The 71,092-nt window shown below is 43.3% G+C and overlaps 1 protein-coding gene across 2 annotated transcripts; it reads right to left on the bottom strand.

Moving 5' to 3' along the window:
- Window positions 1-28,084: 28,084 nt before the first annotated feature.
- Window positions 28,085-66,498, bottom strand: LOC127049208 (MFS-type transporter SLC18B1-like). Of its 2 annotated transcripts, none has more exons than XM_050949769.1 (14): window positions 66,447-66,498; window positions 64,804-64,949; window positions 62,898-62,993; window positions 58,485-58,558; window positions 51,552-51,699; window positions 48,523-48,679; window positions 45,643-45,779; window positions 39,405-39,506; window positions 37,667-37,758; window positions 36,257-36,352; window positions 35,212-35,286; window positions 28,555-28,648; window positions 28,403-28,452; window positions 28,085-28,151 (listed from the first exon to the last, which is right to left on the bottom strand). In XM_050949769.1, exons 1-14 carry the CDS (start codon window positions 66,496-66,498, stop codon window positions 28,085-28,087), a joined length of 1,386 nt encoding a protein of 461 aa, XP_050805726.1. The 2 variants fall into 2 exon arrangements, with proteins under 2 accessions (XP_050805726.1, XP_050805728.1); XM_050949771.1 differs by having other exon boundaries at window positions 66,453-66,498.
- Window positions 66,499-71,092: the final 4,594 nt, after the last annotated feature.

Here is a 71,092-nt window from a genome sequence, read left to right as displayed (position 1 = left end):
TCCAACATTCTCTGGTTGGTTAAGATCTTTTTTCCTACTACTTCTTGCAATAACATCACACATCAGGGGGAGAGATAGCTCAATGGTTTGTGCAGTGGTCTGCTAAACCCAGGGTTGTGAGCTCAATCTTTGAGGGGGCCATTTAGAGAACTGGGGTAAAAATCTGTCTGGGGATTGGCCCTGCTCTGAGCAGCAGGTTGGACTAGATGACCTTCTGAGGTCCCTTCCAACCCTAATTTTCTATGATAAATTACAGGCAGGGCAGGGGAGCTCCATTTTATGGACATCCAGTTAGCTATAAAATCCCTCTTTGTTGCTGTTCTCTACTTGCTTTACCTCTAAAGGGTTCAAAGTCTCATTGCTATGCATAAGTAAAAGGAAATGAGTGGACACCTGACCAAAAGAGCCAATGGGAAAGCTAGAATTTTTTTTAAATTGAGGAAGAAAACTTCCCTTTTGTCTGTCTGTTGTGGTTCTCCTGTGGAGAGGGGAACAGAGCAGCAGTTATGTTGTTAGAAGCTTGGGCCAGGTATGAAAAACCATAAGTATCATACCTAGAAACTACTCATTTGAAACCCTAGATATGAAAGTAGATCAGAAAATGTCTAGGAAGACGCCGTTAGGTTTATCTCTTATTTCTTTATGGCTTGTGAATTCCTTTATGCTAACCTCAGGTGCTTTAGTTTTGTTTGTACACTTTAAGATGGACCTCAAGAAAGCTATTCTTAGTGCTTAATCCTTGTATTTGCTCTTTAAAAATCTAGCAATAGCCTGAGTTCTCAGGTGTATTATCTTTCTTTTGTTTTTAATAAAATTTATCTTTTTTAAGAACAGAATTGGATTTTTGTGTTAAGAGGTTTGTGCACTTATTTTTTTAATTAGCTGGTGGCAACAGCTGATTTTTGCCCCCTCCCTTTCTCAGTTCTTCTCCAGAGCGGGGATGAAAGGGCTTGAGGGTACACTATAGGAAGGAATTCCCAAGGGATCCTTCCTGGTCTCTCAGAGGGGTTCTGTACTTGGGTGGTGGCAGCATCTACCAATCCAAAGTCAGAGAGAAGCTGTAACTAGGGAGCTTAATACAAGCCTGGAATGGCCAGTATTCATTTTTAGAATCCTTGAGGGCGCCACCTTCTGCATGTGAAGTGCTGGAGTGGGAAATCAGCCTTGACATGGTGGCAGAGCAGTGGGATCATTTTGACCCAGAAGCACAGACCTCAAGATTTTAAAAGCACACATTTTTCCCTTTGGCAGCCTGCAACGCCAGGAAGGTTTCCCCCTCCTTCCTTTCTTTTCTTTGCTGCCTGAGGGGGAACAGGCATGCAAAGGGTTCAGCCTCCAAAGCCAGGAAGTCCAACAAGCAGTTTCATTTCGTTTCAAGTTTTGTGGCAATGAAATAGCTAGGCTAGATTAAGGCCGCCCTGTGCCTGCGGTTGCGGTTGGGCACCGAAACCCTAGAGCAACCAGTCTTCCCAAAATGGCATGCCACGGAGAAGACGGACCCAGATCAAGCCCAGACATCCATTTCCATGACAGAAAATCAGGGAGGGGATGGGGGACTGGAGATTCCCCCAAAAGGAATGGTCAGCCTTCCCCAACCCAAGATCCAGGTGCCAGGGTGGAAGGCTGCCCTTAACCCAGACTGAGTTCTAACTGTGGAAGACAGGAGTTTCTTCCTAGACATGAAGCACTTGGAAGCGGAGGAGAGGAGAGAAGCGAAGCACTTGCAGATGGAAATGGAGGTGAAGCGCTTAGAATCAGAGACAGAGCTGAAGCGCTTAGAGCTGAAAAGGGCTAAACTGGGTCAACCAGGTAGCCCTAGTAGTCTCATAGACTCATAGACTCTAGGACTGGAAGGGACCTCGAGAGGTCATCGAGTCCAGTCCCCTGCCCTCATGGCAGGACCAAATACTGTCTAGACCATCCCTGATAGACATTTATCTAACCTACTCTTAAATATCTCCAGAGATGGAGATTCCACAACTTCCCTAGGCAATCTATTCCAGTGTTTAACTACCCTGACAGTTAGGAACTTTTTCCTAATGTCCAACCTAAATCTCCCTTGCTGCAGTTTAAGCCCATTGCTTCTTGTTCTATCATTGGAGGCTAAGGTGAACAAGTTTTCTCCCTCCTCCTGATGACACCCTTTTAGATACCTGAAAACTGCTATCATGTCCCCTCTCAGTCTTCTCTTTTCCAAACTAAACAAACCCAATTCCTTCAGCCTTCCTTCATAGGTCATGTTCTCAAGACCTTTAATCATTCTTGTTGCTCTTCTCTGGACCCTCTCCAATTTCTCCACATCTTTCTTGAAATGCGGTGCCCAGAACTGGACACAATACTCCAGTTGGGGCCTAACCAGCGCAGAGTAAAGCGGAAGAATGACTTCTCGTGTCTTGTTTACAACACACCTGTTAATGCATCCCAGAATCACGTTTGCTTTTTTTGCAACAGTATCACACTGTTGACTCATATTAAGCTTGTGGTCCACTATGACCCCTAGATCTCTTTCTGCCATACTCCTTCCTAGACAGTCTCCTCCCATTCTGTATGTGTGAAACTGATTGTTCCTTCCTAAGTGGAGCACTTTGCATTTATCTTTATTGAACTTCATCCTGTTTACCTCAGACCATTTCTCCAACTTGTCCAGATCATTTTGAATTTTGACCCTGTCCTCCAAAGCAGTTGCAATCCCTCCCAGTTTGGTATCATCTGCAAACTTAATAAGCATACTTTCTATGCCAACATCTAAATCGTTGATGAAGATATTGAACAGAACCGGTCCCAAAACAGAACCCTGTGGAACCCCACTTGTTATACCTTTCCAGCAGGATTGGGAGCCATTAACAACTACTCTCTGAGTACGGTTATCCAGCCAGTTATGCACCCACCTTATAGTAGCCCCATCTAAATTGTACTTTCCTAGCTTATCTATAAGAATATCATGCGAAACTGTATCAAATGCCTTACTGAAGTCTAGATATATCACATCCACCGCTTCTCCCTTATCCACAAGGCTCGTTATCCTATCAAAGAATGTTATCAGATTAGTTTGACATGATTTGTTCTTTACAAATCCATGCTGGCTATTCCCTATCACCTTACCACCTTCCAAGTGTTTGCAGATGATTTCTTTGATTACCTGCTCCATTATCTTCCCTGGCACAGAAGTTAAACTAACTGGTCTGTAGTTTCCTGGGTTGTTTTTATTTCCCTTTTTATAGATGGGCACTATATTTGCCCCCTTCCAGTCTTCTGGAATCTCCCCCGTCTCCCATGATTTCCCAAAGATAATAGCTAGAGGCTCAGATACCTCTTCTATTAACTCCTTCAGTATTCTAGGATGCATTTCATCAGGCCCTGGTGACTTGCAGGCATCTAACTTTTCTAAGTGATTTTTTACTTGCTCTTTGCTTATTTTCTCTTCTAAATCTACCCTCTTCCCGTAAGCATTCACTATACTAGACATTCCTTCAGACTTCTCAGTGAAGACCGAAACAAAGAAGTCATTAAGCATCTCTGCCATTTCCAAGTCTCCCGTTACTGTTACCCCCTCCTCATTGAGCAGTGGGCCTACCCTGTCCTTAGTCTTCCTCTTGCTTCGAATGTATTGATAAAAAGTCTTCTTGTTTCCCTTTATTCCCATAGCTAGTTTGAGTTCATTTTGTGCCTTTGCTTTTCTAATCTTGCCTCTGCATTCCTGTGTTATTTGCCTATATTCATCCTTCGTGATCTGCCCTAGTTTCCATTTTTTATATGACGCCTTTTTATTTTGTAGGTCACGCAAGATCTCAAGGGTAAGCCAAGGTGGTCTTTTGCCACATTTTCTATCTTTCCTAACCATTGGAATAACTTGCTTTTGGGCCCTTAATAGCGTCCCTTTGAAAAACTGCCAACTTTCCTCAGTTGTTTTTCCCCTCAGTCTTAATTCCCATGGGACCTTGCCTATCAGCTCTCTGAGCTTACCAAAATCCGCCTTCCTGAAATCCATTGTCTCTATTCTGCTGTACTCCCTTCTACCCTTACTTAGAATTGCAAATTCTATGATTTCATGATCACTTTCACCCAAGCTTCCTTCTACTTTCAAATTCTCAACAAGTTCCTCCCTATTTGTTAAAATCAAGTCTAGAACAACTTCCCCCCTAGTAGCTTTTTCAACTTTCTGAAATAAAAAGTTGTCTGCAACGCAGTCCAGGAACTTATTGGATAGTCTGTGCCCCGCGGTGTTATTGTCCCAACATATATCTGGATAGTTGAAGTCCCTCATCACCACCAAATCTTGGGCTTTGGATGATTTTGTTAGTTGTTTGAAAAAAGCCTCATCCACCTCTTCCGCCTGATTAGGTGGCCTGTAGTAGACTCCCAGCACGACATCACCTGTGTTTTTTACCCCTTTTAGCCTAACCCAGAGACTCTCCACCCTTCCGTCTCCTATGTCCATCTCCACCTCAGTCCAAGTGTGTACATTTTTAATATATAAGGCAACACCTCCTCCCTTTTTCCCCTGTCTATCCTTCCTGAGCAAACTATACCCATCCACACCAACATTCCAGTCGTGTGTATTATCCCACCAAGTTTCAGTAATGCCAATAATGTCATAGTTGTATTTGTTTATTAGCACTTCCAGTTCTTCCTGCTTATTACCCATACTTCTTGCATTTGTATAAAGGCATCTAAGATACTGGTTTGATTTTGCCTCCCAGCTTTGCCCTGACCCTCCTTCCTCTCTGCCATTATAGCCTGTGCTCCCTCCTGCTTCCAACCCATCTCCCAGGTCTTGTTCCCCACTTTCCTGTGGGCTTTGCTCACCTGTCCCCGTCGAACCTAGTTTAAAGCCCTCCTTACCAGGTTAGCCAGTCTGTGCGCGAATAAGGCCTTTCCTCTCTTCGAAAGGTGAACGCCATCTGTTCCTAGCAGTCCTTCCTCAAGTAGCATCCCGTGGTCGAGGAAGCCAAAGCCCTCCTGGCGACACCATCTTCGCAGCCAGGCATTCACCTCCACAATGCATCTGTCTCTGCCCGGACCCCTACCTTCAACAGGAAGAATCGAAGAGAATACCACCTGCGCTCCAAACTCCTTGACCCGTACTCCCAGAGCCCTGTAGTCACTCTTGATCTGCTCAGCATCACACCTGGCAGTATCATTTGTGCCCACATGGATGAGTAGCATGGGATAGTAGTCAGAAGGCCGGATAATCCTCGACAAAGCCTCTGTAACGTCTCGGATACGGGCCCCTGGCAGGCAGCATACCTCCCGGGATGAATGGTCAGGGCGACAGATGGGTGTCTCCGTCCCCCTCAGCAGAGAGTCTCCAACCACCACTACCCTACGTTTCTTATCAGTGGTGGCAGCAGACCTCCCAGCCTTAGGGGTACGAGGCTTCACCCCCTTAACTGTTGGGGGTGATTTCTTCTCTCCTGTATCTTTTACCACAACAGGAGGGTTCGCAGCAGTGGTGGAGCACTGCCCGCTGCTAGAAGTAATCAGCTGGCTGTGTCCACCCTGAGCCTCCTCCTCCACTGGTGTGTCAGGTACACCCTGAGGCATCTCCTCTTCCACTGCAGTGTCAGTAGTCCCGTCAACTGGGACGGCACCATCAGCTGTCTCCACATGGATACTGTCCAGGAATTGCTCATGGACATAGATGTTCCTCAGCCAGGCCACCTCCTCCTGTAGCTCTCCCACCTGCTGCCTGAGAGATTCCACCAGTAGGCACCTTTCACATTGGATGCCACCCCCAGCCTGGATATCAGTAAGTGGAAATTGCAAATTACAGTCTTTGCAAGCCCACACCAGAATCTGGGTAAAAGCATCCATGCTTTGGTGCTCTGTCTGGCTACAGGCGCAGGTGGAGGAGACAGAAGCAGTGCTGGCACAGGTGTTACGGGTCCTCCTCACCATTTTAAGCCTCCCTCTGTCAAAATCTCAAATTCCTGTCTACAGCTCTCTGTCCGCTCCTCTTTGCTGTGAACAGAAAGGTTTTCGATGTGGCTCAGGTTATGGGTTCAAGGGACCAATGGGTCACAGATGAGACCGACAAGGGACCCCCCTCCCTTCCTACTCCCCTTCCAAACTCCCTTGCAAAACTCCCTGTTAGCAGCTCCCTGGTCGCTTGTGCGCAGCTTTATAAAGCCCTGGCCTGAGTGAATGCCCCGCCCACTGGTTAAGGCTCAGCCAATTACCAGAGGCTTCTAGCTTTCAAACCTTCCTAGTAGCTCCACCTCCAACTGCCAGCCACAGCACAGGGTCCTTCAAACAAACAAACCAAACAGACTGACAAACACAAGCTCAGCACACAGCAAGTAACCCCCAAACACACACACAAACCCAAACACTGCAGACAGTCACTTACCCCACAGATGCTGTCTGTGCTCCTCCTTCACCTGGAGAACTCCCTTGCAAAACTCCCTGTTAGCAGCTCCTGTTCACTAAGCTCCCTGGTCGCTTGTGCGCAGCTTTATAAAGCCCTGGCCTGAGTGAATGCCCCGCCCACTGGTTAAGGCTCAGCCAATTACCAGAGGCTTCTAGCTTTCAAACCTTCCTAGTAGCTCCACCTCCAACTGCCAGCTACAGCACAAGGTCCTTCAAACAAACAGACCAAACAGACTGACAAACACAAGCTCAGCACACAGCAAGTAACCCCCAAACACACACACAAACCCAAACACTGCAGACAGTCACTTACCCCACAGATGCTGTCTGTGCTCCTCCTTCACCTGGAGAACTCCCTTGCAAAACTCCCTGTTAGCAGCTCCTGTTCGCTAAGTCCTCCAAGTACCGCTCCCCATTGCAAGAAATTCTCCACATACAAGGGAGGTGATGATACAGAGGCCTTCTTAGAAAATTTTGAAGGGGTCTACGTTGGGTACAACATCCCTACAGACCTGTATATGGTGGTGCTGAGGCCAAATCTCAGCGGACCCTTTGCAGAGGTGGCAGCTGAAATGCCTAAAGAACACATGAATGGGTAAAAACTTTTAAACAAAAGGCCAGAATTATGATGAGGTTAACACCCGAGCATGGCTGTCAGCAGTTCAGAGCCCTAAGGCGGAAACCAGACATGGCATTTTCCCGACACACCTACCACATTGTAAAAAATTGAGATGCCTGGCTATCAGGAGCAAATGTTAAAACTCGGGAAGATCTGTCTCTCCTAATACAAATGGAGCAGTTCTTAGAGGGTGTTAATGAGGAAATAAAAAGGTACAGCCTAGATGTGAACCCCAAAACTTTAATCAAGGCTGGGGAGATCGGAGCATAATGGGTGGAAGTGGCAGAGAAGAAGAAAGCTTTTAGCAGTTGATGGTGTTGGGGAAAAGACCACCACCCAGTTGATTTTGGATCAGACAGCCTGAGGTACCTTTATTGTTATAACAAGACTACAAGATTACAAGTATGCATACAGGGAGAGACAGCGTAATCCCATGCAAGGAGTAGGCTGCTCTGCCCCTTACAATTTTCACCAAGCTTATAAAGGTTAAAACCTCAAAATGTCATATTGATTACACAAGTTATTTGCCCTTTTCTGGTAAATTAATATTGTAAATCAGCAAGCTATTTTAACACCTATCATGCATCATTGCACAATGTTTAGGCATAAAAGATTATAATTGAGCAAGCTATTTCAACACCTATCATGCATTTTGGCAATGGGTGAGCTGGTCATTCTATAATTGAGCAAGCCATTTCCACACTTATCATGTGTGTTGGCAGTGGGTGAGCTGGTCATTTTGTAACTCCACCTTGCAGTTACCGTAAGCAGGCAATATTTGCTGCCCTATACTTGCCTAAAGCTGAACTGGCCCCCAAGAGACCTCCTGTCCTCCTCCCAGTTCCTCTTTTGTCAGTGTGTCATACCCCATTTCTTCATACCCAGTGCTTAGTGTGCTGATAAACAAATTGTTCTTAAATAGCATTGGTTTAGCTAAAGCATGAGGCCTGCATATAGGGGCCTATAAAAATAATTGCCAAGCTCCTCTAACTATAAAACAATGGTAAAGCTTATCTAACGAGACAGAGGGAGGGTCATGTTTCCTATCAGTGGGGATACTAGAAGGGGCAATCCGAGATAACATCCCACCATCAGGGTCAGCCTCAGGCCCCGCTTCACAAGGAGAAGCCCTCCACACAGCCAGGGAGACCCCAGATGCCCCCTCATCCCATCACCCTACTCTCCTACCACTCACCTCGCCCCAGCCCACAGTCAGCTGGGTGATGTTTTAAATATAATGAGCTGGGGCATGTGAAGGCCAACTGCGCCAAGAACACTAGCTGACCGCAACTCATCACCCAGGGATCCCACTGAGAGCCTTCAGGCCTAGATGCCTTGCAAATACCCCTAGACCAAAAGGGAAACCGAGTGTGGGCAGGAGGAAGATTACTGTGTGGAGCGACACAGGAGTCAGCTATCCACCAATCCTTGGTGGATCCCAAATTCATCAACACAGAGGCCCAAGCTGACAGTGCAACCCTTTAAGGCCAACTCTTTTAACTTGCCTACAGCCAAGTTGCCTGTTCAGTACCAGGGTTGGTCAGGAATACAGACTTTTGCAATCTTTGATGATTATCCCATCCCCATGCTGCTGGGAGACGACTTAGCCAACCATGTGAGGCTAACAAAAAGGGTGGAGATGGTCACCAGCAGCCAGGATAAACAGGCCTGCATATCTAACTCCATTCCTGAGCCTCCTACAAGGACTCAATCTGTCTCGCCTTATATCATAGGCCCAGGGACCCAGCCAGAGGTGGTGAAACCAGACCCCAGACCAGTCTATGGCAGCAGTTGTAGATCCAGTTCCTGGGACCCAGCCAGAACCAGCCCAAGGATTCAAGTATCAGAGGGGTAGCCGTGTTAGTCTGGATCTGTAAAAGCAGCAAAGAATCCTGTGGCACCTTATAGACTAACAGGTGTTTTGGAACATGAGCTTTCATGGGTGAATACCCACTTCTGGCATGCATCTGACGAAGTGGGTATTCACCCACGAAAGCTCATGCTCCAAAATGTCTGTTAGTTTATAAGGTGCCACAGGATTCTTTGCAGCCCAAGGATTGAAACTGGTGGAGTAGTCAGCACCAGAGCCCGTGTTTGCAACCCCACCAGAGTCAGGGGAGCCAGCACCAAAGGGCTCCACAAAGTCTGCACCTGCAGCAGCAGCTAAACTGGCACAAAAAGCTCAACCAAAGCCTGAAATACAACCTAGTGCACCAGCAGAGAGTGGTTCACAGTCAAAGAAGACACCCCCCCCCGTCACCTGCATCGCTTCCGGGAGGACCAAGCCCAAGTCCACAACCCAGTGAGGAACCAATGTCTCCAGCATCAAGGGAGCAGTTCCAGGCAGAGCAGGAAGCGGATTAGAGCCTCAAGGGAGCTTGGATTGTGGTACGAGTGACCCACCACCTCTCAGCTCTTCTAATAGGTCCAGGTGTGTTGTAGAAGGAGGACTCTTATACAAAGAGATACTTTTTGGTGGACACAAGGAGGACTGGCATCCCCAGAGACAGTTGGTAGTTCCAACTAAGTACAGGGAAAAGCTCTTGAGCTTAGCCCATGATCATCCTAGTGACCATGCTATAGGACCAAAAACTATTTGGGGAAGTCATTCCAATGGGAGAGAATGGGCAAGGACCTTTCTACCTATGTCAGGTCTTGTGAGGGGTGCCAACCACTCCCCATAATTGAGGTTCCATTTCAGCATGTAACTGTGGATATTCTGGGTCCTTTCCCTAAGACAACACCCAGAGGAAAGCTGTACATACTGACCTTCATGGATTTTGCCACCCAATAGCTGGAAGCAGTAGCTCTAAGCAACATCATGGTTGGAAGTGTGAGCTGGGCATTGGCAAACATTTTTGCCAGAGTAGTTTGGCCTGCCGACATCCTTACAGATACAGGAACTAAATTCCTGGCAGGGACAATGAAAAGTCTTTGGGAAGCTTGTAGGGTGAACCACTTGGTTGTGACCCCTTACCATCATCAAACAAATGGTCTAGTGGAGAAGTTTAATGGGGCTTTGGGGACCATGATACATAAATTCATGAATGAGCACTTCAGTGATTGGGATCTAGCATTGCAGCAGTTGCTCTTTGCCTACAGGGCTGTACCACATCCTCATTTGGGGTTTTCACCCCTTGAACTCAGTTTATGGCCACAGAGTTAAGGGGCCGCTACAGTTGGTGAAGCAGCAATGGGAAGGGGTTACATCTTCTCTAGGAATTAACATTTTGGACTTTGTAACCAACCTGCAAAACATCCTCAAAGACTCTTTAGCCCTTGTACAAGAAAATCTACAGGATGCTCAACAAGAGCAAAAGGCCTGGGAGCCATGGTAAGTGCCCAAGGGACCTGGCACCTCAACTGCCTGCCCCAGCCCTAAGCCCCCTCCTTCACTCCAAACTCCCCATCCCCAGTCTCAACCCAGATCCCACACTCTCCCCTGTGCACACTCCAAACCTCTTGACCCCAGACCGGAGCACCACCTGCACCCTAAGCCCCTCATCCTCAGCCCCACACCAGATCCTGCACCCCCAGCCAGAGTTCTCACCCCCACCCCACACCCTAATTCCCTGTCCCAACCCAGACCCCTCTCCTACATCCCAAACCCTTCATACCTGATCCCATCCCAGAGCCCGCATCCCCAATCCCAACCCCCTGCCCTAGCCCTAAAAAAGTAAGTGAGGGTGGGGGCAGAGCGAGTGATGGGGGGCGGGAGGGAGCAAGCAAGTGCGTGGCCTCAGAGAAGTTGCGGGGCAGGAGTGTTCAGTTTTGTGCAATTAGAAAGCTGGCAACCCTAATACCATATGACAGAATAGAATGATTTTCTTATAGTGAGATTAAGGAACTTTAAAATTATTTCCCAGTCATAAAGAACAAAAGTCTACATCTGTCCTTGCAGCTATGTATTTGGACAGCCTATCATATGCTGCATACCGTGACTGGGCAGTGATATTATTTTCCCCTATCACATTCCTCCTACAGAGTTGGAGCAGCCTGAAGCTGTGAGGTTAGACGGTTCCTCTGCATATCTGCCTCCAGCCAAGCAAAAACTCTGTTGCAGAAGCTGCTCCTCCAACAACCACATGATAACATTGGAAGAGGCATTGATGGCGATCCTCAGTTCAGCAAAGGGACAAGGATAGAACATTGGTGTAGGTGAAGCGAGAGGCACAAATAAGGAAACGAGGGAAAGCTGCAAAGAGAGGGATTAGAGCTGTGAAAGGAAGAAACAGTAAACCAAGCCTCCATTTTTAAGGCAGAGAGGAACAATAAAAACATCACTGCCGCCCTTATAGCTGTAGCTTCCTTACATCAAAAGGCCCCCTGTTTACAATTTCAGCTCTCTCCCCATTCCTTGCCCACCTCAGTCTAGTGATCTTTCTCAGACAACAGCTTCTTTGCATCCATCCTCCCCTTTTAAGACCCGATTCTCTTGTCACTTATTCTGACAAATCAGGATTAACTCCACTGACGCCCATGGAGTTACACTCATGTAAAATCAGCATAGGTCAGAGAAGAATCGAACCTGCAGTTCCTAGAAACTACCCTGAGCACCACCACATAGGGTTTGTAGGCAGCTTACAAGAGTCAACCATCATCTCCCATTATGTACCCTTAGTAGTAATTCTAAAAAGTCACATTGTGTGCCAGCAGACTGTCAGCTGGTACAATTGGCTATGAACTTTCTATGCTGATATATAACTTTAAGAAATTAAGCATGTGCTGTTATAGAAAATATGGATTCACTACACTAGTATGCAGAGTCTTACTATATTTTAAAAGGAAAACGATCAAAACAGTTACAAATATTTATAAATTGTAACTTTGGAATTGGCACTTGACTAACATATGACAAGATGAATGGCCACAATCTTTTATTCCCTTTCAGACCTAAAGAGAGGGGGGAGGGAGACCACAAAGGGGCTTTCTTACTTTTATTATGCCCACAGCAACTTTTCAAAAGTCACCCTCTGGTTCAGGATCCAAATCACATGGTATGTTGAACTCATGGCTTAGTGCCCCAGGCTCTTTATAAATACTGTCAGTCCTTTTAACTTTAGTAGCTAGCCAAAAATTAGTAAATTGTTTCAGTTAGGAGGAAAAATTGGTGGCAGTCAGGGATTCTTTTGATGCAGTTTTGTTTATTTATAAAGATGTACAAATATCTTGTCTCTCTCTGAAAGCAGAAAGAATCAAATAGCAGGAAACAGCATCTTTTGCTCATGGCTCTTTTCAGCCCCTGACCCAAAAACTCTTTTAAGTTTTTTTCCAGGGTCATACACTATGCTTCCAGCTGCTCCTTTAGGCTCTCTGTGTGGCTCTGATCTCTCTTTTCTGCCTACACACAGGCACCCTTATCTAATCAATACTCAGAAAAATCTCTCCTACCACTAAGCCCAAAACTCCCTGACAGGTTCACAACCTCTTTTGGCTTGTGATTAATTTATCCTTACCCTAATTGAAGGATACATTCATAACCAGTCTCAAAGGTTTGTGATCCAGGCAGTCACCATACCTCTCAGTATAACCATGCCCCCCCTCGGCTCCCTGTTATAACTCCACCCATCAGCCTGATGGTGCTCAAAATGGTGACACCTTATATGACCCAAACAGAGAAAGAAAAACAATTCAACAAATTAAAAATTATATTAGGTTAACTATCTACAAATATGTACAGTGTATTTCTGTCAGGCTTTTTTCACATCCCCAGCTCAAAAGAATTTTATTCCCACCCAAATCTCTTAGGACTTCTCTACCTGGACTTCCTTACAGTGTGTTCCTAAGGTGTGTTATTTGTTTCTGTGGAACTGGCTGGCTAGGACAGCCCCCTCACAAATTTCTCAACCTCAGACTTCTACACATACATTCTCAGAGTATCAGCATGACTGCCCCCTGAAACTGTCCCCCGATGCCTCTTTAGATGTTTTTAATGGATAACTTTGGGTTTCATCCTGGGACCCAACTGTGCTCTTTACACCATTTTGTGTATTCAGGTCAGTACTGTACAGGGTCCCTCCCACCATTTATCCAGTTTAGGGTTCCTACCCTTGGCTCTTGTAGGATTATAGAACAAGACCAGGTCCCCTCTTTTAAAAGTTTCCCCACATGACCTGACAGCCTAGAATCTTTCAATTTGGTCAGAAATCTTCAAATTTTTTCCTAGCAAAGGTGTGATTTTTTTTTCACTTTGGGATTGTAGGGTTTCTACATAGTCCAGATCTTTTTGTTCCTCTTCAGGAACTCCATACAAGAGGTTTGCTGGGTCCTTAGCTTCTACTGTTCTATAAGCAGTCCAAAGGAGTGGGATATGCTGGTCCCCATTCCTTTGGTTCTGTTCCACAAAAGGTAGCCAACTGAACTCCCAAAGTCCTATTGAACCTTTCCACCATCCCATCAGACTGTGGGTCTGTTAGGGTAGTGAGAGTTTCATGGATCCCTAAAATCTCACTGACCTCTTGAAATACTTTGGATTCAAAGTATCTCATTTGTGTTACTCACCCAAGACCCCAAATCTGGTGAAGGATTCATTCACTAGGGCCCCTGCTACTGTCACAGCCATTTTGTGAAGTTGTCCATGGCTACTAGCAATTATTGATCGCTAGTGTCTGACTCAGGCAAGGGCCCAAAAATGGCAATGCTCCCCATTGCTGCTCTCACAAGATACTGCTGCAAAGAGGCTCTCCCAGTTTTTTTTTTTTGGGGGGGGGAGGGGGCTGAAGGAGGCTTCTTTGCAATACAAGCATCACATTTCCTGCCTGCATTTTATGCAGTGGAAGTTCTCCCTTAGCTTGGCTACGGTATTTGCAACCCCAAATGTCCAGCAGTTTTAAGATCATAACTAAAAATAAAAACTGAGAACATGGAATACTAACCAAACAAAAAAAATCTGTTTTTTTTTTGGTGTTTATTTTCCAAAAATTAAAACCAGGATGAAATAGAATGAGAAAAAAATCTGGTAAGAAAAACAAACCAAAAAAACTCCCCACACTACACACCTTTAATAATATACACATATATTATAGTATAATTGAAACTTTTTAAAAAAATGTACAATGGTATCTTTGTGTCTCAGAGTTAGTTTTTCCAGAAATCCTGGTTTGCATATGCTCATGTAATTTTCCTCAGGGTATCCTCACTCATGTTGAGCTTGCTGTCTTGGAGGTAGACCAACTTTGAAAATAAGTGCTCTGCAGTAATAGATACAGAGTGCTTGCTTTGCCACTTGGCTGAAGAATTTCCTCCTCTGACCAACCCAGTCATCAGGCAGAGACAATGAAGGACCATTTACATAAGGTAAACAAATCAAATCAAACGAATCTAACAAGTGGGGGAAGAGACAGCATGGGGTCCACATCCCAGCAAGATAGAAAAGCTTGGTTTGGGTTTTACTTTTCAAAAAATACATTTCAAAGGTTTACTGGTATAAAATGCAGGCGGGGAGAAAGGGGGACTGAACCTCAAGTGATAAGCAACTGAATCAGCTGATTTATAATACACTAATATAGTATACAAAATATCTGAGTGAGACTTTATGAAAGCCTATGGCACACTAGTGATTAATAGCATCGTAAAATGGACATATTAACTATTAGGAATCATGAATATTCATTAATTTTAGAGGTTACAGTCTGTGTCCAAACAGAGGGAGACAGGTCTCTCCCAGACAGCAGGGAACAGTGCAGTTATTTACCTGTCAATGTAAATTATGCATGGTGGAATTAAAACAATAGAAGCCCTATTTACATACAGGAGAATAGGAAGCCCACAGAAAGGGAAGAACAATGTGAGACCATCTTCTCTCTTGATATAAAGTCATTTAAGAGAGATAAGAACATCAGAACAGCCATACTGAGTCAGACCAACGGTCCATGTAGCCCAGTATCCTGTCTTTTGACAGTAGCCAATGCCAAGTTCCCCAGAGGGAATGAACAGAACAGGTAATCATCAAGTGTACCATCCCCTGTTGCCTATTCCCAGCTTCTGGCACACCAAGGGTAGGGACACCATCCCTGCCCGTGCTGGCTAATAGGTTAATGAAGGATAGGTGCATCAATGGCTATCTAGTTTTTTTGTTTGTTTTTTTTTTAAAAAACCCTTTTATTAGACTTGGCCTTCACAACATCCTCTGGCAAGGATCCACAGACTGACAGCATTGTATGAATAAATACTTTCTTTTGTTTTAAACTTGCTGCCTATTAATTTCATTTGCCAAGCCCTAGTTCTTGTGTTATGTGAAGGAGTAAAGTAACTAAGGATGTATTATTTCTCCACACAAGTCATGACTTGATAGACCTCAATCATATCCCTCCATAGTAATTTCTTTTCCAAGCTGAAAAGTCCCAGTCTAATTAATCACTCCTCAGATGGAAGCAGTTTCATACCCCAATCATTTTGTTGCTCTTTTCTGAACCTTTTCCAATTCCAATATCTTTTTTGAGATGGGGTAACCACATCTGCACATACTATTCAAGTTGTGGGCATACTATGGATTTATATAGGGGCAATTGCTATTTTCTGTCTTATTAGACATCCCTTTCTTAATTATTCCCAACATTCTGTTAGCAAAGACCGAGAGCCATTTATGCATCCCTCACTAGACAAACTTAACTGGCCAGAGCTCTTGCAAGCTGAGAAAGATGGGTACTTCAACCCCTGTTGGTTGAAGTCTCTGGAAACTGAATGTAGGTGAGAAATGTGCTCAGGCAAAGATCTTCCACCTAGGCAGACAAGGAAAGCCAGCAGCTTCTGTGGAAGGTTCTGACTGAGGGGAAAAAAAGGCAACTTGAACAAAGTCTACACTTCACTAGATTAAATTTTTGATGCATGTTTTCACTTCTATTTGCTTGTAACCATCTCCACTTTTATATTTTTTACTTGGCATCACTTAACGTATGTCCTACTGTTAATAAATGTGTTTTGTAATTATAAACCAACTCAGTTCTGTGTGTGGAGGGAAGGACATGTTTACACCAGTTATTTAATAAGCTGCAACATGCTTTTGTTGCTTCAAAACAAGCAATGAAACTTATTTTTCTGAGTAGTCCAAGTGAGGAGTGGATGCTTCGGGAAATCTGGGACTAGGAGTGCGTTGGGGTCATCGTGCTAGTTGTAACTGAGGCTGGTAGAAGCCAGAGTGGAGCAGTGGCATTGTAGACAGGCTGCCAAAGTTGGAGCTGCTAAACCAGGACTGTCAAGCACCCAGATACTTAGGATGTGACCTACATGCTTGAAGGCTAATTGTAAGAGCAGCAGGATATTTCAGGTATGCAGGGTTACAGGTCAGATGGTGATACAACCCTTTCTTGGTCTGGCTTCCATGCAAGAATGCCGTGACAGGTCACTCAAGTTGGCTGCTCGTAATCCCCCTTTCAGTCCCTTCCAGACATCAATTTGAGTTACAATGTCTAATGGAGCTAAATAAGCCTCCCAGGAGTTCTTCCCTCAGAGATGACTCTTGCATTATTTGGGCTGACACAGCCCAGTCTCTCTCCTCTGGGCCTCTGTGGGTTACAAATGGTGTAGAAAGCAATTGTAAGTGTCAAGTCTTATTCAAGTCCTCTGGCTGGCTCATGTCCTCATCCAGGTGGCTACCTTCCCCTGTGGTCTGGATCCTTTGATTTCCTTCAGAATCTAAATTTTCAGCTCTTTAAGTCCTTGCTTCAACTCTTCTTGGATAGGCTTTGGCCAATTTGGAACCTGCTATTCGATTACCACTATTTTTGGTAAAACTTCTGGTCAGTGGCCACCAGATTGTTGGTCACTTCATCAATCCATTCTACTAGTCCAGCCTGAGCGTGTTGCAGTTGTGTTTCTCAGTCTGTCCAAGCACTTTGTAATTGCTGCTCTAACAGAGATTTCAGCTCAGCCCACAAGTCCCCTCTGAGGCTTTTCTGGGAAACCTCCAGATCTTGCTTTAATTCATTTTGGCCATCTTTAAATTTCCGTGAGCGCTGCCATCATTTGCTTCAACTTGGTTCAACAGTTATACTAGTTCACAATCTCTCTCGTTGGAAACCAGATCCCACTCTGAACACTTACCTATTTTGACTCAAGCAGCTAGCCAAAAATGTAGGGTCTAGTGGATGATTCTGGTCAGGAGTAGAAATTGGGGATAGTCGAGTGTTTCTTTGATACAGTTTTGATTATTTCCAAAGAAAGTCCAAAGTCCTGTGTCTCTGAACACAGAAGGAATCAAACAGGAAACAGCTTCTTTGCTCACAGCATCAAAACAAACCATACCTTTTCAACCTTCTTCCTGACCCACAAACGTCTTCCCAGGTTTCTTTCAAGGTCATACACCAGACTTTCAGCAGCTCCTTCTGGCTGTTCTCTTGACTTGCATCGATCCTCTGTGTTCTGCCAATTTTCACACTCTCTCTCTGACCCAAACAATATTCTGCAAAAGCTCCTGGACAGGTTCAAGTACTCCTTTTGTTTTAGGTGAGGGCTTTTCCTTACAGTTATGTTTCCTGAAGGGTGCCTTTACACCAATCAATCTTAGGTGAGGGTCTAGCATAACCCATAAGATTTCACCCAGGTCATAATATTGAAGAAAGTCTGCATGCATTTTTAATTTTCATGTCCGCTAACATGAAAACAATAATAATTTGCTCTAGGTATATATAATCTCATGGACAACACCCTGAAATGCTCAGAACACACTGGAAATACTCATTCCTCACTTTGGTACTGTACATTAGTATAAGCCTGTGAAATATTTTTGGCCCTTCCTTCAAGAGACACTCTTTCCTGTGCATTGTGATTACCTCTCTCTGAACAGGGCCAGCCCAAAGATTTTAGAAACATTTTTACACGACATGATGCTTTGTTGGGCCTCCAAATCTAAAGGACTATTTTATGGTCCAAGAAGATTCACCTTTGTCCAATTGTGCTGGAGTCTGTGCAGTTATCAATGTTTTCAAGAGTTATTTGTCAAAATAAGCTGGAAATGTGGGAGTCAATGGATTGCCAAGTTGTTAGAGGTTTTGGGTGTATTTTGGTGAATGTTAGCATTTTATAATCCAAAATTAATCATTTCCACACTCCTGTGAAGTAGCATTATCTTTCTCATTTTACAGATAAGAAATTAAGGCTGTCTACTGTATCAAGTTTCATTGATATAAGTCACACTGATGTACTGCCAACATTTGTATATCCCTTGGATGTATGCATGCTTGGCTGCTTGCAATGGCCCTGCACATACCAACCAAGAGCAGTGGTGGCTATGGAAAAAACTGGTGCACTACAGAGCAGTATCCCAGGGTGTCCTGTGCCATCATTTGGTGCAATGCCTAATGTGACATTTTCACAGTGTTTTGTGGGATACTAATGATTCACCCATGGATTCCTAGGAACTAGGAGTCAAGTTCCCACACAAGCCTCTTTATGTTCCTAGGTTACTTGGGAGCAGGCAACTCACCTGTTGCCTGGATGCCTTATGTCATTAAGGATAAGAGATTCTGGGGGGGCCCCAGCTGAGATGGGACATTAGGTAGTTTGGCAAACTGCTGGCACTATTATGATGGGTCTCGCACTTACTCTTCTTTGGAGGGGGCGGGGTTCAAGGTGCCATTTCTTGCCCTTGGATTGGAATATTAACTGCCCCACTAGTGTCCTAGAGGAGGGGAGTGGAAAGGGAAGGACCAGGGCCTGCCCTCTACTTCAGATCCCAGCCCAGGAGCCCTGAGGATAGTGGTAAACCACTTGAACTGATGGTTCCTTCCCCTGGGCTACTTCCCTCTCCTGCCCTTCAGCTTGTGGGGGCTTCCTGCCCTCCCTCTGTACAAGCCAGATGCCCCTTAACCTAGAGTCTTGGACTTCTTAACCCACCACAGCACTTCTCCAAACTGTCCTGTGCTCCAACACCAATCCTCTCTGCTCCAACTCCTTCAAACTGTCTGACTGAAGCAGGGGTTATCATGTGACTGACTGCAGGTGTTCTAATTAACTAGAGCACCTGAAGCCAATCTATAGCAAACTTTCTTCCCCTTACAGGGAATAAGGCTCCCTTCTAACCCTCTCCTGCTGCCCTCTGGCCATGCTGTATCACAGTAGGAATCCTCTAGTCACCCCTCTGCAGAAGTCCTCTTACTCATATGAATATTTATAGTTGGTGATGCCTCCAGAGAAACAGATACTGTACACCCCTACAAGTATGCCTCAGTTGTCTCCAGAAACAAAAAAGTATAAATATTTTACAGATAACAAACACCCAAAATACAAAATTTTATTTAAAGGGTTATCCGAGCAACATACAATGGCAAATGCAGTAGATTAAAGCAGGGTTAGTTATTATAAACAGTAAGAGGTCAATAGGTAGCCCATCTATAGTTTGGCTAATGGCTGCAGATTTCAACATCATCATCATAAACCTAACCAACAAACAAACACTCAGCATTATATACAAATCCACCCCATTCCTGAGTGGGGAGTCTCCCTTAAGTTTATAGTCCTGGGCTCTCTTTTGTGCATTCGTGTGCTGGAGTTCACGCCAGTGCTCTGCAAGTCTGGCAAAGGCAATCCAGTTGAAATAAAAAGGAGTGAGGTGATTTTGAACTGTGACCAGTTTAGATTGCACAGCAATAGCTGGTAATATAGATTATTGCTCTCTGATACAACAGCCTGTGAATCTGATCATACAATGAATCTCTCCCTCTTTTCTTATTAGACTTAGATGTAGCCACACAGCCTTAACACTGTATCTTCAAACACAGAGCATAGCCTCAAGGCAACTCACTCTTTCCTCAAATCATCGGAGAGCCAAATTAAGTTCTTTTGTGCAACCAACAATCTCCAGTTTCCGCTCTGAACACCTAGCTGGGAAGAAAGAGTCCATGAGCTCGGGCCCAGCACTACCGTGTTGTCAACAGTAGCTCAGTCTTAACCTTGGTCACATATCTTCAACTCCTGCAATTCAACAAAAGGGCTTCATCACAGCTTTTCTTTGCCCAAACTCCAAAAAGGAGCAGCAACTCAGTTTCTGACCCGTCCAGTTCCAGAGGACGCCCACCATGGGATCTGTAGTCTTTGAAAGTCAGTATCTAGTATACAGAGATCTATCTAAGCAGAATGCCTCTGATAGGAGAGACCTACACCATTTTCTCCATCCCCTAATGCTTGTTCCATCCAAAATTTTTGCATTGTTTTTATAACTCCCATAGTCCCATGCTCTGCTTTTTAGTCTCTGCCATATCTCTGGAAGAAGCATGGACCTTGCAGAGCTCAATGCAGTTCTAATGACCATTTCTAATACAGGACACAATTCTCATGTGTTTGTGGGACTTCAAGTGTTATAACAGAAAACAATTTGACAGCTTCTTTTACTTTATAGTCCTTCCCCAATTCTAGTAACCTGTGCAATGGGACAGACAGGAATGACTTAAGCAAGGAACTGACATTAGAAGGTCTGAAAGTCCTTCTTTGAAGTCTTTCAAGTTCAACTCTGATATTCTTCTTACAGATTTGTTTGTTCAGTAGTGTTTTCTTAAACTGTTATTGTTTTAGTGCTAAGATTTATAGTTATTGGAACCATTTTCCCTTAAATGCAGCCTAATATCTATTAGAATGAAGCTACTCCCTCATCTTAGAAAAACAGATTAAAGAATTAAAAACAAAACAAACAAAAGAAAAAACACAACACACCCTTTGAGCAGGTTTCCTGCATTGTAGTAGTGAATCTCTCTTAGGTCCTGGTTTTGCCATAGAACCTACACAGAACTCATTGAAAAAGCAGTGCCCTTATATTTTGTTTCAAATAAGCTTTGGACCCAACAAAGTACATCAGTTACTCCATTTTACTTAGACTATTCCAGGGGTCAGCAACCTCTGGCACGCGGCTCGCCAGGGTAAGCACCCTAGCAGGCCAGGCCAGTTTGTTTACCTGCCGCATCAGCAGGTTCAACCGACCGCGGCTCCCACTGGCCGCTGTTCGCCATCCCAGGCCAGTGAGGGTGACAGGAAGCTGAGGCCAGCGCATCCCTCGCCGCTTCCTGCCACCCTCATTGGCCTAGGACGGCAAACCGCGGCCAGTGGGAGCCGCGGTCGTCCGAACCTGCCGATGCAGCAGGTAAACAAACTGGCCTGGCCTGCTAGGGTGCTTACCCTGGAGAGCCACATGCCAGAGGTTGCTGATCCCTGGACTATACTTTATGTGGAGGGTGGGGGGAAACCAAACAATCATGAAAGCAACCAGTCACAAAAGACTTTTCAGATGACATATGTTCATTATTAGCCTATACTTTTTAGAGCTATACAAGCCACTATGAAGTTATTGGTCTTCACTGCTGAATATAGATTTTTACCCCTCTCCCACCATACCATTGCCCCTTTTAGTACTACAGACAATATCTTTCAGGGTCTCTACATGGAATCCAGTTACTTGTGGATCTGGGAAGTCTTCAAGATAAGAGTAAACGGTTTCCCTTGCGAAGACCCAGCTGTAAATACCATCTTCAGGAGGCGCAATGATACATGCACCCTGACAAGACAGGCTAAAACAAAAAGCCTCCACCTAAATAAATACATCTAAGTACAGAATAGCCAATACCTGCAGGACTGCTGTCCTGATGGCCCCTTTCAAAACATCCATATTTTTATTCATCAGCATCAAAGCATCTTCAGGAGAAACAGGTATTTTGGTGCCCTCTGACAATATAATCAAGTGCTCGTATACTGCTGCAATGTAGCTATCCAAGATACACGCCTTAAGGACAGGCAGAATAAAAGCTGCAATGTAAACATAAGGCTGGGAACAGGCCATGTTTGAAGCTTGGGAGTTGCCCAAAAATGACTGCAAGTGTGGGCACGACTAGGGGACTAAATCAGAAAACTGATTGCCTCGCTTTGGAAACCTCCATTACCTATTTAATCAAGGGATTCTGTTACAGGAAATCAACATTGTGCAACACAGTTACCACATCTAGAAAAAGTCTTACACCATAAAGGACAGAAGACCTGCACAAGTAATGCTGTGCCATTTTAATGACCTTTTTGTTGACATAGAAGTCAGGGACAAAAGCTGCAGAAACACTGCAGTGCTGATTTAGAAACAGAGCAAGTCTATGGCAGAGCCAATAGTGTGAATTCATGGCTAGCTAGCCAGCTCAATAGAAAAACAGGTTGGGGGTCGGAGGGGGGGGGGAATCATAGCAGGGTCTGGTTACTCTTTACCTTGTTACTAATTTATACATGCTGGGCTAAATTCTTCTGCCTTAAATCAGTTTATTTACTGAATTAGGATCGTTTGCATGAGTAAGCCAAATAGGATTTAACGGCAGGAGATGAAAGCTGAAGGCTGGAACACTTAAGAACAACATTTTAATAAATAAAACTTATTTTAAAAACACTGTAGCTGATACAGTTAGGCAACCTTGAGAACAATGTTAGTAAAGAGAACTGGTTAACCTGTTTGGGCCCAGAACCATTTAAGACCAAAAAAAGCCCCAGAACGTTAGGTTCTGAAGTTGCACAGATGACCAAAAATTATACAAAAATAGGTGAGAATAATCTAATACTAACAAAAAACCCATGCAAACCAAGCTTTCACTGGCCATTCCAGACAAATAGTTTTATTACTAAAACCACCCATAGCAAGCTACGCTAAAGTAGCACAGAGGATTAAAATGATACATACACTACAGCTAACTGAGAACATATTACTTATGAAAAAACAGGCCATACTGATCTTTAGCTGCCTATTCTGGGCAACAGAATAGTTTTATATTAATAAAGCCACTAGGGCTGTCGATTAATCACAGTTAACTCATGCAATTAACTCAATTAAATTGCAATTAAACACTACTAATTAAATATATTGGATTTTTTTCTACATTTTCATATATATTGTATTTTATGTTGTAACTGAAATCAAAGTGCATATTATTTTTCATTACAAATATTTGCCTAAAAATGATATAGTATTTCAATTCACCTCATACAAGTACTGTAGTGCAACCTCTATTGTGAAACTTAGAGTCGATTTTTGTTATATGACTGCACTCAAAACCAAAATAATGTAGAACTTCAGACTCTACAAGTCCCCTCAGTCCTACTTGTTGTTTAGCAAATTGCTCAGACAAACAAGTTTGTTTATATTTACAGGAGCTAATGCTGCCCTCTTCTTATTCACGTCACTAGAAAGTGAGAACACGTATTTGCATGGCATTTTTGTAGCCAGTATTGCAAAGTATTTACATACCAGATACACTAAACGTTCATATGCCCGTTCATGCTTCGGCCACCATTCCAGAGGACATCCTTCCATGCTGGTGATGCTTGTTAAGCAAAACACACATACAAACACGTCATTAGTTAAATTTGTGACTGAACTCCTTGGGGGAAAAGTGTAAGTCCCCTGCTCTGTTTTACCTACATTCTGCCATATATTTAACATTATAGCAGTCTCACATGACGACTCAGCACATATTCATTTTAACACCACTTTCACTGCAGATTTGACAAAACACAAAATGTACCAATGTGAGATTTCTAAAGAGAGTTACAACACTGGACCCAAGGTTTAAGACTCGTAAGTGCCTTCCAAAATCTGAGAGGGATGAGATGTACACCATGCTTTTAGAAGTTTTAAAAGAGCAACACTCCAATGCGGAAACTCCAGAACCTGAACCACCAAAAAAGAAAAAAAAAAAAAAAAAAAAAAAGAAGATCAACCTTGTGCTGGTGATATCTGACTCAGATAATAAAAATAAACTTGTGTCTGTCTGCACTGCTTTGGATTCTTATCAAACATAACCCATCATCAGCATGGATGCACGTCTCCTGGAATAGTGGTTGAAGCATGAAGGGACATATGAATCTTTAGTGCATGTGACACGTAAATATCTTGCAATTCTGGCTACAACAGTGCCAAGAGAATGCCTGTTCTCACTGTCAGGTGACATTGGAAACAAGAACCGGGCAGTATTATCTACTGCAAATGTAAACAAACTTGTTTGTCTGAGCAATTCGCTAAACAAGAAAGACGACTGAGTGGACTTGCAGGCTCTAAGATTTTAGATTGCATTCAAAAATAAAACCGTTTTTTGTACATAATTCTACATTTGTAAGTTCAACTTTCATGATAAAGAGATTGCACTACAGTACTAGTATTAGGTGAATTGAAAGAAAGATTTAAAAAAAAAAAAAACAAAAACACATGCAGTGCAAATACTTAGGGTGACCGGATCACACAGGTGAAATATCGGGACGCGGGCCAGAGCAAAAAACATGGCCGCCGGAGCTCCACGCCCCACCCCCCGCACCAGCATGCCTCCGCTCTGTTTCCACCTCCCTCCAGCGCTTGCACCACCATACAGCTGATCAGTGCAAGCCTGGGAGGGAGTGTGGAGGAGGAGGAGGAGGAGGAATACAGCGTGCTTGGGGAAGAGGCAGGGCCAGGGCAGGGATTTGGGGAGGGATCCAATGGGGGAAGTAGGGGGCGCAAGCCTCTTCCAGGCTCCATTTCACTTGTGAGTGGAGCCAAAATATTGGGACAATTTGCATCCCGAAAGAAGGTAGGTCGGGAGGCGGGACAAATAAGCAAATATTGGGACTGTCCCGATAAAATCAGGACGTCTGGTCACCCTACAAATACCTGTAATCAAAAATATAAAATGAGCACTGTACACTTTGTATTCTGTGTTGTAATTGAAATCAATATATTTGAAAATGCAGAAAACATCCAAAAAAATTTAAATAAATGGTATTCTTTTATTGTTTAGATCTTGTGGTTATTTTTAAATCTCTTGACAGCCCTAAAAGCCACCAAAAACAAGCAGTTTCAGCTTTCAAACTAATCTTCAGGTTCCCATTCTGGTCAGTATAACAGGGTATCCAGACCAGCATACTGTTATCAGAGCAATAAAGCTAAAGCGGGCCTAAAGAAAGAAAGAATTCTAGAAATATCTTTACTGAAATTTATTTATTTGTAAGTACACGAAAATCTTCATTCTTTAAACTTGGAGAACATTTATGGTGGGAAATATTTTATAGAAGATACTGGTTACTTCCAATCCATGTTTTCCACCTACAGGTGAAAACCCTTTGTTGTTTATCAAATGCTTAAGATAGCATAAGCTTCTTCTAAACATTTGCAAATAATTTTGCACCTAAATGCAAGGCTTCATATAACCACTGCCTGATATCATATGAACAACAAGATGTTTTATGTACAAATATTGCAACACAAGGTAATTCAATGCTAGACCTGGTGAAGTGAAGAAACAGATTGACAGAACCAGAAGGGTACTGAGAAGTCACCTACTACAAGACAGGCCCAACAAAGAAAGTAACAGAACGTCACTAGCCGTCACCTACAGCCCCCAACTAAAACTTCTCCAGTGCATCAAGAGTCTACAACCTATCCTGAAGGACAATCCCTCACTCTCACACACCTTGGGAGACAGGCCAGTCTTCACTTACAGACAGCCCCCCCAACCTGAAAGAAAGACTCACCAACAACTGCACACCACACAACAAAAAATACCAACCTGGGAACCAAACCCTGCAACAAACCCTGGTGCCAATTCTGTCCATATATCTAGTCAAGGGACACAATCATATTACCTAACCACACCATCAGGGGTTGTTCACTTGCACATCTAACAATGTGATATCTGCCATCATGTGCCAGCAGTGCCCCTCTGTCACGTACGTTGACTACACTTTACTGCCTGGGGGAAGCAAATTACACATCTCCGAAAAATCCGACATCCTGTCAGCCAAGCTTCTCAGGGTACTGGGAAGAGCTGTCTCATGCAAGCACGTCTGATGTGGAAAATTAAGTCAAAGTTTTGGAAGCAGTTGGTGGGTTTTAAAATTAGAGAGTTCTGAAATTATACCCACAGCCACTAGAAAAATTTCTGTGTACAGGTAAGAGTTGTCCTGCACCAAAGAGTCTCATTCAGAACTCAATTTCAGAATATTTAGGTTGAAAAAAATCATTGTTTGCAATGGGCACCTAGAAACAGGAAGAGCTATATGATGCCAAGATGGAGAAAGTCCTGATGGCCTATAAAACAGGGATATCAAGGGCAAGTGGTCAGAGAAGGGTGAGAGACAGCATGCTTAAGCAGCCAGAACAATGGTGAACAAAACATCCTAATTTTCAAGTGGTGATCCAGTAGATAATACTGAAAACAAGGTATCACTAGTTTCATTATAATGAGCCAGCTGACCAGCCTGCCACTGGCCCCATAATCCACCATCCGACAATCCTCTTCTAGCATTTAGATTAAACTTTGGATTCAACTTCTTCTGACTTCAATCCTGGTACCTCAAATTCTTGCAAAGGCATGCAAGGGATTTGAGCTACCCCAGATCCCAAAGCACATAAACCAGAGAGTTGGTGTGATTCATAGTCTGGCATGCACGATGGGAAACGCTGCAAGTGTGCCTTTAAAGGGAGGGAGAGAGCACTGCATTGAAGCGGATGGCAAGAGCTCCCCTACGCTTCCCATAGAGAGTAAGGCAAAAATAGGAACTACGTGGGAAGAAGCAAAAGCTGGTCAAAGTTGGAATTTCTGTTCCATAGAATATTACAAAGTATTGGAAAAAATTCCTTCTGTTGAAAAGTTTTTGACCAGCTCTAGTGAGAGGGTCCTTACAAAGAAACATAATAATACAAGTAGCACTTGGGCACCCTCTCGACTACAAAGCAATATCCAAACCAAACTGAAACATGGTTTAGTTATTGCTGCATGTTGATAGTATAGCTTGGGACAGGGAGTCTAAGTCTGAGAAGGTGCCATTCCAGAGATCAGGAATGTCCATGTCACTAGAAGACCTCAGAGTAGAAGCTAGAGAACCACCAAAACCACTCCTCTCATTCTTCAAGTAAGGGTGTCAAAAATCTCTCCTAAAAAGAGACAGGAAACCCCCCACAGCTTCTATAATACCAAAATCCTTAGCCAAGAGAAAGGGCCACCTCTCCCAGTTCAATATTGCAACAGTTGTGATCAGCCAAAGTGCTTAAAATCCTCTTGATATACACCAAAAATGCTGCTGGCAGGTTGATATTAACAGCAGCCCCTTGAGTTTGGAACTCACTCTCCTCACTCCTAATTGCCTTCAGAGCCTGTTTCTCCAAGACTTTGCGGAAGACTGTGGTAGAGGTGGGGTTTATCATGACAGCAGCACTCTAAAGAGGTGGAGCTCACTGGGTGCTCCTGATACAAGCTATGGTGCTTTACAGTGAAGGCAGAGTGCTCAGAGTATTTTGAGATGGGAATCTTTCATGTATTTTTTATATATTGAAGATATAAACTCTGCTATAATTAAAGAGGTAAGTGGCCCAACTAGCATCCACTAGTAATACAGACCCTAAGTCCACCCAACTCCATCTCCATCATAAGCCAAATTCATTCCTGGTCTAAATAGGCCCAACACCACACTTCTTTAACATCACCCACTGTGTAAACTCAGCCCTTCCACTTTAGCCTGTCCTTCCCACTCCTGTGTTCATTAGGATGACATGGGAAATTGTGGACTTCCTTCCCACCCTCACTTTTAATCTCATTTGGCTAAAGAAATTCACAGAATTTCGAAATAAGAAATTAATTGGTTTTATTTAACAGAGCATTACGCTCACTGCTTCATTATTTCAAAATTCCCTTTGATCATCTTGTATTATCAGTTATGATATTTTTAACCATCATCTTCCCTTTAAAAAAGAAAAATACACATTAGAAAAACATATGGTAGTGACAGACTATCTGGAATAGTCCCCAGCAGATACAAGTACAAAAAAGTAGAACATCCTGAAATAAAATTCTTTCACATTGGGCAAAACCGCTTTTCAGAACACTGTACAGTGAACACAGATAAGCCGGCTGACATCGAATATTTACCAGTTCAACTAATGCACAGCAGGAACATCCAAAGGAAGTTCATTTGACATTTAATATCCAAGTTTCAGAACAGCCCTGGAGCAATATATTGCAGTTACAAATAAACCACAATTCATTGTATATTATGGGAAGATATCCCCACCCCCAGCTCTAGAATTATGCAGTATTGCGTGTTTGTGTGTGTGAAGTCCACTCTTCTCATCATTAAGTTAACTCTAAAAAATGAACAGTGATCCAAAAATATTTCTGGCTACGTCTCACTAGCCACAAGGTGAATTCTTTCTTCATTTGTGCCTGGAGGAGTCTGCAGGCTGGATCTGTGAGTGTTGGAGAAGGGAAAAGAAGGAAAGGCAGATATGTGAGACAGAACTTCTGGATACTTTTTGAATACATAATGCTAGCATTAACAAAAACAAACACAACCCCCCAAACAAATGCAGGTGTAGTCTGTGCCCCCAGAAGTGTTTAAAGTCTCTTTCATGACTAAGCTGATTTTGTGTTTTCCTTAATGAAAACTATTTAAATCTGGTTGGAAATGGATGTGAAGAATAAAAAAATCCCGCAGTACCTTCTTCTTCGTGAGGCTTCTAGGATATAGAATATTCCAATAGCTAGTCCCTTTAAAGAAATGGCCAATTATTATAGTTGTAATAGTTGTGTAATATTTTATAGTCACAGTCTGCAATAAAAGCAATAAGCAAGAATACTAGCTTTACTTACACTTAATAACGCCCATCCTCCTTGTATGGTGGCAGCCCATTCAAATCCCAGCCTCTCATTTAGGAATCCACCTAATGTTGGTCCTACAAAACCTCTAAAAATATCGAAGAGAAGAAGTATGGGTACCTCAAAGAGAAGAGATCCACAGGTAAAAGATTCTTTATCACAATATGTTGAGACAAGAGGTTTCAGATCTATAACTTATGTACAGATGGCACATCTGCTGGCAGACATCTATGGAGTAGTCCCATGCAAGAGTGGTTTGACACAGAGTCTGTCAGTGTAGTCCATGCACCAAACTGAGGTTTTGTGAAGTGAGGGCGGGGGGAAGCTATGCAGAATATAAACTAACTTATGTTTTCAGACTTGTGTCCTGTTGACTCCTGTGCCCATGTAGAGTCCCAGTGATTTAAATGGGACCATGCCAGGGTCTGTGCTAGAACTCAATGCAGGAATGGGGCCTTATGTTCAAAAAGTTAAACTACTTATATAGGGGCCTGGTTTTCTGAGGTGCTGAGCACCTTGCAAGGTCCATTGATTTCCATGTGAATAGTGTGCTCTCCAGGACCGGCTCTACACTTTTTGCCACCCCAAACAGTGCACCAAATTGCCGCCGCGGCGGGGGCAGTCAGTGTGCCCTTAGGGCGGCAGGCACATATCCACGGCAGCAGCAATTCGGCCGCAGCTTCTATGTTTAGCTGAAGCCGCCGCGGACAGCTAAATATAGAAGTTGCTGACAAATTGCCTACACCACGGCAACGCACGTGCCGCCCTAACGGCACACAGACTGCCCCTGCCGCCCTAAGGGCACAAGGACTGCCTCAGCCGTCCGGGGTGGCAAATCGGTGCGCTGTTTGGGGGCAAAACAACAGGGACTGCCGCCCCTTGAAGATTGCCGCCCCAAGCACTAGCTTGGAATGCCAGTGCCTGGAGCCGGCTCTGGTGTACTGTGCTTTTCAAAAAAGCTGAGTGCAGCATCACTCTCATGCAGTGGCACAACATTATTATTTGTTCACAATTAACTTCACTTTGTGTAAACTGAAGTAGCTTTTTACGAGATCTAAAGACTCGTAACAGGAGAGGACGGTACATATATATCTTTACTACATCCACCAGGCTGCTGTCATATACCCAGCATTGCTCCCAATTGTCCTGCACTAAGCAGGACAGTCAGCATTTCAGTCACTCAGCAGAGAGCATCCCACTCTTGTTCCATTAAATCCCATCAGCTGCGAATACAGATGATAAAGCAGGGCAGACTAACATCCTAGAAAATGCTGCCCAAAGCTATGGTTTGTGCTGCTGTTGCCTGTGTGCTGCTATCAACACAAGCAGGTTGGGCAGAGCCCTGGCTGTGGCATATCTAATGTCTTCCTGAACTTCCACTCACTTGGTGGCAGCAACTGGGTGAGAAACTCTGGAATCCCTCCTCTCTATCCAAATACATGCAGATTCAGGGGCAGGTAACCTAGATAACCGCTTGAGGTGCTGGACTTGGGACACTGGGCTAAGGGTCCTGTTTTTCTTGTTAGTGGCAAAAAAAGGAAAATAGAACATTTCAAGTAAAGTGTTTCAGGTATTCCACATGTGGATTCATTTTTCACTTAACCTCTGAGAATGTTCTGGACCTTTCTAGAACGTTGTGGAACCCTCTAGACTTTGAGAACTACATTTTCCTTGAACCTCCTAGAATGTTGTCAGCCATGCCCTCATGAGTATGTAAGGGGCAGGGTGTCACTAGTCAGTGAGATATAAAAATGAAGCGAAGTGAGAATCCATCTGCAATATTGTGAACCTTGTTTTATTGTGTTACTGTGAAAGTGTACTTGTATTTTAAGACTTGAAGAGTGTAAGTAGCAACTAATAAAAAGGACTAATAATGAGACCAGAGGTATCTATCAAACCCCTATCTAAGCAATATAAAAGAAATACTATTACTTCTTTTGCCATGCTTAACATATAATGTTTGATGACTTTCTAAGACTGTGGAACATAGACTTTTGCTCTCCCCAATACTGTCTGTTTTCCCTCATAGAAAGTAAAAGATGCCCCCAAAAGAAGCCTTCAGGAGCTCAGTATAGGAAGCAAACTAGATTGCTACTGAGCTTTTTGCATCAAGGGGTAAATTTGATGGAAAAATACCTAAAAGAAATCAATATAGACCAGGCTTTAGGTAGTAGCGATCATCCCAGTGCAAATAAATTGAGGCATAAAATGTAAATCATAGAAGTCCTATTACTAAGGAATTAACAGATTTATCTGAAGATAAGAAATGGAAATGTGAGGAAAGTGATGGAGAATTGCCCAGTTTTCCTGGCAGCATAAAGGAGAGCAAAGAAGAATGTGGCTCGCATGAAAAGGAGTGTAATGTGAAAGAAAAGAAAAAACTGGTTTACACGAAAAGGAGAGAAATGATAAAGAAGAATCAGCCTTGCATGGATGACAGAAACAGCAGTGAGAAAAATTGCACCCCGCAAATTGATACATCAGATCCCATTTTATGGCCAGCAATTCTAAACTCTGCCAATATTGATCGTACAATTTTGAATGGGCCAGGAAAAATTGAAGAGATGTTTCCAGTAAACGAGCAGAAGTGACACATCTCAAAGTCACACTGTGAAAGAGTGCTCCAGAATGGTGAGAAACTGAGTAAACTAGCCCATGCCAATTCAAAACACAACTAACAAAGTATTCTATTTGTTGCAACATATTTGACAAAACCAGATCATTGCTTCTGCTTTCCAGGTACAATTACCAGCATAATTTAGCTTATGCTCTGAAGCAACATAAAAAAAGTCTCCCAGCCATTTTACAGCCTAACTCCAAATGGTTGAAGGTCAAGTCCAGACTCAAGCTGAATAAATACAGATACACAGAAAACTAGCACATTAGTAAATGTAGAAACCCAGCATTGGAGGAACCTCAGCATCTGATCTCAATTTACTTCAAAGAATAATTTGGCTTTCTGGGGCTTGTAGGATATGTTCAGTGAACAACTTAACAGCAATTTCCTCGGTTTGGTAGAGCTCCAATGATATCATGAGCGAACACCTATATCGAGTAATTTGTAAAGAAGCTATGGACCATTACCACAGCAAAACAGTTCAAAATGAATTGATTGACCTTATGGCAAGGAAGGGACTTGATAACATATTGATGTGGCTTGATAAAGCAGAGTACTATGCTGTAATAATAGACTGCACTCCGGACATTTGTCACAAGAAAAAGACATCATTTACAGTAAGATTTGTTGACAAGGATGGCTGTATCCAAGAAAAGAAACACTATCTGTTTCCAGTCTGGATGACTCAACTGGAAAAAGCCTAACAGAACTGTTTATGAATGTTTTGAATGAGAATAAAATAAAGCTTCAGGATTGCCTTGGCCTAGGCTATGACAACAGCATGAACATAAAGGGAAGAAACAGTGGTGTCCAGGCAAGGATCCTGGCACTGAATCCAAGAGCTTTCTTCATGGCTTGTGGCTGCCATGCCATCAATCTGGTTCTGTCAGAGGCAGTATCATCTTCTTTAGAATCAGTATCTCTATTCAGAGTATTGCAAAAGGATATACATCTTGTTTTCAGCATCAACTATCAGGTGGAAGATCCTCACAGATAACAAATCTGACCCTGAAGCCACTAGGTGACACTCATTGGGAGAGTCACATTGACAGCATAAGGCCAGCAAGCTACCAAGTGACTGAGGTTTACGATGCCCTGATAGAACTGGTGCAGTCCAGTAAAGCCGAGGCCGGAATCTGCCATTAGGCACAAAACCTGGCCAACCGGATCACCGACTTCAAATTTCTGATCTCAATATCATGTCAAAGCACAATTCTGTCCCAAGTAAATATTGTAAACAAAGCATTAAAAACCTCAGTCAATGGACATCACAACTGCCGCTACTTTGACTAAAAGCTGCTATGATTTCATTGTGGCCTACAGAGGCAATGGATTTGAAGGTCCCATCACTGCTGCCAGAGAAATGGCAGAAAATTTAGGAGTTGGGCCTTTCTTCAAGGAAACTCTTATTCATTGGAGGAAGAGAGAGAGTTTGGTTACAAGGGGAGAGGTGAAGTGATGGGAAGCTCAGAAGAAAAAAATTCAGAAGGGAGGTTTTTTTGCTCACTCATTGATGCTGCTCAAGTGTCCATCAGAGAAAGGTTTGGACAAATGAAGTACCATGAAAAGACCTGGGGTTTTTTGTATGCTCTTAGTAAGCTGCTGGTGGACAGCTAAACAAAACACTCGAACAATTGTACAGCCCTTCACTGGAAGCTGACACACGGGGAAATGTTCGGATGTCAATGATAAAGACCTCTGTGTCGAATTGTACAACATCCATCACATTTTGCAACATGTGAACCGCTTTCCACTCCAAGTTCTCCAATTCATTCATGATGCAAAGCTGAAGGATACTTTTCCTAATGTGTGGATAGCTTTGAGGATTCTGCTCACGCTACCCATCACAGTCGCAAATGGTAAGCACAGCTTTTTGAAGCTCAGGCTCATTAAAACGTATCTTTTATCAATGATGGCTAAGGCTGCGATTTTGTCAGAGGTTGCAGAAGTCACAAATTCCATGACTTTCCATGATCTCAGTGACTTTTGCAGCTGCAGTGGCTGGTGCAGCTGATCCCGGGGCCAGCTGCTCAGGTGCCCTGCAGCCAGCTGAACTAGGCACTGCTAGAGTGGCCAGGGAGCCAGCCACACAGGCCACTGCTCAGGCAGTTCCAGGGTGGCTGGACCCAAGCAGTGGTCCCCAGGGGAGGCTCTGTGGAATGTTTGAGCAGTGGTCCCCGGGGACTTGAAGCGGGGGTGGTTGGGGGAAGTCAGCCCCCACGACCAATGCAGGGGCTAGCCATCAGTCCCCAGGCTCCCACAGCAGTGGTGTCCTGTGGCTCCCAGAGCAGCAGCACCCGGAGCCTCATGAACTGCTGAGTTTTTTTTTTTTTAATATAAAAACCCCTGAATAAGTCATGGACAGGTCATAGGCCATGAATTATTGTTTATTGCCTGTCACCTGTCCATGACTTTTACTAAAAATACCCATGACTAAATCTTTGCCTTAGCAACAGTCAATGAGAGACTGACATTGCTTGCTATTTCATTGCTTGAAAATGCCATTGCCAGTCTTTGGATCTCTGACGTTGTGCTTCAGCTTATGAGGGCAAAGGCAAGAAAAGCGACCTTTTGAACTAAAGGATTAGGGTTAACATTCTAAGGCTGTCACCTACTGCAACACTAATTAATACTGCTCCACCCAATGTTGGTGCACAGTTCAATTTTGTGATGTTAGAACACTTCAGTTATTCTTAAAATTAAGTTTCTATAAGCTTAGAGGAATTTTTTTACGGTCATATATGGCATGAATAAATGTAGATTTACAGATCCTAGCATGCAAATTGATAGTCTTATATGACAGGGATAAATCATGCATCCAAATTGCGCAAAGTCATGAAATGGGCTACAAATGCAAAAAAGGTATTCAAAGTTTTAACAAATGGCAGGGAGGAGCACCAAAGGCACTCCTTGCCTGGGGCACCATTGGTCTGGAGCCAGCCCTGAACACACACACACACACACACACCACCTACCTCAAAATGCCAAATTATCCACACATCAAACTGTTCAGACAATGAAGGGGGAAAGGTGGCAATTGACAGGAGAGTGGAAGGGGAGACAGAGGGTAGAAATTGGGAGTAGTGATAGGAATGTCACTATGTTCTTCATCTCAGGCACAAGTGTCCCTCCTTGCACTATTGGGAGGTTCATTGTCACTGTCTAAGCTAGCACACGCCAAGAGTTTTGATAGCCAAGAAGTAACCACACAGAGGGGAACTGCAGGCTCACCCAGACTTAGTCACTAACAATCATTTCTTGATGTGAAAGACACCACCATCTCAAGGAAGATTAGTTCAGATTCTGTCCTGCTATCCCTTTCCTGCACATTTTGAATCGCTGCAGAACATGCCCACCTGGCGGCAGTTTAGTAATGAGCCTTTGGTCCAAGGTTAACACAATGACAGAGGTAAAAGTTAAGTGATTTTTCATCATCAATGTGTCACTTGGAGACTGGCCCCTTTAAGAGGGAGCAGGGTCCAGTGCACCTGTGACTGACTACCTGCTGCCCAACCAGGCTTAAGAAGAGAGGTATCTGGACAACAGGAGATGGGGAAGGGCTACCCATGGATCTCTTCCAACACAGGGAAAGAAAGGAGAAAATTACACAGGGAGCAAGTGAAAGGGTCCCTGAAGGAAGCTACTGGGAGCCTGAAAGCACAGAGTCCCCACCCCCGAAGAAAGAGGGCTATGCAACCCCTGAACCTGAGGGGACAGAGACTGCAGGCCCAGGAGGCTTTATTTTGAATCTGGGCAAGAGAGACTTTATTTCAAGTCTTTGGACTTCATGAAGTAGAACTTCAGCAGGGGAATTTCATGTTATACTTTTGGACTGTGTGGCATTCTTAAGGGGTCCTGAGAGCACAGACTATTGAGGTAGGACATCGAAGAGCCATACTTGGCCAGAGGGGGAGGAGGGGAAGGGGCTAAAGGGCAAGCCAGTTCTTTTACCCACTTAAGCAGCCCAGCAACATTATAGTAAACACAGAGCAACCAAAACACCAGAAGTTTATAGAGCATGATTGGGTACCTACCCAAGTGACCACATTGCACCACAGAGCCCAGACACCAGTCCTAATGCACTTAACCCCTGCTCGAATCCATTCTCACTGGAGAAAGACAGACAGGTTATTTCCACTAAGTATGCTTCTTTCCGTTTAAAGTGCCCTATTCCTGGGGGAGGTGGGGAATGTCCCCCCCCACAGGGAAACATGAACCACATAAAAATACACACAAGTACATCGACTACAGCACAGAGAAGTTTGTCTGCACAGAGGATCTACAACTTTCTGCCCCTTGTCTTGCCTATTAAGCCATCTGGCACCACCTCCCTAGGAGAAGGAAGAAAAGGACAATGTTGAGTGGGATTCCCAGCACTACTGCATAAATCACCTTTGAGACTGTGATAACTGGATATCCATGTCATACATAGTCAGTCTGTGATGGGGCATAGGAGAAGGAAAGCTGAGAAATGCATCTGAAAAAGGGGAAGCCCTTGGTTCCAAGGAGAAATACATGTTGCCTAAACATGGAACTAAGAGGACTTCAGCCCACTATGAGCAAGCAGCATGGAAAATGGGAAACTTCATTTAAAGTAATCCTGACTCCTGCTGATACAACTGTTACTGTAATGTCTCCCAGAGAGACAATGATATTCACTGGATATTAACCCTTCCAATGACCTGAAATGAGTCCCCTTAAAAAAAAAAAAAAACACACCCCACAACACACACCCACACACACTAGTGTTATGGGTTGCTATGCAAACTACTAAAACCAGCTGGACCCCATGACTATATTGAGGTTGTCAGACACACCTGACCAATAGATAAAATTCAGAAGTGCGTAAGTGATGTAGAAGGCCAGCTCATTTGGGGAGGAGAGGAGGGGGGCAAGAATAGCCACTTGTCAAGTGGCTAAGTCACTTTTTTTTTTTTTAAAAGGTTCACCCAACATCTCAGGCTCAGATGAATAATTAGTTTCCCCATCCCTCTCTCTCAGAGAATGAAAAAGGTGGCTGGAAATTGTTTGCAGAGCTTCCAAATATTAGTAGGAATATAAACAGACAGAATTACTTACTAAGCACAACTTAGCATCTCAGGAAACAGTGGAATACAAGACATCCCAAAGGAAAAGCCATATAAAACCAGCATTAGGACAAACATCCAGAGTTTGCTGCAAAATAAACATTGAAAGGAATGGTGTAAAACTTCCTTAAAATAAACTTTACTTTTGTTAATTAGGACTGTTACACCAGTTCTCCATGATTCAGAGATTAGTTTTCCCTTCGAACCATCATTAGCTAGAATATTCATTTAAAACCATCTAGTAAATAGCCCTGCATGTTTTGACATAAGAGATTTAAGAGTGCAGCTTCAATTTGAAAAATGAACTTTGTGAAAAATAAAAAATTATGTGATTCCATGTCTGTTGCATCAATTATTTCCTTAAGCAGGGAGCTCAGTTTATAAACAGAGAATAGTTTTACCAACTGCAGACCCTGAAAATTTATCCTGGGGTTGTTAAATCCAAGATATGGTCTTTGTTTCACAACACTAACCATTCTGCAGTCCACAGTTACATCAGTGTAGAGATGTAGGTTTTTTTCACCCTCTAAGCTACTTTCTGAAGTTTCTTCCCCACTCACCCCTCCTTCCAAAATGTTTGAAATTGGTTATGTTCTTCAAAAGTTAGGGGAAAAAAATTAATCAGCTCTACACCTTAGCAATCCTTGCCATCAGTGTCATTTCACAAAAGTTTAACAGAGTATATAATTGGAAGACAATAGGGGTAGCACAGGTGGCTTTACAAACGGAACACAGACTTTCTTTGCTTTTTTTGGGCAATGATTTTCCATTGAGAGGTATTTCAATGTCATAAATATCCAAGGAGAGACAAGCACTGTAGTTTTTTTATTTTAGTGTAATTAAATACAAAATGCGGCCTATAGTGTTTACCTAACCTAGCTACATTGAGGTAAAAAAAGCCACAGTACCCATCTCCCCTTGGATAAGACATCAAGATGGCTCTCAGCGAGATCCCTCTTCCCCCCGCCCATCCATACCCCACTCTTGAAGACATAACTGTAGTTTATGCATCCCAAGATCTAACAAAAATAAGTCACTTCACTCTCCCACAGCCATCTTGGTCCTGGAGGACTTACCAGTAATAAAACTAACCTTTATTATTCTCTGCCCCAAACACAGACTAAAGTGAGCAGATACAACTCTGAAGAGGCAAAGGCTGCAGGGCAATACAGTCGAGTTTCTTCTAGTCATTTTTTTTTAATTATAACCATACGTAAGTATTCTGATGCTTCCATCTGGAGGTACCTTTGTGTTCTGCTCCTTGAGCAAGGAAAACAGTACCTCTTTTCAAAAGCTCAGCAGATAAACTCTTCTCGCATTGAATGGCAACATAATTAGACAGAATGCCAATTAATGGGGAAAGCTCACTAGATAGTTTGAGATAAAAGGCAGTAAACTGTACCTTTCAATGTGCAAGATGGGAGCAGGTCCTAACAGGAAAAACGACAGTGCTGTCAGTAAGCCTCCAAAGACCAACAACCATTTCCTTAGATGCTGTGAAAGAGAAATCACAGGTCTGAAGAAATTCAAACTCAACCGAACTCTTATCTGCCAAACTAGCACATACGCAAAAATAATGTGGTTAAGGCACTTCAAACCCACCAGGGAAAGGAACATAGTTGGGACTCGTTCAGATGCATTTCCCTTCCTTCAGGAGCAGCTCAAACCTCTTGGGGGTGAAAGCAAGGAGTGGGATTTAGAACAATAATTTTCTAGAGAAAGTTAATATTCTCTACCCATCACAACAGAGTACGAATCCTTACACTTAACATTTGCCACTCAGCATTAGTTATGGCAACACAGTATCTCCTACTCCCAGTGTAAGAAGATGCTGAGATATGACAGGTAACAGAGGCAAATTTAAAAGTTTGACTGGATTACCTCAATGCCCAATGAAGCTTTTAAAAAAGTGGTCCCTGCGGAAAACTCCTTTACATTCTGACTGAGGCTCCATAGGCGGATGTATGGGAGAGGCACTGATCAGTACATTTCTTATCTCATGCCCACTCCCTGGCAAGTACTGCCTACTGTGGGGATTGCATCAGGAAGCTTTCAGATGACAAATCAGGTGGTGATGGTATTTCAAGCCACTGTGACCCTACTGCAAACAGACTCTGCTACCAGATGCCCAAAGCTTGGTTTTCACCAGCAGTATGATTCAGGACTTCTTCAAAATAAAAATAAATAAATAAAATAAAAAAATACTGCTGAAAAGTAAGTTTGCTTGTGATGCTGATGTGACATTAACGGCTCCCACTACTGTCAAGTGCTTGCTGCCATACAGAGTTGGCCACGCACCTAATTTTGGATATTCAAGGTTTCTGCTTTTCCTATTGTCTTTTCGCTACATAATTGGTGGTCACTGGTAAATGGCAAAAAAGTGACACATACTATGTCAAAATAAACAGACATTTGCACTTGTGATCAGATAAAGCTTGAACAAAGATCTCCAAAGGTAAAAGGCTGTATCACCAAAGCCTCCTAGTCCACACATATACAGAGCTTATTTGAAATATTCCTATAGTGAGTTTTTCATTAAGAGTGTGAAGATACAGCTGGCCAGCACATTTGTCCAGAAGGAGGGGCAAAAATCCTGATAGCTTGTTCACCACCTCACACCCTCTCTCCCCCCAGTTCCAGCTCTACCTGGAGTAGTGATATACCTATCTCATAGAACTGGAAGAAACCTTGAAGGGTCATTCACTAGCAGGACCAAGTACTGATTTTGCCCCATATCCCTAGGTGGCCCCTTCAAGGATTGAACTCACAACCCTGGGTTTAGCAGGCCAATGCTCAATCTCTCCCCCCACCCCCCTTTCTTTACATCTAAGAGGCCGACCATGCATTTAGCCCATCTAAAAATCCAGATGTATATAAGCTATAATGTACATAGAAATAGTAAAGATAATGAACAAGTGTATTTGTGATCTTAATGTAGCCCAAGATCCTATGAAGGGATCCACTGACTTTAAGAAAATGGGACTCCAAGCAGGTACAAAGGCCTGGGCAGATGCATCCCTTTGCAGAATTGGGGTCCTGGTCTAAGACTTCAGAAAAGAGACTTCTCTGCTTTTTACTGTGCATATTTAAGCTAGTCATGTACATATGACACTATACAAGCAATAAGAGATTTTACTCACTGGCATTTTATCACTTAGAAGCCCAAGTAATGGTGAAGACAGGGAGTAGGAGAGTGCCAAAGCTAGAAATACTAAACCCACATAACCAGCCGGTAATTTGAACTGTAAAATAAAGTTAAAAAAAAAAAAAGCACAGAATGATTGAAGTATTCCATAACAATCACATTTTAGGCTAAGTGGCTGAAGCCAATAACAAACTTCCTTATGAAATATTTTTTAATACTTGTGTATCAGCAGTAGTTTTGGGGTTCCCCCTTACCCGAAATCTCTTCAATTCATCAGGTTCCATTACTCCACAGACACGCATGGTTCAAGTCTAATCTCAAAAGCTGACAGATTTGCCCCCAATTCAGAAGGCTGCATTTTAACAGCTCAGAATCTGAGGTGTTTAAAATCTAGATCTCAGAGTTCAGTACAAGTGGCTCTAGTGTTTATATCTCCTCCAGTTTTTAGTTTTATTAATAGTAGAATACTACAGCATTTGTACCTTCCTACTAGGGGAATTTATTTAACAGCATGATTTCCCTTTAAGATGGCTTTTAAACTGGAAAAAATTAGTGATTTGATTTCTTAAAAAAAAAAAAAAAAAAAGTAAAAAAAAAAAACCACTGCAAACAGAGGTGTTGTTGGAGCCATGTTGGTTCCAAGATATGAGAGACACAAGGTGGGCGAGGCAATATCTTTTATTGAACCACCTTCTGTTGATGAAAAAAAAACAAACAAGCTTTTGAGTTACACAGAGCTCTTCTCCAGGTCTTGGGAAGGTTCTCAAAGTGTCACAGCTAGATACAAGGTATGGAACAGATTGTTTAGCATAAGTAGTTAGCATATATGCTACGGGTCCACCTAAGGTGAAGTGGCTCATTAACACCCTGCTCATAGGACAAAAAAGGTGGGGTAGTGGGTTACAAATTGTTGTAATAAACCATAAATCCTACGCCTTTATTAAAACCATGATTTTAGTGTCTAGCAAAGTTATGAATTTAAGCTCCCAGGCTTGTCTTTTGAAAGTGTTGTGCAGTTTTCCTTTGAGGAGAAGGACTGAGAAGTCAGATATGAAGTGATTGTTTCAGGAAAAAAAAAAGTGTTCAAACACCAGTGATATGGTGTTTTTGTCTTTCATCATTTTTCTTTGAGAGTTATCTGAGAGAATGACAACTGTCTGGTTATTAGTTATTTATTGGAGAATATAGTGCACTCACTCAATGAGGTACACCACATGTGATAGGCATGTGTAGGACTCATGGATCTTGAAGGGTGCATTGTGGGGGGTATTGATCATTGTAGCTATAGTGATATAACTTCAGGTTTTGCTTCTGTTATGGCAGGAGCTGGTGGGTTCTGGTCTGTGGAGAGCTTACTTCTGATGATGAATTTGGAGAGGTAAGGGGTTGTTTCAAGGGCAAAAGAGGGGATTTAGGAAAGATTTCTTTCAGGATGGGGTCCCCACCGAGTATGGGTTGTAATTATTTAATTGATAGCAGTATGGGATGATCGGTGACAACTAGGGTTGTGCAGTCAGAGACAGTGTTATTTCCATATTGAAGAAAGTTCTTTCAGGGTGTTTAGGTGGCCTGTTCCCTAATGCAATCTATGTAACATCTCTGGTGTAGTGTCCGTGTCTGATGAAGGCAGTTTTAAGTGTAGTAAGATATGTATCCCAGACTTTCTCCTCAAAAGCATATTCTGTGGTATCAGTGCCCAGCATGGTGTGTTTGGGGTAGTTACTGGATCTGTGAAGTCAAGTGTGATGATACGTGAGTTTCTTGTGTACAGTTTTCTGTAGGGATCCATTGTTGAAGCTGATTGTGTTCTCCAGGAAATTGATGGTGGTGGGGGAGCATTCGAGAGAGAATTTAGTGGATGGGTGGTGGTTTGTTGAAGTTGTGGTGGAAATCTGAGGGAGTTTAGGTCATCTGTTGAGAAGATGAAAATGTCATCCATATATCTTTGGTACAACGGTTTCATGGTGCATTTGTCCAGAAATTCTTCCTCAAGGTGGCCCATGAAGAGGTTGGCATATTGGGGAGCCATCCTAATACCCATGGCTGTCTCCATGCTTTGAACAAACTGTTTGTTGTTGAATGTGAAATGGTTATGGGTGAGGATGAAATAGATGAGTTTGGTGATATGTTTGGGGTGGATATCTGAGTGTTGATCATTGTCTTGTAGATATTTGAGGTAGGCAGTGATGCTGTCATTGTGAAGAATGTTGGTATAGAGGAGTGACATTCATGGTGGCAAGGATGGTGTTTTGATGGAGCTTCTTAATATTGCAGAGTTTCTGCAGGAAGTTTCATGTGTCCTGGATGAAGCTGACCTTTTGTGTGGTGAGTGGTTTGAGGATGGTGTCTATGAGTCTGGATATTCCTTCAGTAAGAGTGCCATGGCTAGGTATGATGGGTCTGCCTGGGTTCCATTGTTTGTGTATCTCAGGAAGCATGTAGAAGATCCCTAGGGTGGTTTTGTGCAGGATGAAGTTGTAGTGTTTCTCTTGGAGTTGTTTGAGGAAGGATTTGATAGTATCTTTAAATTCCTTGGAGAATTGTGGTGTGGGGTGTTCTTTAAGTTCATTATAGTAGGCATTGCTGGAAAGTTGTCAGCTGACCTCATTGATGTAGTCATCATGGTTGAGAATTACAACAATACTCCCTTTGTCTGCAGGTTTGATCATTATCTAGTAGTTGAATTTCAGGGACTGTATAGCTGTCCTCTTGGCAGTGGAAATATTGTGATGGATATGATGTTTGTTAAGGATTTCACAGCCTTTTTTTTTCCCTGAAGCAATCAATGTGTGGTTTTGTCCACTGTGGGGTGTCCATCAGCGTGCCCTCTAATTTTCCCCACGATGAATTGTGTTATGTGCACCATCACCTCCATATTGGTGCACATAAAATTCATGTGGTGGGGATGGGGCCAAGGGGTTTGGAGCGTGGGAGGGGCTCAGGGCTGGGGTTCGGATGCGGGGGGTGAGGGATCTGGCTGGTGGTGTGGGGACAGTGATAAGGGACTCACGGCTGGGACAGAGGGTTGGGATGCAAGGGGTGAGGGATCTGGCTGGAGGTGCAGGTTCTGGGGTGAGGTCAGGGATGAGGGGTGCAGGCTGCCCCAGGACAGCAGGGGGAGAGAGAGAGAGGACTCCCCCAGCACGCACTCTCCCTCTCCTTCCCCCACCACAGCACCTAGGCTGGGGTGGGGGGGAGGAAGAGAGGTGCCTCTCCTTACTTTGGCAACCCCAGGACTGGGCTGGGGCCAGGGTGCCTCTTCCTCATCCCCAGCAGGTCTAGGGCAGGGAGAGAAGCATGTCTCCCACCACAGCCCTGAACACCTGCATGACACTTAATGCGACCACACAGCTTAGAGGGAACTTAGATGTCCAGTCATTTTTTTTTCTTATAACTGTGTGTGGGGACATGGCAGTTGTAGGCAGTGTTGTCATTGTTGTGAAAGAATACATGGAGGCAGAGTCAGTGAAAGAGTTATTCTAGTTTTCCACATGATAGTATGGTATCAGGGCCTGTGGTGGGGCAGAATTTTGGTCCCTTGTAAAGTACAGATAATTCAGCTGCAATTAGGGGTACTCTTGATAAATTGATGATGTTGGGTTGTCATGCAGCATTCGTGCATCAGGTTCTATTGCCCTGGTTTATCTCAGAGGCAAAGTTCTGTGGGTTGTGGAATTGCTGTAGTTGGTTCCACTTTTTGTTTGCGTGTGTTTGACAGTGGTTAGTTTATTTTTTTAAAAAGTTGTTTGAGGGTTTTTGCATGATCTCCAGGTAGGTTTCTTGATTTTTTTTTCTTTCTATCATGTGGGGGTACATGATAATTTCTTGTATGAGGTAATTTCTCTTGGAGCATGGGAGGCGCAAGAGATGGTTTCTTAGTTTTTCTGAAGTCCTTCTGCAGCTCTGTACACCATATTTGGAGTTGTAGGTCTCTTTCTCCAAACAAAAGTTGGTCCAGTAAAAGCTATTGCTTCATCCACTATGTCTCTCTAATATCCTAGGAACAAGTCAAACAACAACAACAAAAGATACTGAATTTTGCCATTGAAATGGAAATTCCACAACATGGGGAAAAAAAAAAAAAAAAAGGAAGTTAACAGCGGCATTTACTTCCTGAGTAGATGCAAAAAACAAATCGTCCCCAGAGGGCTCAGCATCTATAGCCCTCTAACCACTACATACAACTTCAAATATGCTAAATAAAACTTTGCAAAAGGACTTTAGAAAAACTGAAGAACCATCTCCTGCACTTCACATATTCCAGAAGGAACCTGACAGCTATATACAAATAACTTGTCGACCACCATACCTACCTACACAGGTCCAGTAACTACCCCAGATACACCAAGAAATCTGTTATCTGACAGCCTGGCTGTAGATACCACAGAACATGCTTTGAGAAGAAAGTCAGAGATACATACCTTAATACATCTAAAACCACCTTCACTAAATAAGGACAGTCCTACAGAGGAGTGGATCATATCACAAAACAGGCCTCTCTGATAGCCCGAGAGAGCTTGCTCCATTACAGAAAAACAAAAGTTCTGATATCATATCCCCACTTGTCAGTTATCACCCCACACTGGAACCCTTATAGAGGATCATTAAACAATTACAACCCATGCTCAATGAGGACCACATCCTGAAAAAAACATTTCCTGAACCACCTCTTCTGGCCTTGAAGCAATCCCCTCCCGCACAACCTCACTAAACTCCTCATCAGAAGCAAGCTCCCTACAGACTAGGGCCCATCAACTCAAAATGGCAACAGACCCTGACAGAACAACAGAAGGAATATCTCCACTCCTATAATGATCAATACCCCACCACAACACACCGTTCAAGATCCAGGGGTTCTACACATGCCTATCACAATGTGTGGTTTACCTCCTCATTCAGTGCACTCAATGCCCCAACAACCAGACAATCACTATGCTGTCAAATAACTTGCACAGAAAAGTGATAAGATAAAAACACCTTATCACATATGGATGAACACTTCTCACAAAACCATCACTCCGTATCTGACCTCTCAGCTCTCCTCTTCAAAGGAAACCTGCAAAACACCTTCAAAAGATGAGCCTGGAGCTTAAAATTCATGATGCTGCTAGACACTGCAATCAAGGTCTTAATAAAGGACACTGGATTTATGGCTTATTACAACCATCTGTAACCCACTAACCCCACTTTTTTGTCCTATGACTACAGAGGTGTTAATGGGCCACTTCACCTTGATTGGTCCCTTACAATATGTATTAACTTCTTATGCTAAACAACCTGTTCCACTTTGTATTTAGCTAGGACACTCTGAATACCCTTCCCAGACCTGGAGAAGAGTTTTGTGTAATTCAAAAGCTTCTCTCTCTCACCCCAACAAAAGTTGGTCCCATAAAAAAAGATCTCACCCACTTTGATATAAAGAGGGATTCAGAACAGGGCATGGGAAGGAGAAGAAAGGGGTCTCACTGATGCAAAAACAATAGAATGGAGAAGTTAGAAGATTGTAGAGTAGGCTTTGTTTACTTGCCATTTGCCTTTCCCTAATTTTATAGGCTATTGGCATCAACAATTCGCAATTCTAGATTTGAAGAGCTCAGTCAATTCAAATATTCCAAGATTGCAGCTATTTCAACTGAAACCTCAAAGTCTGTAAATACTCTTCTTACCCAATCACATGAACCCTTCTGCCATTCACACATGCATTATCTGTTCATACTTATCCAGAGTGGGTAAGAATCAAGAAAAAAAAATGGCACTTGGCAAAGGTGCAATTAAGCTTGTTTTCAAGTTCCCTGATGGGGAAAACACAATGACAACAACATTAATACATATCTAATGATTTTGTTAGCATGCACTTTATTTCAGCATGTCATGCGAGCATACAAACAAGTGTCACTTATCCATTAAGATGGATAAGTGACAAGGCCAAGATAGTGTCTTCAGAATAGACCGTTGAAACAGTTTAAGTGGAGGGGGGGAGGAGAGGGAGAATATATTTAAGAGAGCAAGGGATTCCAAATGAAGTTAAAAGGAGCTGCTGGTGCCCAGCACTGCGGAAATCAAATTACTTTCAATGGCAAGTCAACAATACAGTATTAAGCTCGGCTAACGCCAATGACGAGCACGTTTGATAAAACGGAATTTATTAGGACATTGATTTTAAAATATTTTGATTAAAGTACTCTATATTGCTGAATTCATTAACCCATCCATTGCACATTAAGATAACTCACCTTCTCTGAAACAAACAGTGACATAGTGGGATCCAGAAAGCCTAAACATGCACTTAGTGAAAATCTAGTAAAACAGAGAAATACAACTTTTGGCAGAGTAACGAGCATCCAGAATGATTCCTTGGTAGCGACTGCATCTGTTTTAAGAGAAGAAAAACTGTGTTCATTTGGTAGCATGGATTGTGTTTAATCTGATATGCTCATTACCCACTCTCTTGCTTCCAAGACTCAACATTCTCCCACAGCCATCTTCAAAGCAGTGGGAATCTCAAACAAATTGAAGCAAAATTTACAAGGTTACAGCTCATGGTTGGACATTGTTATGAGATCAGATTTTTTTTAAAGCCTCGAAAATTGGAAGCTGGACAAATGAACAGAGAAGAAAATGAAGAAAACAGAACTTAAATGTTCCTACTTAATGCTTTCATCTTAGATTAAAGTAATTGGGCTATTGCCTATTAAGTGAACAGGCAAAAATATGAAATACAACCATCTCTCTACAGTACACCATTTGCCATTACATAAGATCAAACTAGATAATCTAATAATTCATTCTGACCAGTAAACAGGGCCGGCTCTAGGTTTTTTGCTGCCCCAAGCAAAAAAATTTTTGGCTGCCCCCTACCTCCTGCCACTCTAGCCCTGGGCTCCCCCCCCAAACATGACCTCCTCATTCACCACAGCAATCCCCGTTTACACTTGCAGTGGGGATCAAACTGTTTCTCCTATTTTTATTTCATGTTAGTATAAATCTCACCCTCCCCCCTCTCCCCCGCAGCCCCATCTTTAGTACTCCAAATGCACATGGAAGGCATAGGGATTAACTCTCAAACCTTGTACCCAGAAAGGGATGGGGATCTAGTAAAGAGGGTTCAGGCAGGAGGAGCGGTGTGGGAGTGCTGGGGCTCAGAGAGGTAGGCACTAACAGCTGCTTCCCCAGCCCTGTGCAGGCAGAGCCAAGAGGACAGACACTGACCTCCAGGTGCCCGAGCCACGGGGGTCCCCTGGCGGGGCAGTATCTGGGCTCTGCCTCTCCCCACCCACGGCAGGCAGCACGGGGCTGAGGCGGGGGAGGTGAGCAGCGGGCTGGGTCCCGGGGCAGGAGGGTGTGGTGGCAGCTCCCTGGCAGCTCGGGCTGCCCAGCCACTCGCCCTGTCAGTGCGCGAGCCAGGATCCGCACCCGCTGCCCAGCCCGGCGGTGCCCTGCACAGCCCACTCGGGCGGGGAAACCTCACGCTGCACCGCCCTGGCGAGACAGAGCGGAGCAGCAGCAGGACCCTCCCTGCATCCCAGGCCCCACTTCCCTCCCTCCCCGGGTCCTCACCCACAGGCTGGACTGCAGTTCAGGCTGCCCTGCCGCTGCGGAGCCAGAGCATCATCCCGCGGAGCTGAGCCCCTCTCGCAGTCGCAGCCCGGGATGATGCTCAGTCCAGCCTGTGCAACTCAGGCTGCCATGTGCGCCATCTAGCAACTGAAGCCAGAACTGCAGTGTCAGTTCCCGCTCAGCCTGAAAGCCTCAGCTGACAGGGAACATCTTGGTTCAGTGCCGGGTCCTGGCTTTTTGTGCCCCAAGCAAAAAAAGGGGGAGGGGGCTGGAATGCTGCCCCTTGGAAAGTGCTGTCCCAAGCACATGCTTGGAACACTGGCGCCTAGAGCCGGCCCAGCCAGTAAGAGAAAATTAACACATTGTGCATCATAAAACCACATGTGGAAGTTCTCCCTTCTCAGGGTATTCCTAGTTCAGACATGTGCTACTAAAACAAAAAAGATTGTCAGTTGTCAAACCAAATCAATTAGTATATTCATGCAGTTACCCAATCAGGCTTCCTGCACCTTGGATATGCACTCTAGACAAGACACATTTCAAGTACCATTGTGATGTCTTTTCATTTTTAAATTATGTTCCATTGCCCCGCTCCTGCACACACTTCAACATGTGCACAATGAGACTGCTACTCATATGCATCATCATCTACAAGATCAAAACCTAGGACTATTGTATAATGACTTCCACATTGCAGAATTCCAAAGCTGCATAATTGAGTATTTATATCCAAGCTATAAACATCTTTTGAAGACAGACAAACAGTTAACCAGCATATCCCATGTAGTGGTAGCAAGCAGGATACACACTTATTATATATGCAGTGCTTCCTCTCCCGAGTTTTTTTTTTTTTTTTTTTTTTATCTACCATCCCCTCCGTTGTGGGCTCTCTTCAAAGCTTCAAGTATTTAGTCATGCAGTTCTTATCCTCCAAAGTTATCACATCTGAACTGTTCCATTAGTTTTATCCTCCAGCAATCTGGTGATGACTACCTTCTAATATTAGGCTGTTCATATTGTGTCAGTTACTTTCTAGCTACCTTTTCCTCTCAAAAATGCATCAGAGTTCAAAAGTACTGCATGCAGCTGGATTCTCTTCCTTGTGTTTGTTATCTCTTGCATTGTGTGGAATACAATACATAGGAATCCATTTGTCCTTGGTACTGTAAGACTCCAATTAGCCTCAAAATGCTACTAAGCAAAGACAACTGATCATTTCCAGTCCCAAAGCTAAGACAGACATGTAGAAAAAAGTCTCACTGCAGTTCAATGCAACAGAGGAAGCTAGCATTTACAGGGATGGACAGAAGATATTTGGTTCATTCCAAGCCATGTGCATCCACGATTTTTAGTTATCGTCAACAAGGACCTGATCCTGCAACATTAAAATCAGTTGCAATTTTGCCAGAAGATTTCTGATGCCTGATTCAGCTCCAGAAATCTCACACAGATAGTTGCACGCATGAAGAATTAAAATATTTTACTGGAGTATGTATCTATCCATCCATCCCAAACTTGAAATATTAACCAAAGGAAGAAGAAGGAAAAGAGCCTACCGTATTTTGGTAAGAGGTACATGTTCAGAGGCACCAGGATCAGCACTATGCATCCTAGCACTATGAAAGGGACTTCATAGCCAAAGGACTGGAACAAAAAGCCACCTATAGGTGGGCCCAGCACCAGTCCAAGCCCTGTAAATGTTTCAAGACTACCCTAAAGAAGGGGAGAGAAAGATAGAGAGAGAACAAACATCATTTTTTGGGTGCATCCAAATTCTTCAGCAAGTGTCTGGAGACAAATCACACCCAGTGTGAGGAGGTTGGTTAAATAGAAGTGAGGCTCTGTCATTGATCAAGATCTAGAATAAATCAGATCCATCAACAATCACTTTCACATGCAAGGACAGCAAAAGGAGTCTGGAAAGTTGTCTAGGTAAAAGCAATTTGATCCCCTTATTTCAGCCCAGAGAGGACAGGATCGAGTATAGTTCTTATATTTTGGTATTAGCTACTCAAGTACTGACTGACATAGCTAGTTTCTGGGGCAAAACACCTCCACATACCCAGTACATCTGCAGAGAGGCCAGCAGTGAAGTGACTACATTTCCCAAATACTAAGTTCTCCCCTTCAGGTTCTAAAGTAATTTTGTAAGCATATTGCAGACCACCATCATCAAGTCACTTCTTTGGGGCTTGGGTGAAAAATGCCTTAAGTTGAAGCACTTTTCTACCTATATACAATTGGTCAAGTTTAACCCCTGCATCTATCTAATGAAGTCCATCAAGTCACAAAATGGGTATGCTTGACCTGCTAAGGTTGGTTTCTTTTATGAGGATACCTCAAAAAAAAAAAAAAAAAAAAAACAGAATGAAAGGGACCTATGTGGACTTAGTCTCCTCTTACAAAACTATTAGTCCCCATCAGGTAGTCAATATGTGGACCACAGGCCAAATCCAGGGCTGGCTCCAGGGTTTTTGCTGCCCCAAGCGGTGGGGGTGCAGGGGGAGCCGCGATCGGTGGCAGCTCCACTGTGCCGCTTTCTTCTTCGGCAGCAATTCGGCGGCAGGTCCTTCCCTCCGAGAGGGACCAAGGGACCCGCTGCTGAAGAGCCCAACTTGCTGCCCCTTCCCCTTGGCTCCCTGAAGCACCTGCTTGCCGAGTTGGTGCCTGGAGCCGGCCCTGGCGAAACCCAGGCCATCAGATGCTTTTGAATGGAGCCCAATAATCTATTTCTCATATTATTTATTTATTTTCTTCTCTGGAGTCTGGACCATGACTACACCTTGACCAAAAAACTGCACTTTGACAAAAATAATTGACTACCCTTCAGTTACGTCGTTGGATCAACCTATACTTAGACTAAGAAATTTTCCTAAACCACAAAAAAGTAGTTCGCCATAATATCCGCTGGGAAGTAACAGAACAGTGACAAGCTCACATAAGGGCATGTCTACACTAGAAAGATGTACTGCTTGCACAATAGGGGTAGTGCTTTCACCAGCATCATTATTTCTATGCAGGAAGGAGAAAAACTACACTGATAGAAATCACCTTTACACTGTATAACTAACTGTCTACATAAGGCTTTTGCCAGTATAACTATTTTGGTTTAAAAAGGCCACCCATAATTAAAATGTGGGTAAAATCTTAAGTGTATATCAGACTTGGGTGTCTCCTTGGAATTAATTTGCTTTAGGAAGGGGTGCAGGGGGACAGGGCAGTTTTTGTTTTTTATTTCACAATGCTGTAGTGGTCTACTTCTGAGATTTTTGCTTTGTTAACAGCAAACTATGATTCTAGTTATTTTCACAGGATTTCAGAGATTACATTGAAGGGCAGACATAGATTTTTTTCATAGAATATCAGAGTTGGAAGGAACCTCAGGAGGTCATCTAGTCCAACCCCCGGCTCAAAGCAGGACCAATCCCCAACTATTTTTTTTGGCCCCAGATCCCCAAATAGCTCCCTGAAGGATTGAACTCACAACTCTGGGTTTAATAGACTACTGCTCAAACCACTGAGCTATCCCTAGCCTTAGCCCCATCTCTCTCATGGAGAAACAAGACTGACAGGTGACAGAGGCCCCAGTTCAGCAAGTCCATCTTTATGAACTGGAGCCTTGTATAAAGAGATGGAGGATTTAACATTTAAAGTAAACTTTTATTTAGTTCTCCCACATGCACTCCACCCCCCGTTCCTCCCCAAAATGATTACTGTATCAAAATTTAACAGCAGCACTATTCCTACTCCAAGTCTCCAGCCATATCCACTTCTTAGATCCCTCCTCCCATTGCTACTGGCTTGCTGTTTTATAAGTAGGGTACAGCATTAGTATCATGCAAAGTTGGGTCAGCATGCCCTCCCTTGTGTCTACTCCTAGTGAAGCCATCACCAGTGCAGCTGGACACAACAGCATACGGCACTTTGCAACAGTCCCCACTAGAATGGAGGAACCTTAGAATAAAAAAAAAAAAATCCCAAATGTAATGGTCTAACTCCTCACTGAAACACCTGGTTAAAGCAGATTGATCCTTAGGCAGAAAGTGGCATGATAAGCCAAGATATTTCCCTTTGTTGTGTTATGTCATAAGGAATTCAGTTTTCATGAAGACTAGATTAAATGTAAAGCATTTTTAAAATGCTTTGAAGTTGTATGTTGTCTGTCAATATCCTACCCATGTTTCAAACAAGGCTGGTAAACTGATCACAACAAGAATTAAAAAAAAAAAAATCCCTCCTCTCCTAATCCTCAGAAAGACACCAAGGTTTTTATTATTTTAAACACTCCTGTTTATGTTACTGAATGAGCTCAGTTTTACTTCTTTATTCCTTCCATTGTTCCAGGACCTGCATAACTTTTGTTGCACCTGGATCATGTTTATTCATCCAGGCATATATAGTTTTTAATTCAAATTAGAGATTTTTTGTCAGGTTTTTTAAATTGGAGGAGCTTATATTAGACACCTGACATGAGCTGTAGGGTTACAGTGGCTGTCTGGTACACAAAATGCATAAAGATGAGAGTCATTAAAAAACAAAATACTTATTCTGGACATTTGGCTATAATGTATAGTTCTGTACATACCATTACTGTAGCTATATTATTGGGAAAAGCCTTTGCAAGAATAGAAAACGAAGCTGTCACTGCTGCAGCAAAGCCTATGGCATCCATAGCTCTAACCAGAAAACATAAACCAATGAATATTGGTCCATCAGGTGCTCTATCCAACATACTGAAAGAACAAGGAAACAGAACAAAATGAAACAAGCCAAACCGATAACAGTTTTAAACAATATGCTCGAGTGGTCAAAGCACAGGGCAAGTCACTTGCCCTTTGTCAAATGGGGAATAATTCTTACCTACCTATCACAAAGAAAGTTTGAAAAGTTTAAACACTTAACAGACAATGCAGGTTCTCCCCCCTCCATCAGAGTCCAGGGACAGGGTCCTGATGAGAAGCTCAGTTCCACTTTGACTCTTAAGTGCTGTGGAAGGTGTTGTCCCAGGACCTGCTTGGGTGCTCCAGCTTTTGCATGTGTTTGATATATTAGAAGCTCCAGTATCTCTCGGGTATGTCTACACTGCATTGTAAATCCATGCCAAGACTTAGGTTTGAGCCTAGACCTCCCTTAGCATCCACACACAAATATTCTGACTTGGACTCTCAGACCCAGCTCCTAGGACATGGGTGAAAAAAAGGTGTTGGGTCGGGGAGGGGAGGGTCTGAGCCTGAGTCCTTCAGAGATTCAGGTTCCAACTGTCTTTTTGCAGGGTGGATGCAGCTCAACCCTGGCTTCCCAGGGTCATGGCTGGACAGCTTGTCAGCATTGTCCTCCAGTCCTCTGGGCCAGTGTTTCTTGGCCCTTTTAGCTCAGAACTGCCTACTTGATTCCCAGAAACTAGAAGCAACCCTTTCTTCCCATGCTGATCTCTGAACTGAGAACACAGTTAACCATCTCCTGTGTTAGCACACTTGCTGTAGGATGATTTCTTGTGGCTGGCCATGGGTACTAGCCAGTCTCGGAAAATCAGCCAGATTCTGGTTAATCTCTAATGCAAGACAAGAAAGCCATCTGACTTCAGCAAAAGTACTAGAAATGACCATGTGTACAAGGAAAGATTGGAGAGACTTGCAGCATTGGCAATCCACCACTCAGCTGATCAATGCTCAGAGTGAACAAAGTGACTCTAGACCAACTACCGCAAAGTCAGGGATAAACAACAACACCTCTGGGAACTCTCTGCCTCTTCTCTGAGGAATTTGATGGGGTAATGGGAACTGAACATCTCACTGAGCCTACGGTGGTGCGTGACAATGTGCTGAGCAGGGATGGCACCCTTGTAAGCCCTGAGTCACAGGCAACACATAGCAAAACCAGCCACCATCAGATCAAGCACAGGAAGGATTCTGCTGCTCATGCCAGTCTTTGAGGAGGTTCTGCATAGTGAGCTGCTACAGCACATCCTGAGTCCATGCTGAGAGGAGCTGTTTGAAGATGCCCCAGGGAGCAGCCCGCAGCAGAACTGAAAGCATCAGACATGGTGGCAGAACATTTTTGTTAATATAGGGAGGAGTCAATTTTGGCTTATGCCCCAATGAAATCATCATCAGGGATAGCAGCATGTATCCGCTAAAGGTTACCCCCACTCCCAGCCATCATATGGAATTCAAAATGGATTCCGGGAAGTGAAAAAACAAAACAAACAAACAGTTAAGCAGTTCTGATGAAATTTTTACTAAATATTCACACACACACCCCTTGTCCCAAAGATGCATTGTAGAGATAAAGAGCCTTTTACTAATAGCACACAATGCCATACAAATCAGCACCACTGAACCATACCAAGCTGCCTGTCCAATTACTCTAAACTATAATGGAGATTGGGGTGGGGGAAGGGAGGAGAGAACATAACTGTCCAAAAGGCACCTGGGTTGTATTTACTCCAGGAGTCCTGTATTATGAGTCCAAAAAGATGCCAGGAGGGGGAGTGCTTTTCAATCCCTTTTACTGAGCTATTATCCAAATATGGGGAGAGGAGTAAAAAGTTATTTAGGCTATGGACATCTATGTGAAGTCCAGGCGTGTGTGCATGCGATATAAGGAATCCAAATTGACCTGGGGTGTCTGTATGTAACCATGAGGGCTGTATTGTAAGCCTAAGCTGCACTGGCGTCATTGCCTGACTGCAGGGAGCTTTCAGGGAGGCTTCACTAGATCTGCAAGTGAACTCTGCATCCTGTTGATTTCCATACAGTCCCAGTTATTAATGTCTGCAAACTTTTCCTGGAGCATAAACTCCAAACAGGTGATCACACTTCAGTGCAGGGCATGCTTATGTGGGCCTCCTATGTAGGTCACTAACCCCTTCCACTCATAGATGTGTTGGTCAGGCATTACAAGTCTAAAAGGATTATAAAACCATGGTAAGCGGTCCCCCTTCTTCCACCATAACTGAAAAAAAATGGACTGGAATTTTAGAAGTAATTTAAATTGATTTGTAAATCAGACCTTATCCTAACATGATTGCTTTCTGCTCAATTCCCAACAGTGTCAGAAAACCAACTTCTTTTTCTCAGAATAAAACCCAAAGTACCATTTTTGACCTTGACTTTCACTACTGATTAAGTCAAACTTTTTGAAATACTCGGACAATATGTTCTTTCATTTGTCTTGCCAACCCTTTCACCTATGCAGGGCAGTCAGTCACGCAGGACCCTTTGGGGGTCAGGGAGGGAGGGAGGGCCATATGCTGCTGCAGCAGTCAAGGAGGAAGCAGGCAAGAAGAATTAATGGTGGACATGCTGGATAAAATCAGTCATAAGCAGCAATATCAATGGGAGGAAGATGTACGGTAGATTGACAGATCAAGAGAGGCTGTAGCACATTAGGGGAGATTGGCAACATTGTTTCTGGAGCCCAAACAACACTTGAGGGAGAAAATTCAAGTTCAGCAGAAAGGTTAGGGAAGCTGCTTGTGCTCATGGCAGTGAGACTGAAGGTTCCAGCCCCACTTATCTCTGTACCTCCTGCCCCAGTCCCACCGTCTGACCCCCACTACTCTACTGTATTCTGCAGCCCCAGAACACTTTGGATCATTCTGTGATCAGGTGGTACATGCCCCCAAGGCATGAACTCTAATTGGAATGGGCACATGTATCTCATTCATTCTTCCAGTTCTGTGCAGCAGCAGCCAGTACATACATGATGCACCAGAAAAGCCAAAGAACTGGGGAAGGAGGTACTCAGAATTGGTGAAACAGAGCTGGAGTGTTTTCTTCTTGGAGTGGACAGGATGAGTCAATTAGCTACCCACCTGTCTTCGTGAGAGAGACAGACTTAGGGAGCTGGTACCAGTTTAGCACTATCTTATCAGTCTGTTAGCCACCCAAACAATCAATCTCCTGAGAAGCTCTACCAGCCTTTCCTTTACCCTGCAGGTTACACTCTAATCCCCATGCTCCCTTGAAGAGTAGAGTATTTCCTGTCATATCCAGACCCTGTCACTGGGCACTCACAAAAGTTATCAAGTTGGCTGTCTCCAAAGAAAGCATACTCACCAGCCTGTTTTATACTTAATAAAGCATGAATCCTGAACTGAAAAAAGCACTGAGATGAATTTATAATAAACTCAAGAATAAACTTATTGATTAAGGACAGAGATTTAAGTGAAACTGGTTAAGATGGTCACAGGGGAATTGGTTACAAATATAACAGAAGTATAAACACTTCTCAGAGATGAATAAACTTTTAAACAGGTGGAAAGCTTTACCTGTGCTAAGTTTCTTGCCTACAGCAACCTCTCAGCCTCACTAGCCCCAGGGCCAGGATCCAACTTCCGTGGCTGCAAAAAACTGTCCATTTTGCTCCCTCAGTTATGGGCAAAATGTTTTTGCCTTATATTTCCCCAGAACTCTTTTGTGTCTGGGATCAAAACAGACAGACAGTCTCTCTAGCTTTAAATCTCCCCCTACGCCTGGCTTTTCCTGGTAACTTGCATGCAGATGTAGTTCCCATTGTGTTTTGGCTTTCACAGTGCTTAATTTTACATCAGATATGTAGGCACACTGGTAAGTCAATATTCCTTTGTCTGAGAGAAACTAGTTTATCAACCCTACCTAGTAACATTTTCAACATAATAGTTACATATTTTAAACATTTTTAGTACATACAACTTCTTGAGAGTAATACCTGCAGATGCATCTCACAATGCTTAGAATGACCAGTACAGTATAAGACGTTATTTGACATCTCACACAATCTTCTTTAAAGACAAATACTATGACAGCAACCTGTTAGGTGTAGTGACTTGGACAGGTCAGATAAGAGTCACTGACACAAAGCAGTGAGCCACTAATGAGTCTGTGTCACAATTGTTCACTTTTCTGGCAGTGATTTAATGAGCACCATTCACTGTTTTTTGCAATTTTTCCTCCCTGATATTAGGAGTTTGGTGGCAGCTGGGCTGGCCTGTAGTTTTTAATATTTTCCAGTTTTTATTAAAACCATGTCTAGAATTAAAGTATTTTGTTTGCACAAAGATGGTGTCATGACAGCTGTTTATTATCTTTACCAAAGCTGACTACATAACAGCAATCCAAAAACAGTGGGCTGAAGCACATTCTCATTTTACAGTAAAGATTTAATATATATAAATAAAAGACCATATATTCCATTGCATCCATACATTTAAATTCATTAAGAACCCCCCAGAGGTAATGGAAGTGTGAATGGGATCCATCCCATCACAGATATTTCACATTACTATAGGTATACAGTCACACTTACTATTCCCCCTCATCCATGGGGTGGGGCAAGCCCACATTGTGGCTGTACAAAGCATCCCTGATTTCCATGGCACATGTGGATTCTGATTCCATTATAATAGGTGTACTGGTCTAGCAATCCATTAAAAGCCTGAGTGCACACCTGAAGAAATGGCTTCACCTTGTGAAGAGCACAGCAAGCCACAATAATGGACAGCATAACACTAGCATCCAAACGATCCAGTAAACTGCTATAGCAGGGTTTCAATCTGCCAAACACACACTGAACCACCATTCTACAGCTACTGAAGGTGTAATTAACCTTCTTTTGCCAGGCCTTCTGAGATCTGGGTACTGTTTCAGAAGCCATAAGGGGTACGTGGAGTTCCCTAGAACAGGGAGGACACTTACTCTATTTATTACCATCTCATTCAGTGGGAATAATGTCCCAGCCTGTCCAGGAAGGTAAAGTCCTATTCTGCAGAAAACCTTGGCACTATGCACTTTCATGGATGCCAACATGGGCTGTTCTAGCAATTAGCCTCTGTGGTCAACCAGGGCCTCCGTGATCATCAAATTGTACCACTTGTAGTTCATGCACTCATGTGCTCCTTGAGGAGAGCAAACTAAGGACACGAGTCCCATCCATGCCCCAGTGCAGTTTGGAAAGCCCATTCTCTCAAAATTATTTCAGGGACTTTGTTTATGCCCACTAACCTTTGGGTAAATCTCAGTTCCAATTGCCACACAAATATCCACCAGCACAGCTCCTACTACTGACTTGCCAACACCAACCTGTAGCAGTCAGGGATAGAGCTTCTTTCAGATGGCTATAGCAACCTTGCTCTCGACCAGCTTGGCTCCCTCACATGTGTCCTGATGCTGAAGTGTCAGCGCAAGCTGCTGACAAAGCTCCAGAAACATCTGCTTCTTCATGTGAAAGTTCTGAAGCCCCTGCTGGGCATCCCAGATCCACATGATCTGATCCCATAAGTCTGTTCTCATGGTCCTGATCCAGAAGTACCAGTCAACATATTGGGGAAAAATCTGCAACTATAACAAGAATCATTGACAGCACCCACCAGCTGGAGTCTGCAAAATCTGTATTCCTCTCTGAGAGGTGTCTCCAGTAGGGCCCCCCCCCCAAATACCCCCCCCCAAACGCCCCCCCCCAACACTGTTGAAATATCCACCAGCATCTCACAGGCACTCTATCATTTCCAGAAATGGGAGGGAAAGCACAAGCAAGATAAGTTCTTCCAACAGTGCTTCACCCATTTTGTGGCTCTGGTTCTTGGGAGTGTGTAGACCCAAAGATGGCTCAGCTGGATGTATTGGCAGGTTGAGATAACTTCCAGTGAAGTGCCATAGGCTGGACAGTCAAGTTTTCCCACAATACACAGTGAAACAAGGCCTAGAATGGCTACAGCTAGAGGATGCACTAGGAAGCCTGGAATATGTCCCAAGAATAATGTTTGACTGGGGTCAGTGTAGCACAGTATGGATGTGTCAGCATGATTCCAAGACCCAGGTCCAGAAATTGTAAGCCCTGGTTCATGATGCAGTGTGGATGCAAAAGATACTGAGTCTGCAATCTCAGATCCTAGAGACCCAGGCTGACAACACAGTGCAGACATACCCCTAGTGCCTGAACTGGAAATGGAGAGTGAAACAATCTCTAGCCCTTCTCCAACTCCTCCGCCCCCTTTGGGGGCAGAGGGCCAGCACAGCATCCTTCTCCTCGTGAAAAACTCCAGTGCCTTCCTCAGTTACCCCTCATCATTTTGCCAAGCAGCATCCCCACAGAGCTGAACTTGGATTTCACAATTTCACAGCATTGTGAAATAGACCCTTTTTAAAAATAAAGCCTACATAATCAGAAATTAGTGCCTTAGACCCTACAATTGCCAGGCAAAGTTTCCAATTTCCAAATGGATTTAAAATAATTAAGAGTCCCATTTTATGAGCTAGATTTTGTATGTACTTATTACCATACTTGAGGTTTTTTCCAATAACCAATTAGCAAATTGCATTTATGGCATCTTCCAGCCAAGGGTCTCAGAGTGCTAAATAAATCTTATGGCTCCCAGAGTTAGGCAAGTATTATTCTCACTTTACAGAGGAGGAAAACTAAGACAGGCTAAGTCATTGGCCCAGTGTCAGAAACAGAGCTGAGGTCTTTTGACTCCTACCCCTGCGTCAAAAAAAAAAAAAATGCAAATTTCACACTAGAAACAAGAAAACACACTCACCCAAACAGAATTGTAACACATCCTGAGACAAACATCCCAGCCAGAAACATGAATTTGGCTCCAATTTGTACAAGCTGCAATTGGTCAAGAATAAATGTTATATTTTAATTATTTCCAGTTCATTTTTAAATCAAGGAAATTTGGAGAGTTTTGTTATGAAATAAAAAACACTGTGTGCATGCTCTAGAAAAATCACTGACAGAACAAAGGCAGAGAATCAGACTCCTCCCCGCCCCCCCATTTAGCTTGTAACCAAACCTAAAAATATTCTAAATGGTTAAGTGACTTAACCTACTTTTCCCCAATGGTAAGTCACTGGTAGAGCTAAGTCTCACTGCCATTTGCTGTAGCCTATGGACAGTGGCAGAATGCACCAGCATTCTTATATCGCTTAGATAGAGTGACTCACATACATCCAGCATTGCCTATAGCAGGCAGTAATGGTGCTATTAAAGTAGGCAATGGGGAGCTGATTAAAATGGCTGTTTCCATTTGCTCAGCTGCTAGTCTGTTCGATAGATAATCCAAGACAACAGGGTATGCAGCTCAGGACATATAAGCACCAGAGACAGAAAACACAGGATCTGTGAAAGGCTAATTATTTAGGGAAAAGGTCATTCTGTCATGGAAGCCAGTTTAAAAGAAACTAGTAACCATCTCTGAGGTAGGGAACGCACTTCACTTGTCCCCATTCTCAGAAATGCCAGAGGCAAGACAGCATGGCCTGCTTTCACTATAGACTCTGCAAGCTAGAAAATGGATGGCTGAGGGCGCAGCCTCAGGCCAGGTCACCTTCAACAATATAACTCTGTGTGGCTTCTTATTGCATTCTAACCCTCCCTTAGCATGAGCACACATTTCAGTTTCTTTGGATTGTTCAGGGCTGGAGAACCAGTTCCTGGACTGCAGTGTGTTTTACTGAAGCCAGTGGTTTGTCCTGCTTTCAGTGAAACACAGATGTCTGATCATTGCTACAGGCTACCCACTTGTCTCTTCCATTAGTGAGAAGTTGTGTGCTTCGCACAGCCCCCACTCACTTACCTTGCAGATGAGAAGTCACACACATACACAGTAGTGGCAGCCGGAGCCCAAGCCCAAGTTACCAGCCCCGGGGCAGCTGCTCCTTTTGCCCCCCCTCCGCCCCATCAGCAGCCCAGGGGAGGGTGGAGAGGGCAAAAGGGGCCTCACTTTAAGCAGGGTCCTTTGCCATGGCACTGCTTTAAAAAGTCAGCTGTACAGGCTGTTATCAATGGCAACTTTTCACCAGTACACTGTATCAGCTTGTACCGCCTTACTTTCACCCCAGTGGTCTGTTGTAAGGACTTTTATTCTTTTTTTCTTGTAAATTGCAGGGACTTCCTATTGGAAACAGAGGTCTAATGCTCCCCCCAGCTCCCAAAAAAATGGAAGGGGCAAAATACAAACACTTTTTTTTCCCCAAGTGTGTTAAAAGTATAGCTAGGGCCTTAAAGCAGCCTGTACATTAGCTTAAGAACTATATTCGATAGCCATATTTAAGGTGGGAACCGAGAAGACATTTTCCAACTCTAAAATGTTTTCTTGCGTGGTTTAGCTCCATGCCCACTGGCTGGCAAGACTGCAATCACTGCAGCAAGAGGGGGGAAGAGAGTCAGTTTTGAGAAAAAAGAAAAAAAAAAAAAAAAAAAAAAAAAAAGACTAACAAGGTGTTTCTCAAATCTTTGAGTGCTAGTCACAAAAAGACAGGCAAAATTGAAATTGGAAGAAGATACTCCAAAAAGAGAGCAGACAGGAGAACTTTTTGTTGATTACAGCATATTCTGGCCATAGTTTTGACTAGGGCTGTCCACTAATTGCAGTTAACTCACAAATTAAATTGAAATTAAAAAAATGGCAATTAATCACACTTCATTGCACTGTTAAATAGAAGACCAACTGAAATTAAATATTTTGGATGTTTTTAAATATATTTTCATATATGTTTATTCTGTGTTGTATTTGAAATCAGTATATTTTTATTACAAATAATTGCACTGTAAAAATACTGTTTTTCAATTTACCTCATAAGTACTGTAGTGCAATTTCTGTTGTGAAAGTGCAACTTACAAATGTAGATTTTTGTTTTGTTACATAACTTCACTCAAAAACAAAAAGACCACTCAGTTCTACTTTTTGTTCAGCCAGTTGCTCAGACAAACAAGCTTGTTTACATTTACAGGAGATAATGCTGCCTTATTTACAGTGTCACCAGAAAGTGAAAACAGGCATGTGCATGGCACTTTTGTAGCTGGCATCAGGGCCAGCTCAGGTTGTTTTGCCACCCCAGGTTGTTTTGCCACCCCATGTGGCAGGAAAAAAAAAGTCTGAGCAGCGGCACTTTGGCAGCAGCTCGACCATGCTGCTTCATTCCTCGGCGGCAGGTCCATCGCTCAGAAAGAAACAGAGGGACCTACTGCCAAATTGCTGAAGACCACTGACATGCCGCCCCTTCCCATTGGCTGCCCCAAGCACCTGCTTTGTTTGCTGGTGCCTGGAGCCAGCCCTGGCTGGCATTACAAGGTATTTTTGTGCCAGATATGAAACATTCATATGCCCCTTCATGCTTTGGCCACTATTCCAGAGGACATGCTTCCATATGGATGACGCTTGTTAAATATAATTAACGCTTTTTTTTGTGACTGAACTCCTTGAGGGAGGATTGCATGTCCCCTGCTCTGTTTTACCCACATTCTGCCACATACTTCATGTTTATAGCAGTCTCAGATGATGACCCAGCACGTTTTGTTCATTTTAAGAACAGTTTCACTGCAGATTTGACAAAATGCAAAGAAGGTACCAATGTGAGATTTCTAATGATAGCTACAGCACTTGACCCAAGGTTTAAGAATCTGAAGTGCCTTCCAAAATCTGAAAGGGATGAGATGTGGAGCATGCTTTCAGTAAGTCTTAGAAGAGCAACATTCTGATGTGGAAACTACAAAACCCGAACCACTAAAAGAAAGAAATCAACCTTCTGCTAGTGGCATCTGACTCAGATAATGAACATGAACATGCGTCGGTCTGCACTGCTTTGTATTGACGCATGTCCTCTCGAATAGCGATTGAAGCATAAAGGGCAGGGTCGGCTTCAGGCACAAATGGAGGAAGCACATGCCTGGGGCAGCACATGCAAAGGGGTAGCATTCCGTCCATTCTTGGGGCAGCACAGTCCCGCAGCCCTTTTTTTTGTGCAAAAATGGTAAAGCCAGCCCCGATAAAGGGACATATCAATCCTTAGCGCATCTGACACGTAAATATCTTGCAATGGCGGCTACAACAGTGCCATGAGAATGCCTGTTCTCATTTCAGGTGACATTGTAAATAAGAAGAGGGCAGCATTAGCTCCTGCAAGTGTGAAACTTGTTTGTCTGAGCGATTGGCTGAACAAGGAGGACTGAGTGGACTTGCAAGCTCTAAAATTTTACATTGTTTTGTTTTTTTGGTACATAGTTCTACATTTGTAAGTTCAACTTTTGTGATAAAAAGATTGTACTACAGTACTTGTATTAGGTGTATTGCAAAATACTATTTGATTTGTACAGTGCAAATACTTGTAATCGAAAATATAAAGTGAGCACTGCACACTTTGTATTCTGTGTTGTAATTGAAGTCAATATACTTGAAAAATGTAGAAGACACCCAAAACTATTTACATGGTATTCTATTGTTGTTTAACAGTGTTATTATTGTGCTATTAATCACAATTGTTTCTTTTAAATCACTTAACAGCCCTAGTTTTGACCTCTTCTCCCAGGAGGTCTGCCTCTGAGAGCCCAGTGGTGTAAAAACAGCACACAGGCTATTGCTCCTAACCCAGCTAGCTGAATGTGCAGTCAGAGAGAAACCTGCCTTCTTTATAAAAAAGAGTAGCTTCTCTACTGTGATCTGTAGAGTCTTTGCCGATGATCAGTAGAGCAACTTAGTCTCATTCTGCTGGACATATTCCTTGTTTCTAGCTGAATTTACAGGTGTCCAGGCTCTTCATTGAAAGGAAGAGCATGGATGTCTGTAAAAGTAATTGGAAAATAGGAACACAACAAATACATTTACTGGAGTATGGAGTGAGTCTCAGAGTGCACATAATTAGTTTTTCCTGACCACTAAACACCCAGGAATGGGCAACAGAAGATGGATCACTTGATGATTACCTGTCCTGTTCATTCGCTCTAAAGCACCTGGCATTATCCTGTCTTCCAACAGTGGCCAGTGAGCTAGATGGACCTTTGGTTTGACCCAGTGTGGCCATTATTATGTTAATGTATCTTTTCACTTGCTTAAAAGAGCAAATTTATACATGTCAGAAGTCAAATTGGTTTATTTGGACCAGGCTCTGCATAAAGTTGTTAGGGCCTATTCCATAATTAAGTCAGTACTGAAAACTGTAAAAATACTTACATAATTTCCTAATATTAAAGAAGTCAAGAAATTAGATAAGGCAAAGCATCCAAAAATCAGTCCAACAACTGTATCACTGGCACCCTTTTTCTCTGCCTGTAAAAGGAAACACCAGGACAGCCAGACTTAGAACATGGACAAAAAAAGGACCTCAGTTCACAAAGGAAAAAGTTAGCATTAGGTAAAGTACTTTTAATCAAGTCTTACATCTTTACAGCAATTTAAAATCACCTGGCACCGCAATTCAGTATTTCTTTAGTCAGGAGCAGAAGCAGCATCTATTACAAGTGGAAGCAGGTGTGAAGGATGGAAATTCTAAGTTGCTGTGTTGCACTACAGGTCAGCTAGTAGGACCTTACCCAGAGACAGAACACATTCCCTAAGTCCATACACAGATGAAACCTGGTGTGCACAGACCTCATCTCCCTTGCAAGGAAGGGGCAAATGAAGGATTCTGCTGTCTCCGCAGCGTGGTTCCTCTACCCCTACATCCCAGGATGCCACAGAGGACACCTTGCAAATTTGAGATCCATGCAGAGGAAAAGGTGTGGACTGGGCAGGGGGAAGACGACGACATCTCCCCACTGGTCTTATAGAAGTTACCTGGGAAAAGGTAATATGGTCTGTCACTGTACTTTTCCTTTCCAGTAGAGCTACACTGCCAGAGGGAAAGAGAAGTAGGGTGACTCCAGCACTAGAGGTACAAGGCCTCTGCATAGGGAGCACTGGCCTCTCACAGATCCTGGTGGCTAGGTAGCATCTGGGGGCAAGCTTTGAAGATCACTCCATGCAGCAGGTGGGCAGAACACTGGAATGTTTGAGGGGAAAACCCTAAGCCCCCCTCTTTTAGGCATTGCCCCAGGTGGGGATGATCTGGCTAACTGACCAGGGCCTAAGGTGACCAGATGAGAGACATGAAATATTGGGACTGGGGTGGGGGCGGGGGGTGTCATCACTGGTGGAGCAACCAAAAAAAAACAAAAAAAAAAAACTGCCAGAGCATAGGAAAAATTGGTGGGGGCTGAGCACCCACTGGCAGCTCCCCACCCCTCCCCCAGCTCACCTCAGCCTCCCTTGAGCTGGCTGCCGCATCCTGTTTCTCCCCTCTCCCTCCCAGCACTTGCGCCACCATACAGCTGATTTGTGCAAGCCTGAGAGGGAGGAGGAGGCAGGGCCAGGGCAGGGATTTGGGGAGGAGGTGGAGTTGGGGCAGGGCCAGGGCCGAGTTGAGTTGTGCTGGAGTACAAAATATCTGGACAATTTGCATCCCGAACATTGGCTGGGATACGGGACAAACAAGTAAATATCGGGACAGTCCTGATAAAAATCAGGATATCTGGTCACCCTACCAGGGCCTGCCTCTCTCTCCGAGCACTAGATTTGCTCTAAAATGATTACTCTGAAGTGTCATGGGGCTCTACATACATTTATTTTTCCTCAACTTGCACATCAAGTTTGCTTAATTTAATATGAAAGTAAAGGTGATTTTCCTATCTGCCAGCCTGGCAAACTTTAACCTGGGAAAGACTGAGGGGGAAGTCATAAGTGGATGGGGGAAGGGGAGGGAAGAGAGTGATCCAGAAGATAAGATATTGGAATGGAGTCAAGAGACCTGGATTTTATTCCTGGTTTTCCTACTAACCAGCTAAGAGGCCTTGGGCAAATCACTTCACCTCTCTCTACAGTTACAGCCTCATCTAAAATAGGCTGTAAGTGCTTTGGGACAGGAACAGTTTCTTACAGCACCTGGCACAATAGGGGCCTGAGCTCACATGTAGCCTCTAAGGGTGATGCTGAAATATAAATCTGATAACTTTATAAAAAAAAGTAATTTCTGATTTAAAAAAAATCACAAAATGTGCAGGTAACTTGAATAATAGTTTGCAGAGCTGTACATTGGATTTACCTCTCTTGGAAAAAAGGGCCCCAGGATCGAATAGCAAATCATTGAACTGAAGTTTAAACAAGCTGTTGCGGCCATTGTGAAGAGCTGATCTTTGGTAAATCTGCTTGACTCATCACTGGGAACTTCTGGTCTGCCATTCCCTAGAACTACAAATATTTGCATTAGGCACAATTTCAAACTGTCTGTCTGTTTACAAGAGATGGGCTCTCCAGGAATTCAGAATTACTAACCTAAACCTATGGGTCAGGAAAAGGTAATTTACTAGACAGTATTTGGTCCTGCCATGAGGGCAGTGGACTGGACTCGATGACCTCTCGATGTCCCTTCCAATCCTAAAGAGTCTATGAATCTATGTTCTGCCATTAAAAGCCATAAAACCCACCATTTTCTGAATGCATTACTGCACCAATTTACAAGGCTATGTCTACACTGCACAGCTTACAAGCCTTGTTACAGCTGTAAGGTAAGCAGTGCACCCACTCTTCCTGACAAAATAAAAGCACGCCCAACAAGTTGTTTTTTCCCCACACCCCTGAGAGATACGAGTTTTAATGAGGAAAGTGCAGCATAGACATAGCCTAAGTGAAGCCCTCCCCACAACCCTATCGGTATAGACTCTTGCACCCAGATTCCATTTGACTCCCAGGGTCTCTCCACAGCTTGTCATTGATGCTGCAAAAGAATCTGCCACTGCCACTCTCACAGAGTTGCAGTGTTTTAGCTACACAGTATTGACATGCTATAAAGTCTGCATTTCATCCCTTACAAACACTTTGTTTTACAGCCCGGAGACCCAGAAACAATCAGCTTACAAATAAAGATGCAAGAAACATTGAAGATACAAGTGTAGGTCATCTACCAGCTCCTTCTATCCTTCAAAGAAAGTTTGCAAGAGATAGTATTTAAATTTACTCCCTTTCTTTCTCGCCAGTCCTCCAGGTGTAGATTTCAAGTGTTCCTGATATTTTGCACTCCAGAATGAGGTTGAGGCCAGAAGAGAGTTCCCAGAAAAATCAAAGATACCCTTTTGCTCTTTTTCCAAGGTGCAGTAAGATAGTTATTTAACAGGTTTGGCTTCAGGCTCCACTGCAAGTCTTTCCATTATTTAGCTAGGGTCGCAATTAGGGTCAGAGTTTTTAAAATAGCCAGCAAGAAACCTTCAAGTTCATCCCTTCATAGCCCTTATAAACAGACAAAAAAGTCCTGCTGAGCTTTAGCTAGACTTCACATAAAGACAAAAAGCCCATTGAACACATTACCTCGGGATAGAAGATGAAATGGGTCAATTTCAACAGTGAGAGATGTAAACATGAAAGGCAAGAAGTGTCAGACTGTGATCTTAGTGTAGTTTTAAGTTCTTCTGATGTGCAAAGTTTAGTTACAAAAATAATACAAGGAAAAAACGTGCAGACAAAACAGGTCACCTGCCCCCCAAAAGTTGCAGTTACTCAGATAAATCAGGTCCCACCTTAAGCAAACGCAAACCACTAACCTAAACAGAAGAAGTCAGCCGGGGTTTTCAGAAGCGTTCAGACAATGCTTGGGTGAAGTAGTCACCCAATTTCCCCGGGGGAGGTGGGGGGAAAGACATCTGCAGCCCAAAAGGTTAAAGACAGCAGGTTCTAAAAGACAAACTCTCCTACTCCTACCTGGGGTTTGCAAAGTCTCCTGGGTCCCTGCTTCCTGGCTACCCATTGCGAGGGATCCTGGATATCGCAGCCGCAACGTAGCTTCCCCAGAATACCAGTATCCCTCTGTCTATCCCGGTTTTGCACAGGGAAGAGATTCTAACCACAGCGCAGAGCGGATTTAAGGCAGCAGCTTCAGATGTTGTTAGTGAGTATGCTCAGCCTTAGCTCACCCTAAACCCGCTCATTAGCCGCGCGGGAGAGGCAGCTGACACTACCGTTCCCTCCCAGTTTTTCACTGACAAACACAGGCTGCTTCATCATATTTGCTTAATCCGCAAATCAGCGGCTTTAGTACATATTAGTCCTTTTTCTACCCTGAGAATTTGTGAAGGGTTACAAAGAACAGCTGCGAAGTTAACGTTACAGCAAAAGGGACGTGACACATGGTCACTGGAATCACATCCGTGTAAATGTTCTTTGGTTATTCTATCATTCAGTGCTCCAAACCGACAGACAAACCTGTGGGAGCAGCACAGGTGTGTGTGCATGTAGCAAAGTAGAAGAGCATTACACAACATGTATAGAATTTAGGACAAAGACTATAATGATAATCTAGTTCAGGGGTAGGCAACCTATGGCACGTGTGCCTAAGACGGCACACGAGCTGATTTTCAGTGGCTCTCACATTGCCCGGGTCCTGGCCACCCGTCCGGGGTGCTCTGCATTTTAATTTAATTTTAAACGAAGCTTCTTAAACATTTTAAAAACCTTATTTACTTTACATACAACAATAGTTTAGTTATATATTATAGACTTAGAGAAAGAGATCTTCTAAAAACTTTAAAATGTATTACTGGCACGCGAAACCTTAAATTAGAGTAAATAAATGAAGACTCAGCTCACTACATCTGAAAGGTTGCCAACCCCTGACCTAGTCGGACTTCCTGCATAATACAGGCAACAGAAACTTATCCAGTAATTGCTACATGAAGACCATAACTTCTGTTTGAGCTATGTTTTAGAAAGATATCCAATTTTGATATAAAGTCTCTGAGTGATGGAGAATTCATTGCATCCCTAGACAAATTGTTCCAATGATTATTTACCCTCACTGTTAAAAAGTTGCACCCTTTCTTGATTTATGTTCCAGCCATTAGATCTTCTTATGGTGGTACACCTACAGGAGCTGTCTATAACTCAAGCTTCAATCATTCATGATGCCAAAAAGAGATGTCATTTCCAGTAGAGCATGTAGATCTTTTTTTGCTTATGCTTTGATCAGCAGCAAAATAGTTAACATTGAGATTTCATCATCATTAGGGTCAACATCCCCTGGAGATGAACAGAAGCAATTCATACTTTTCTCGGCTAAGGTTCAGGCAGAAGCTTTGGGTTTTTCTTCTATGTGGTGGAGACTGGGTTATTTCATCCCCAGTCTTGAGGCCTTCTCCTGATGTGCTGCCCCATTCTCCCAGAGGTTTCCAGGTGTATATTGAGAAGCAGATCTAACTTATTCTGCTCACGTGAAGACACAAATAGAGCATTAGGCCAGCTGTCCCCCTGTGCACGAACAATGGAGGTGAGGAACAATTTTGGAAGACATTGAAAAAAGACAGAAATCTGAGCATGGTGGGTGGATAGGCATGGCTGCTGGATGTTACCTGTTTTAGGTTTTCAATTTAAAAAAAAAACCACTGAGTAGTCTAATGTGTATTTCTGACCTGCTGAAATATAGTGGTTTCAGCCTAGGTTGTTTCTCTTTTAACTCAAAAGGAAACTTCTATAGGATGCAAACTGAAAATTTTAAATTTCACAAAGCTTCAAGAAAGTCTTATTCTTCCTCTTACTTGTTCATTTGTGCTGGTGTAGTTTTTTTATGTTATTGATATTCATTGTACATTGTGATGGACATTTTTCTTGTACAGGGATGGGCCACCCTATGCCCTCCTTCATGGCCAGATGTGGTATTGCAGGTATACCTCACCCTATATTATCCTACCTGAGTGTCAACAGGTATGCTTGCTCAGATCAGGGCAATGAGAAACCAAGCACACTAATTAACATAAATATGTCTTCCTTTTAATTAAGGTCTATGAAAGGTAGTCCCATAAAGGCCCTTACCTCAGGACTAAGGTTGACAACTCCCAAATCTTAAAAGTCCAAAACAAAAGTCTCTCTGTTCTCAGTCTCTCTGAGCTACAGAAAGAGAGAGAGTTCTTACCTCCTCTTTCTGCCAAGATGGCTGCAGTCTCAGATAATGGGGCTGAAAGAAGGCTTTGTCCTACCCACAAGTTCTCTGGATGAGATGGCATAAAAGTCCGTGTGTGTGGAGATGGATGCAGAAATCACTGTGAACAGATTGGTGGATCTATGTGGTGCTATCAGCTGATGTTATATTCCTGTGGTGCCTGGGGGGGTTGTGTCCCCAGGCTAAAGGTATGTATAGCTGGGGAAGTTGACTTGGGAGCTGCATGGAGGGGGAGAACCAAGAGACTGGCAATAGGAGTATATGTTCAAGTGGAAAGAGAGCTTGCTTTGAAGCTCCCTGCTATTGGGGATCAGCTGCCAGAAGGAGCTTTGGCTAGTGAGGGGATGGATTAGGTTTCCTTACTCTTGCTGATGGTTTTCAGGGCATGCCTTCCATTTTGAATTCTGCACAGGGTTTAAAGGAGGGGCAGGGATACAGTGGAACTTTAACACAGTCAAGCTGAATCAGAAATGTACAAGTAAAGGGCAGTTTAGCCACTGTATATGTGGCTTCCTCTTCTCCTGTGAGTGGAGATGGGGGTAGTACTGGAGTCTTCTCTGTTGCAGGAGTTCCATTTGCTTTTCTCCACTCAAGGAATTATTAAAGGTATGAGTGGACCGGGGGAAAAGTGCTCCAAAAGAGGCATTATTTTAGAATCTGAAGTGGTGTTTTTTTGTTTTGTTTGACCATGAGGATCCCAGCAACACAAAGGGAAACCCCAGGGCTGATGAGAGAACACAAAAGCCTGTCAGGAGCTGGAAACTGAGGAATGGTGACAATAAGGAAGGATCTGAGGTGTCTATTTCTAGCCATGGGTCTTCTTAGGAGCCACCTAGGAAGAAATCCTAGCAGCAGTAACAGTAGGTAGTATGATCTTCTGGGCAAGATTCCTCATAATGGAAGAATTATCTTAGGATGCCTCCATGGAGATAAGTGATTTGACTGCTGTATACGGGGACAAATGTTCAATTAGAAATGTTGTTGTTGGGACTCCTGTTAAAAGAGTTGGGATTGCCTCTTGCACATCTGAAAGCTGTGATACATCTGCTGGGCAGCAGAGAATTCTGTATCAGCTTTTTCTCTTATAGTCTAGTGGATTTTTCTGGGAGTGGTTTGGAATGAGGAGGGGGACTAGGGATTGGGAGTAACGGTTTTGTTATCCCAACCTTTATTAAACCTGTGACTACTTTCTTCCACAATGAAAATACCCATGAAGCAGATTTTCTGCTCCGGGTTCCATGTTACATTGAAGTGGCGCAGCCTCCAGTTAAAGCTGATGATTGATAGGGTTTGAATGATGAATTAAAGGCCCTGATCAAGGCTGATTCTCCACTCTGGCACTGCAAGTGTAGAAGATGGGGGCACACAAGGATTCTAAAAATTAATACTGGCCACTCCAGGCTTGAATTAAACTCCCAAGGTTACAGCTTCTCTCTCTGACCTTGGTTGGGTAAATGCTGCCACCATGCAAATGTTTAAAAAAAAAACACAAAACAAAAAAAAAAGCCTTTTGAACCCAGGAAGGAGCACTTGGGAATTCCTCCCTGTGGGGTATCCTCAAGTCCTTTCACCCCTCTCCAGGCAAGAGCTGAGAAAGAAAATAAAGGAAATCAGCTGTTGCCACCAGCTAATTAAACAACATGTGCACACCCTTTTAGGACACAAAATCCAATCAAGTTCTTAAAAAAGATAAATTTTATTAAAAACAAAAAGGAAAGAAAATACATCTAAAAACTCAGACTATTGCTAGATTTTAAAAAGAGCCACTTATAAGGATTAAGCATCAAAATAATTTTGAGGTCTATCTTAAAGGTTACAAGCAAAACAAAAGCACCTGAGGTTAGCACAGAGGAGTCCACAAGACTTACAGAAATAAAAGAGAGAAACCTAATAGTATCTTCCTAGACATTTTTTGATCTACTTACATATCTGGGGTTTCAAATGAGTAGTTTCTAGGTATGATTTCTAATTTTTCATATCTGGCGCAAGCTTCTTACAGCATTGCTGCTCTGTGTCTCCTCTCCAGAGAGAACAACCACAGACAGACAAAAGGGGAGTCTTGTTTTGATTATAAAAAGTTCCAGCCTTTCCATTGGCTCTTTTGGCCAGGTGCCCACTCATGTCTTTTTACCTATGCATGCAATCAGACTTTTTAACCCTTTACAGGTAAAGCAAGTAGAGAACAGCTACCAAGAGGGATTTTATAGCTAACTGGCTGGCTGGGTGCCCATAAAAGGGAACTACTCTTCTCTCTGCCCCCATTTATCACAGCCCCATTGAAATTTTCCAGGGAAATAATAGAGTGCAACATCTCCACAGTATATTTTATTTAAGTTCTGAGCTGTAGGTATCTCAGGCAGCCATGCACTTGTTTGCATCTATCCTTCACTTTTAGTACCTGATTCTTTTC

Source organism: Gopherus flavomarginatus, chromosome 4 (assembly GCF_025201925.1).
Source record: "Gopherus flavomarginatus isolate rGopFla2 chromosome 4, rGopFla2.mat.asm, whole genome shotgun sequence".
Lineage (NCBI taxonomy): Eukaryota > Metazoa > Chordata > Testudines > Testudinidae > Gopherus > Gopherus flavomarginatus.
This window is presented reverse-complemented; position numbering and strand designations above follow the sequence as displayed.

Bases quoted from the DNA above. Each gene is read 5' to 3' on its own strand.
- LOC127049208 (XM_050949769.1), bottom strand. From the start codon at position 66,498: ATGGGTAGCCAGGAAGCAGGGACCCAGGAGACTTTGCAAACCCCAGGT. The intron at 62,994-64,803 runs GTAAATCCAATG...TTCCTTTTACAG, and splicing joins GGCCCTTTTTTCCAAGAGAG to GCAGAGAAAAAGGGTGCCAG. The intron at 39,507-45,642 runs GTGAGTTATCTT...TTTATTTTACAG, and splicing joins CACTGTTTGTTTCAGAGAAG to TTCAAATTACCGGCTGGTTA.